General features: G+C 38.8%; 2 protein-coding genes across 2 annotated transcripts; both read left to right on the top strand.

The window, feature by feature from the left end:
• Nucleotides 1-15,102: 15,102 nt before the first annotated feature.
• Nucleotides 15,103-18,638, top strand: LOC110896034 (uncharacterized protein At4g28440). The gene is made up of 3 exons (XM_022143448.2): nucleotides 15,103-15,247; nucleotides 16,395-16,621; nucleotides 18,203-18,638. The coding sequence occupies exons 1-3, from the start codon at nucleotides 15,165-15,167 to the stop codon at nucleotides 18,388-18,390; spliced, it is 498 nt and encodes a 165-aa protein (XP_021999140.1). The 5' UTR covers nucleotides 15,103-15,164; the 3' UTR covers nucleotides 18,391-18,638.
• Nucleotides 18,639-23,849: 5,211 nt separating this feature from the next.
• LOC110896033 (dual-specificity RNA methyltransferase RlmN) lies at nucleotides 23,850-36,283 on the top strand. Its single transcript, XM_022143446.2, has 9 exons — nucleotides 23,850-24,112; nucleotides 24,194-24,270; nucleotides 27,765-27,876; nucleotides 27,969-28,066; nucleotides 29,560-29,693; nucleotides 31,001-31,109; nucleotides 32,951-33,142; nucleotides 33,947-34,083; nucleotides 35,846-36,283. Exons 1-9 carry the CDS (start codon nucleotides 23,869-23,871, stop codon nucleotides 36,132-36,134), a joined length of 1,392 nt encoding a protein of 463 aa, XP_021999138.1. The 5' UTR covers nucleotides 23,850-23,868; the 3' UTR covers nucleotides 36,135-36,283.
• The last annotated feature ends 35,806 nt before the right edge of the window (nucleotides 36,284-72,089 follow it).

Raw genomic sequence — 72,089 nt, 5'->3', positions numbered from 1 at the left:
TATGGTTTAATCGCGCGAAAAGGCGAAAACCAAGAATGGAGTGTGATTCTGACCCAACAAGTTCATAGACTTGTTTTATATGGGTTAATGGTTCACACTCTGGATTTTGGGGTTCAAATGATAATATTTGACCCGTATCGGCTAAATTATGAAAACTAGTTTCATAAGCCGAACCGTGCGCGCAATAGGCGAAACGGTTAACCATGAGAGTCGTACGCTTATTTCCTAAGTCAATATGCCTTAAATGGGTTGTGGTATTAGTAGGATACCTTCCGTGACGCCCGTAACGAGTTTAAGTTGATATTATGCCCCGTAGGGGCTTTTCGGTCATTTTAAAGACTTTTAAAAGGGCTTTTCGAGTTCTACAGGAAATCTGAGTTTCCCGAACAGCTTAATAAGCTTAAAATACTTTATTTATTATTTAAAACCAGTAGCAACTGGAATCGGGTCAAAAGACCTTGTAGAACTCATGTTTTGGCCGAAAAGGGCATATTCGGTATTTACCGAACCGTAGCCATAACCGCAGGTTATGAGCGAGGTAAAATTTATTAAAAATCTTTAAAATTCCCAAAATATTATTTTAATACAGTGGGTAAAAGTTTTGGTGACGAAATCTTGGTTTAGATAGGTGTTATGCTAATTGCGCCGTTTATTACAAAAGTTTATTTAAATTGCGCTAATTGGCATAACTCTCATTCTAGACCTCGGATTGACGTGAAATTTTAAGGACATGCTTATAATTTAATAAGCAAGGTTTTGGTCCGTTCACGTGTCCGAAATACTCGTTTTAATTTTAAAAGGCCGTTACGGTCAACTTTTAGGCGAATGACGGAAATACGTAAAAGACTCGGATAACTCATGAACCGACCACAGAGGTTTATACCAACATGTGACCTGGTCCTAAGAGAGTCCTAAGGTATATTTATACCTCACTAAAACGGGTCAGAACTGAAGTCAAAGCAAAAGTCAAACTTTTGCGACATTCGGCTCCGAACCGGTTCAATATAGCAAATGATCGATTCAAACGAGCGCAAACAGGTTTATATACTTATTATCATGTTTTATGATTGTCAAAACAGGTTCCATAACATATACATTACAGATTATGCATAAATCGCTAAAATAGCTTTCTGTTGACTTTTTAACCGCACGTTTGACTTGACATTTGACATAGTTAGAGTGGTGATCAGGGGGAACCATTTTAGAGGTTTATTACCCACATAAATACCAACTCATAACCACTTTTGATTCGTCATAAGACTGAACCATTACTGATTTATTGTGAAGTCAAACCGTAGTTACGACGGTTTGGTTCTTAGCCATTTACTAAGGAAATGTGAAACCACAAAGGGTTAGATCACTTACAGAAGTTGTGTTCTTGCTTATGGAGCAGAGAAAAGTGCTTGGGAGCTCCTTAGAATGGCCAGAGGTGTATGTTTAAGTTGTGTGAATGTTATGTGCAAGAATGTGGCTATTTATAGCCAATGCCAAGCACCAATAATCATTACAACCACCCACAACAGTCCAGGGATGATGGGTAGGTGTCTCAGAGGTGTATGGGCCGAGTAGGGGGCACCCATGCCTCATTGATTGGTGTTTGGTCGTTCAAATGGTCCAAAGGTCAAGTAGTTACAATGTTTCTGCATCTGGGCGTCCCACGCGGCCCGCATGGGAGTTCCATGCCATTTTAATGCGGGCCGCCTGAGTTTAAGAACTCAGACGCGTAATTGAGGTGGCTCGCGGCCCGCCTCAACTTAAGTCTAAACCTCACGCGGGCCGCCTGAGGTTTATAATTCAGAAATTTTAAATCTTTTGTCATGATTACAGAATCTGGTAATTAATAACGAAATCTTTCGTAATGATTTACCTGACCTTTCGGGTTTGAAGGGGTAACTTTGCGGTTTGGCCCTTGGTTATTTACCGATAGGGGCCTCGTGTTATTTACCCGCGCTATTAAGTCCCCGGTTTATTTATTAATTATTCAGAAAGCCTTAACTTCTGTTATTGACGCTTTTAACCCTTCTTATACGAATCTGAGTATAACTCTCTCGTTTTAAGACGGAACTTCGCGGAATTTATACAGTATATTCTAGTGAGCGTATAATACTGCTACGAAGTCTTGGGAACGTTAAAGGGTCACTCAGAGGTATAATTAAACATGTTGACACAGTTAACCCCTGTAGTTCGTAATCTCTCACTTTCTTCCGCGTTTCGCTTCCGTACGATTTATGATTTATTCGTTTGAAGGTACAAGCGTTATTTAGGGTTATTATACAGTATATTTACCCTTGTTGATATTTATAACCCTCGAATTTATATACTTTCAAGGTTTGTCAAAATCAGTCCTTTATTTATTATAGATGCCACGTGTAATCAAATGACACGTGTTAACACATCATTGGACACAAAAATTCGAGGTGTTACAGGGACGGGTTTGGGACTGGTTTTTATTTTTTTTTCGCGGGTTTTGGATTTGTGATATACCCGTTTACCCGACCCAATTACTCGATAAAGTAAACCCGTTACCCGATTGTGTACCCGATATAATTTCTTTTATATTTTTAAATATGTAACCATATAACACAACCTTTTTTTTTATACACATAGGTATTTTATCCCGTATACATTATAGTTATTTGATATATTTCTTTAATAATAATCTATACATATAATAAAAGAAACCATGTTAGGGACACATGACGTTCTATGAGACAGTCTTAATTATTTTTTTAACTATTTATTATGAAAAATCATTTTTTGATAATATTAAATTTAAAATTTGTAGAAGAGATTTTAATGATAAAGATAAAGATAACTAATAATAATATATTAATTATTATAATCATATATTAGTTAATACCCGAAACCCGAAACCCGGTTTTATAAATACCCGGAACCGGTTTTTATAAATACTCAGAACCGGGTTATTTTATACCCGGTTATATAGCTAAGGGGGCCTGCACTTGATGTGACATTTGTTACTGTACAACAGTCTTTGAAGACATTTAAAAGAAACATAGAGTGGTTGGAGAGGTTTGGTGTTATTATTTACTCGAAAACACGGCTGCAGAAGGGAGTGGTTGTTGTTTATGTAATCCAAAAGGGTTCAAATCACGACTATTCCTTCGATCTAGCACTATCGAATTTAAATTTAGAATGTCACTAAAATTTCAATAGGCACCATCCACTAAAACATATAAAGAAGCATTAATACCCGGTCAGGTTTTTTTAATACCCGGTGCGGGTTTTTTCCCAACCCGATGCATACCCGAACCCTACCCGATAAATACCCAAACCCGGAAATAGGGTATTATAATACCTGGGCTTTATAAACCCGACCCGAACCCTACCCGAACCCGGATATATAGGATATACATTTTTGGTAGAAAACCCGGACCCGACCAGGTTTTTAAAAAACCCCATTTTGTAAAACCTGATCCTACCCGAACCCGGTTCCATACCCGGAACCGGTTTTAAAAAAAAAATCCCGATCTCTACACCACTAACTCATGTTGAGCATGAAAAGACAACTGTTTGAAATGGTTTGGGCTCACGAAGGGGTTCACAATGAATGTGACAACTCGAATTTCCAAGATTTCTATTTCGCATTTATTGCACGTTCATGTATTGTTTAGCTGTTTATTTGCACAATTGATTGCTATAGAATTGTATACGTTTTGATACAATGAAGTGTATTGTGTGATTGTGCATGACTATGTGTTAATTGTGATAAACTTGTCAAATGTATAAACTTGGTGGTGAAACTGTGAAATTAATTGAGATAGTGCACTCTTGTAAAATAGAATAATGGAGGGTGTAAAGAGTTATTAGTGAAACCTAAATCATACTTAACCCTAATCCCATTTCACTAATCATTTTCACAAAAACCAAAGCACGTACATTCACTTTCTCTAGCAATCATCATCACCATCATCATTGGCACAAGATAATCATCACTCTTGATTCCTCTCTTCTTCTAGAATCATCCAAGGTAATTGTTTATTGATTATTGTAATACTTGTAAACCCTAATTGATTGCTTGATTATTATCAATTCTTAATTCTTGATTTGGTGTTCATGAAAACCCTAGTTCATCCTATAATATTCTGTGATTGATTGATGTTTGATTATGGTGAAATGGTTAATGTTTTGTTGCGTAATCATTTGCTAATCGTTAAGTGACTATTTTGTTAGAATACCGATTTTGATTTGGTTTACTGTGAATGAAATTAGGGTTGCTTGAACAATAGAAAACGTAACTGTTGTGATGCAAAGAACGAACGATTGAATTGTTTCTCAGAGTTATGTGAAGGAATGTAATTGTCTGAGTTTCATGAATTGTTGCATGGTCCGAGTTTCATATACATTATAGTCCGAATTTTGGAAATTATAAAGTGATCCGATGTTTATCATGTACATGTTGTCCGAGTTTGGTTCATGAAATGGAGGTCCGACTTTGTCAAAGGGTTAGATGGTCCGAGTTTTGTATTAAGGAGGCTTAAGTCAGAGTTTTAATGGATGGTGAAGTCCGACTTTTATGAATAACTCATGAGTCCGACTTTATTTGCATACAATGGTCTGAGTTTTAGTAATTATCATGATGTCCGAACACTTAGCATGAGATATCAAGGGTCCGAGGTTGTGAGTGTCACATAAGGTCCGAGTTTTAACCCAAGAACCCTTGTCCGACCTTGTGACCTCCTGACCCCTTTGTCCGAGTTTTGAAAGGGGAAGCCCCTTGTTCTTGTCCGGGTTTCATGGCCTCAAACCCCTTTACATTAGTCCGAATTTTGTAATGAAATGACACAGGGTCCGAGTTTTTAAGGGGGGGGAGGCATGTCAGAGTTTATTAAGGATTTGGTCCAAGTTTCATGATTGATAGGCATGATCTGATCTTTCTGTTGATGATACGCATGTTCAAGATTGATTGAATTAGTGTTGTCTGGATTTATAAGTGAAGTATGAGGATTTACCTGTAAACACATGTGTTAGAGCTTACTGTGTGTTCTGTTTATGATTTGCATGCTATTGAATGTTGCTGCATGATTCTATATGTGAGAATAATCCTTATTATATCATTCTGTACACAAATATCACACGGATCACAACTGCTTGACATCATAGATTTGTAAACCCTAATTTGATGCAAACACTTACATCATATCATACGCAACATACCCTAGGTCGTGTGTAACGGACTTAGACGTTTGAAAACCCTAGAGCATAGCATACCGAGCAAACCAAGGTGAGTTCACACAGCCAAGGCATGGGGTTCCCAGGGTGGGAATGGGATTGGATTACTTTATTGTACATACTCAGTTGATAGAACCTAACGATAAGAATACGACTAGACTAGTAACACTTATTGAACTGATCTTCGCACACCTGCCAAGGGTTGGCCGCGATATTATGATTGACTTCGCACACCTGCCTTTGGAAGGCCGCGAACTGGAATTTGCTAATCTTCGCACACCTGCCTGGTAGGCCGCGATACAGGTAAACCTAGTCTAGAATACTCGGGATGAACATCCCCTAATATCTTCGCATACCTGCCTGGGAGGCCGCGATGGTAACTAATACGATACATGACATAACGAACGAACATACTACTACTCATACTATCTTATTACTGAACTGTTAACTGTGAACTCGCTCAACTAGTTGTTGACTCGTTGCTGCATGCCTTGCAGGACCTTAGGTACTTATGGAGCTTGCACTGGAGGCGCGGTCGTTGTGGACAAGGATCGTGATTACTATGTTGAACATTATGACATTTCAAAACTATTAACTATGTTGGGTTATTTACATGCTTCCGCTATTGATACTATGTTTGGTTTAGAACATCAATTGTATTGAATTGGTTTTTTTTTCGAACTATCTTATATTATGCTATGTTCAATATGATTGATGGCTTGATCCTGGTCATGTCACGCCTCCAAGCGGTGGTACTCCGCGTGTGGATTTTGGGGGTGTGACAACTTGGCCCATATTTCTTGGTCCATTCTGCACATTGCACCAACACTTTTTAACAATAAAATCACCTTCTCCACTAGACACTATATTCTCAACCTTTCTCCTTCAACTAATCTCCTCTCATAATTCTCCAACTCTCACACATAAATATATTCTCGCTATGTATAGTTTATAGGGTTTTCAATATTCGGTTACAAGGGGAAGGTTCAAATGAAAACCACTAGTTATTGTGAAAACTAGAAAACTAACTAAAACCCACTAAAAAGGAGGGAGGGAAGACTTTTAATGGAGGGGTAAAATTGGAACAAAAAATATATAACTTTTCAAAAATTTCCCATTTCTCCATACGTTATCATTTTAAAACAAAAATGGCACCATAAGATCACAAATTTTCTTATCTTTCATTCAAGTATATTCGAGCATATTTTTTATGACATAAAAAAAGATTTATGGTGTCGTCTTGTTTTCAATACTATTATTATAGTAGTGCACATGTGCAATATAACATGTACTACAATGTGCATTACATGCTTAAAATTAGTTTTTTGATTCTAGTTTAGCTTTTAGGGTTAGTTTTTTTGGAGGTTTAGGATTAGGATTAGGTTTTTGGGTGTGGGGGGGAGGGGGGTTTAGGTTTTTGGGGGGTGGGGGGGGGGTTAGGTTTTTTTCGGGTTTATGTTTAGGGTTTAGTTTTAGGTTTTCGGGAGGGTGGGGGGTGGGGGGTTTAGGTTTTTTTTTTTTTTGGGGGGGGGGGGGGTTAGGCTTTTGGTGGGAGGGTGAATTTAGGTTTTGGGGGGAGGGGGGTGGGGGGTTTAGGTTTTTGGGGGGTGTCGGTGGGGGGTGGGTTAAGTGGTTTAGGCTTTCCGTATTAGTGCACATGTGCAGTACAACCAAAAAAAAAATTTTTTTTTTTTTTTTGAAATTTTTTTCCATATATAAAAAGTAGCGATTTTTCTAAAAAAAATTGTAAAAAAAAATTGTATGTTTTTTTAGGCTTTTTTAGTTAGTTTTCGAGTTTTCACAATAAAAGTGGTTTTCATTTGAACCATCCCCTCGGTTACAAACCGGCTAAAAAAAAAACAAATCGAATTGAAGTCGTTTAAAGCATAACCAAATCACATATTCAGTTTTCGATTCTATGTTCAAACGAGCCGAATTATTATTCAAATTTGGTTTGGTTTTAAGAAACTCAAATAGTTAACGTAGGAAATTGAATCTATATATGTTGGACCAAGTTTTTTTTTTCTATTTGTACAACTAATTAATATTTAGTCCATTAAAAAACCGGGGAAACTAACTTGAGGAACCAGAAACCCAAACCAATGAATACATATCCTATTAATGAGTTCGACCTAGGCCATAAAATAATCAAAATCAAGCGAGAAACCCGACCCGATGTACACCCTATACAATGACAGTAAACATTGCCTTGATAGAGGTTGCACTCAGAACTCCGACATTAACTTCCCTTCCAATAATTCTATTTTTCTATGTTTGTAGCAAGATCCAAGTTTGAGACTACAAAGACTCACAAAGCAAGATTATTGCTTTTACATATGCAACCAAATAAAAACACGGACACACGCATTACATAATTCAATATCAACTGGAATCTCAAATTCGTAATCTTCACTTTTTTTCGAGTCTTTGTTGAATCAAACTTATATCTTGCTATCTAAATGAGTTTTAATATACAAATACTTATCAAAACTTATTGTGTATATAAAATTGTTAAAATTTGTTTTAATATACAAATACTTATCAAAACTTATTATGTGTATAAAATTATTATTATTATTATTATTATTATTATTATTATTATTATTATTATTAATTTTATATTTTTAGACTAAGAGTCTGTTTGTTTACCTCTTAATGAGGCTCTTAGTGGTTCAGACATTTTACTGGTTCAACACTTAATGGTTCAGACTCTTTGTTTCACGAGCAGATGTCTAAATGGTTCAGACATTTGCCTCTGAACGGGTAAGCATTATACAGGCTCTTAAGACCACCCATACTCGAGCGTGTTTTGGGCGTTTTTTTGCCCAATCACGCCCACATACGGCCCCCAGGGGCGTTTTTGAACCAAAAATTGCATTTGGCGTGCTATTTTCCACGCCCTTCTCCCATTTGTTTGTCCAATCACCCTTCATCTTCCTATTCTTTGTCCAATAAGATTTTTTGATGGTTTTTGTTTTATCTATACTATATAATAAAAGAAACCTCTTTTAGGACACTTGTCATTCAAAGAGAGCCCTTGGTTAAATGGGTAATTGATGCGGGTAACTCATGCCCCATGAACAACTTTCGGATCCTATTATAACCCGTATCCTCTTTCCCTCTCATCTTCTATGTACCCTAATAAAATCTTACCCTAATAAAATCTTTGGCAAAACTCTACCAGTAACCATATGGGTAAAGCTGCAACGAATGTTATGCACCCAGTAACCAAACGAATCCGCCGTATTCTGCTGCCGTTTAACGCCGTTCTGCGCCGCCTATATGCATCGCCACCGTCACCGCAACCACATATGGGTAAAGCTGCAAACAAATCTTCTCTCCGATGGATGATTAAATGCGAGAACATTTCCAAAGACGAACCGTAGAGTTGACTATGCAGGCGGTGGTTTTGCGAGACTATCTACGGGAACCGCCATTAACGACCTCTGTGTGTGAGATTTGGAGTCAAATTCTAGACCTACGAAGAGGAGACTTTGGCTTCAGAGAGAGAGAGCCTCCTGAGAGAGTGATAAAGGTATGATGAGTGAGTTTGTTACTGATTTACCCTTGGTGTGTGTCATTCTGTTGTTAATCGGAGTGCTTGAGTTCTCGATCCGTCTTTTTTCGGTAAAATTACTGGATCTGAACATCGTTTTATGTGTATATGATGATATAGTTTCGATTTGTGTATACTGATATGTTTCTGTACGTTTTTGATGTGTTTAGAAACGTTTTTGTTGCAGGTTATTAAGTATGAGAGTGTGATTCATGAATTCGATCCGTATTTCAATTACAGAGTCACTCAGGTTTTGATTTTAGTTTTGATTTTTACGATTTGTTGATTTGGTAGAGTTTACTGGATTTGAGTATTCTAGGATGTGTAATTTTACATGCAGGATGATTTTTTGTTCGTTGTTGTAGTTATTGTTGTATTATCAGTTAGATGAGGATTTGAATCACACTCAAATGCAGAGATAATATTACTAATAATATATATTCTTTGTATTAATTTCTCGATATCTCTTGATCATTAACAAAAGAAATCAATAGATAAATCAGTTTTTAATTTAAAAATTCTAGATAAAATCAGTTTTATCTAAAGTTATAAAATTCTCAGACATAACCATCGACTAATCCAGAACTGAATAATAACCCATTTTCGAATTAAAAAAAAAATCTACATATGCCAACCGCGACCCGTTTAACTAAATGTTAATAAGTACCTCAACCCGTTTCTTTCGTGTAGCTACATGCAAAGCCGTGTTACTAAACTTGTCAGGAAGCATGACAATGGCCGGATTAGCCTGAAGAAGCGATCTCACAACTTCCGAACTAACCCCTTTTACCGCCATATGCAAAGAAGTTTGACCTTTCTTATCGGTTTTTCTGGCCAATAATGGATCCTTCTTTAGCAATGCATTGACGATGTCCACGTGGCCTTGTCTGGCAGCCAAGTGTAATGCATTTTTTCAGTGTCCCAAAAGAGGTTTCTTTTATTATATAGATAGATACCCGTTATGGAACCATCGGTGATGTTGGAACATGTGCAGAATATGTGATTCCAGGCTTCCAGCAGATTGCAGGTATATTTTCCTTTAAAATGCGCATGTGTTAAGATGTACAAGCAATTAGAAATAGCAGAGACCATATTCTCGGGCGAATACTATCTCATTTTTTATAGTTGTTTATACAAATTACCAGCTTCATTGTTATGGTGTTACAGTAATTTGTGATCAGTCTCCAAAGAGTCAAAGCAAAATTGAAGTTGTACTAGGGAAAACTCAACACTACTGTGTTTGTTTAGGTTTTATTTTTTTTAATACATTTTAGCTTTGTTATATTTTAAAGCTGAGATATATGAAGATGGTGTTTCTGTTATTGTTAACCTCAAGTTCTTAGTGAAATCTCATATTTGTGTATTCAAAGATGCTTTTGCTTCCCTCGCGGGTCGATATTTGTGCTTTAGTCATGTCATTAGTTGCAAGTCATACTAACGGTCAATTACTCGACAACAAATTTGGTGTACAAGCAAATTTTTAGTGAAATTTGAAATATTTGTTGTATTTTTTACCTATCCTATGTATTATTAAGTTTATTTTATTTACATTGAATTTATTTTAATTTAAATTAATTTTGATTAGATCTGAACAAATTGAAAGTGTTTTTATTTGTTAAACCGCGTGTACACGCGGGGTCTAACCTAGTTTAATTATATTACATCTCATTTAACATAATGCCCACATCCCCACTACACCCATTTTAGAAAAAGCCCCATAATGCCCCATTGACTGGGCTGCCACATGGCGCAAAACGCCTAAGGGTAAGGGCGTTACCACTACACATGGTCTAATGGTTCAGACCTCTTACTGGTTCAACACTTAATGGTTTAACCATTCAGATGTTGCCAAACAACCCAAAATAGGGATGGCAATCGAACCCGAAACCTGACACATCTGGGATGGGTTTGGGACTGGTTTTTATTTTTTTTCGCGGGTTTTGGATTTGTGATATACCCGTTTACCCGACCCAATTACTCGATAAAGTAAACCCGTTACCCGATTGTGTACCCGATATAATTTCTTTTATATTTTTAAATATGTAACCATATAACACAACCTTTTTTTTTATACACATAGGTATTTTATCCCGTATACATTATAGTTATTTGATATATTTCTTTAATAATAATCTATACATATAATAAAAGAAACCATGTTAGGAACACATGGCGTTCTATGAGACAGTCTTAATTATTTTTTTAACTATTTATTATGAAAAATCATTTTTTGATAATATTAAATTTAAAATTTGTAGAAATGATAAAGATAAAGATAACTAATAATAATATATTAATTATTATAATCATATATTAGTTATTAAAATCTAAAAAATATATTAGGGTTTTAAATTTTTATAAGCCTCTTCGTAAAGAGACCAAAATCGACAAGTATATTTTTTTTGGTTGAAGTATTGATATCAAATAACTATATTTTTGGTTGGGTGTAGACCTTTTTCGATCCTCATCCTTGGTAAATGTCATACAAATTAAGTTTAAATAAACACAAACAAACTTTTTATGATAAGAAAATTAAGGTTTACTATTTATTGGATTATGTAAGATTCACTATTCTAAAAACTATTAAAATAAAAATATTTATTTTAATCAACTATTTTGTTAAAAGGATTTATTCAATACATGTAGAACATATATATTTTTTTATACATGGTATGTTTAGAATCCTATTTCTAATAAAAGATCTCATTATCCCGTTTTACACTCTAATGAAATAATAATATTAAATCATAATATCCAGCTTATCTCTTGTATATTTAATATTTTTTACTAAAATATTTCTTTTCTTTTTTCCTGCTGATTATCCAACATCAGGTAATACGTAAGTTTCTAACCTAATAATAAATTAAAAAAACAAAGTAAAATGTTATAAACCATGTAATACACAACTCTCTAACCTAATAAAAAATAAAGTGAGATGTTACAATAAATAAATAGTACCTTAAAGTTCCTTTTGTTAGAAAACACATCTTGATGACTAAATGTTTTAAGGGAAAATGCCACAAAAATGTAACTAAGTTTGTCCACTGTTTCAATTAAGTCATCCAAACTTTTTTTGTCCCTCTAAAATAACTAAACTTTAATTTAGTGTTTCAATAGTATGTAATTATCAGGTCATCAGGTTACCATTTTTTTTCTTTTATTCCTTACTCTTTTTTAAATATCTAGAAATTAGGGATAATAATAATAATATCTATTATATATTCACGTTAAACATATAATTTAATAATGATATAATAATAATTAGTATTAATATACACATAATAAACAAACAAAATTATATTATATTACAGTATATTATAATAACTAGAATTACCACCCGCCGCAATGCGGCGGGGGATTCATTAGTTATATATATCATGTTAGATGAAAGGAAAATGTTTCTCACATGATCACGAGCATATGTGTAAAACCGAGAAAAAAAAATAACTAAGTCGATCTCTGACTCGCACGTTGAGATAGAGATATCAAACGGGAAAAATAGACGCGTTGCGACGGACATGTCAAACAGGAAAAAATAGATGAAAAAACGTTGAACCTCACACGCACGTTGCGACGTGTTAACTCGTAAATTTAGAACGACACGTTAAACGAAGAACTTATGAAAGATGAAAAGTATATAAGAGACTAAAATTGAAAGTAAAAAAAAGTATTGGGATTAAATTGCGAAAGATGAAAAGCTTTAGGTTGAAAGTAAAAAAAAATTAAAGGAGTTAAATTGCAAAAGATGAAAACTTTTGAATTAGAAGTGAAAAATCAAATTAATCAAAGGGGTTAAAATACCAAAGATTGAAACTTTAGACTTAAATTGACAAAGATTGAAACTTTAGAGTTAAAAAAGAAATCACTTTCATATCATGAAAACAAAAGAGATAAATAGATTTAGTTAAATTGATGTTTATTATTATTATTATTATTATTATTATTATTATTATTATTTAATCAAAGAGATAAATAAAAAAATAAGGGTGAGAAATTACCAGAGAATGACACGTGTCCAGAAAAAATTTTTGTTTATTATTATAGAAAGATAAATGCCTTATGACCTAGAAGAAACCTGCACACCACCGTTGCACCTTGCCGCCTCTCATCGGTTGCCTTCAAGCCACCCCCAAGCAAACATACGCCGCCCCAACATTCCAACAACACTCCTGCAACACCCATCTCAACCCTCTCTCACTTCTGTCTCTATCTACTCTATATTCTTTGAAGTTCCGGCAAGAAATGAGGTACTCCGACGAACAGAAGCGACAGCATAACCCGTATCTGACGTCGCCAGTCGACGTCGCCAGTCGACGTCTCCACCTGTACCGTCTCCGTTGACCACCGGTAGCACCACATAAATCTTCAACCGTCGTTCCGTGATTTTCCGGCGACTTTGATATCTCAGATCTGTTCATTTCGCAGCTATGTGCTAAAATGGTGCCCTATAACTAACTTATGCATGATTGTTTATGCTTATACACACTTAATTGAGATAATCGACTAAATTACAAGTATATGCAAGTTTGTGAAATCTGAGTATAATAGAACATGATATAAAGATGAGAAAATGGTTGAATGTTAATCATTTAAATCTACATGTAATGTTTGTTTATTTTTAAAGACTAAAAAAATCAATGAAACCTGACACATCATCATAATTACCTAGTAACCTGATAATTGCATAGTATTAGAACATCACATAAAACTTTGGTTACTTTAGAGAAACAAAAAAAGTTGAAGTGACTTATTTGGAACACTTAATAAACTTGGTTACATTTCTATAAGAGAAAAATGCCCGGATAGTCCCTGTGGTTTCACCTTTTTTCACCTATAGTCCCCAACTTTCTAAAATTACCTGAATAGTCCCCAAGTTTTCATTTTTTGTTCCCGGATAGTCCCTGGGTCTAACTTCAGTTTGTTTTCTCTGTTAAAAGGGTGTAAAATGACAAAAATATCCTTTCCTTAAAAAGGCCAAACCATAGGGACTACCCGAGCATCTTCTTCATGTTTGTTTATAAAACCCCACCACCACACTTCATCTTCAACCTCCACCCACCATCACCCTCCTCCACTCTCCACCATCACCGCCACAATCAGATTTGAGCTCAGTGAAATATGAACCAGGTCTTTATCCGTGGCGCTCAGTGAACCCGGGAAATCCAGAAACGAGTTCACGCACAAGTCGTGGTAGAGTGTACGGCTGCACACCCGGGAAATGGCTTTCGTTGGTTTCGGCCGGATCATTGAACCAGATCCGCCGGACGACTTTGGTCGGAGCATTACTGCCAGTGCCACCGACACCGCCGACGCCACAATGAGGATGATTCCGATGACGAGGAGGAGGAGTTTTAGCTTCGATTTTGATTTTGTGGGTGGTTTGTTAGGCGCTTCTTCTGATGATTCGGCTTGTGATTTTGGTTCAAGCCTCCCGTAATTCATCATTGTTAGAGAGAGAGAGAGAATCTGAACAATTGGATATGAAATAAAATGAATATATTATGTTTGATGAGGGAGTTCAAATTGTGTTGTTATGTGTATATGAAATAACAAACAGGGAATCTAATTTCATGATGGTTTTTTTGGCACGTGAAGGGCGACAACATTCTGCTCAAATCTGAATAGAGCCGACAGCGGTGATGGTGGAGGATGGAGGAGGTGATGATGGTGGGTGGAGGTTGAAGATGAAGTGTGGTGGTGGGGTTTTATAAATAAAAATGAAAAAGATGCCCGGATAGTCCCTATGGTTTGGCTTTTAAGGAAAGGGTATTTTTGTCATTTCACACCCTCTTAACAGAGAAAACAAACTGAAGTTAGACTTAGGGACTATCCGGGAACAAAAAATGAAAACTTGGGGACTATTCAGGTAGTTTTAGAAAGTTGGGGACTATATGTGAAAAAAGACGAAACCACAGGGACTATCCGGGCATTTTTCTCTTTCTATAAAGTTACCCCATGTTTTAACGAATTACATTATTCGTGTAAGACATGTGTTTATTCAAATCGTGCAATACACGAGTTTTTAGAAGATGTAACTGTTTTATTACTTAGTATATAAAATTATATTTATTCAACCCGTATAATACACGAGGTTCTAACCTAGTACTAAATATAACTGATTAGTAGTTATCCGATAGGTTTTAGGTCGGGTATACCCAACGGTAAACTTTTTAAAATTAATGGGTTACCCGAAACTTACGGGTATACCCGATACCCGATGAGTATTTACCCACTAGAAACCCGACGGGTTTTAGGACGTGTTTGGGACAAGCATATCTAATCGAGTTTGGGGATGGGATTAGTTAAACCCGACCCAACTATCCCTACCCCTAAATGAATAAATTGAATAACCATGGGTCTGAATTGGGGGATCCAGATTCATTTACCCTAACTATAAAACCCCATCGATACTCTCATGATCGATCATCACCAGATCTTCTTCACCTCACCCACTTTTCTCGAGTTTTCCGAACATCAATTACTCTCAATTCAATTCAGGTCAGTTCCATCTCTATTTTCCCCCATCATTCATCGATCCAATTTCAATTTAATTCATCAAATTTCATCTGATTTCAATAATTTTTCAATTTATACGATCAAAATCTGACTTTTGATACTTAATTTTTCATCAATTTCGTGTATGCATGTGTTTTTGTATCGATTATTATGCTCAAACTTGTCAATTGTTGTTATAAGTTTGTATCTGATAAATCAGATCATGAAAAAGTCAAACTTTTTGACTGTCAAAAGTCAAAGTTGTATTTTTTTCATGATCTTATTGTTGATGATTGCCATAGTTAATGTCACATTAAAATAATAAAACTGGTTGTAGTTTTAGTTTTAGTTTATATGCATATAAATATACATATTCGAACTAATGATTCATTGGTTGGAAGCCAATTAGCAATCCAGTTAAGGAAAATATCAAAGTTTTTGGGTGTTATAGACTTATAGTAGTTATTTAGTGTTTGATTAACAAGGAAAAAGATAAACTTTTAAGGTTTTTTAGTATCAATAATCTTATTTTTTGATGATTATGACTTATGATACACAATGGCACATCAAATTTAATAACTGGTTGTAGTTTTTTTTGAAAGGTGTGAATTATTCGCGAATGTCGGGAGGTCTAGCATACGTTGTCTTAACCGGGTCCGTGCTAGAGAGCCCCCTCGCACAATAGATCCACAATTTAAACCCCTTAATGAGAAACCCCTATCACGGAGACTCGCATTTGAGACCTGGAGGGGAAAACTCACCCGGGCCCACCATGGGTGGAACTTAAATACCCGTGGCCACCACTAGAGCACTAGTGATGGTTAACTGGTTGTAGTTTTAGTTAATGCATGTATATCTATGTTTGGCAGCAAATTGACGATTGTCTCGTTTAACACAATCAAATCAAGGAAAAGATCAAAGCTTTAGATTGTATAGGAGTGCTTTTGTGTTTAAATTGAAAAAAAGGGCTTCTTGTGGTTGTTATATCTTATGTCATTAGAATTATTCATGTATGATTGTATGTAACACGTAGGCAAATCACACGAATGTGTTTTGGGCGCATTAGTTGTGGATAAGAAGAGAACTCCGCAATTAATTGTTGCTTGGGTGACTTTTATAAATATTTTATTATTGTGATATTTTATTATAGGGTTTCTTGGAAAATGGCTGAACAAATCAAGCAGCAACCAGCTTTCGTTAAGATCAGCGAACTTCGTCCTGGTGCTTTTGGTCTTAACTTAACTGTAAAAGTGGTTAGTTCAAAGGCAATAATGACACGCGGTCGCAATGGGACTCAAGGTCGTAACATGCGTCTTGCTGAATGTTTGGTTGGTGATGAAACTGGAATTGTTGTCTTTACTGCTAGAAACGACCAAGGTATGATTTACCTTATCAGTTTATATAGAATGTCTAATGTTTAGTGTCAACTTCATATGGATTGTTAATTGTTTGAACTTTTACTATATTATCGGTGCGTTTAGTTCTTTTATTCTTGTTTGGATTTTAATCACAAACAAAGTTATAAAAAATATGGAAATTTTTATAAATATCAGGATGTCATAGCTTGTTTCAATACTTACATATCATTGTGTGCTTATCAAACTTTTTGTATGGTTTAGGGGCTGTTTGTTATGTTACCTCTTAATGAGGCTCTTAATGGTTCAGACCTCTTACTTCTTACTGGTTCATCACTTAATGGTTCAGGCTGTTTGTTTCACGAGCAGATGTCTGAATGGTTCAGACATGTGCCTCTGAATGGTTAAGATTTATACAGAGTCTGAATGGTTAACCTCTAATCTGAATTGGTCAGACATTTGCCTCTGAACGGTTAAGCATTATACAAGCTCTTAATGGTTCAGACCTATTACTGGTTCAGCACTTAATTGTTCTTTTGCTCTACGTTTTCTGGACCTTAATACAACAGACAATAGTTGCACAAAAAAGATATTCTTCGGATGGTATTTTAAAAAGTGGTAATAGCGCATAATGGACTACAAACCTTGGTTTAAAATGCGTGCATAATGTGTGATGTGCCCGATGCGCTGATGAGAGCGCATCGCCATAGCTGATGCGTTGCGTTTACGTGATGCGATAATATTGTGCCTATTTCATGCGCGCAACATTGTCTGTTATGCCTTTTTTTCAGATTTTATGAAATGGGTTGGGTTTTCTCAGTAATTAATATATTAGTAAGCTTGATTTGGACCATTATGGTTCCTAAACACTTTTTGTGGTTCTAGAAACATTTTAGTATGCTTGATTTGAACCAAAAAGCACAACTCGTATCTTCTTATTACATCAGTTTTTTTTTTTAGTTTAAGTATGTTTTTGTAAGTTGTTATGTATAAATATTTTTTAGTATTTTTATAAAGAGCGCATCGCATACGTGATGCGCTCGCATCACGCTTCAAATTTTTGGACCAAACGCATCGGAGTGCATCACGCAATATAAAACCAAGATACAAATACTTATCTAACTGATCAATTTCATTTTGAATTATCCTGATAAGGATTATATACGACTACATTCAAATTGAGAAAAGTCAACTGATAAATACGAGTCGAGAAAGGCCAATCAATCCTCATGTAGATTGTTTTAACGCGTAATTTTACTAGTTAGTTGCTAATAAGTGATTAAATAATGTGACTGTTTTTGTTTAGAAATGAAATACTGCTGCATCTAGAAGCAGTGGCGAAGTATAGAAGGGGCGGGGAGGGGCGTCCGACCCCCCGAACTTTTCGCTCAGTAGTGTTATATATGTAGTTTTCGTATAGAAATTTTTAGGTATATACGTTTTCGACCCCCCGGTTCTATAGAATTTTTTTGGTATATACGTTTTCAACCCCCCGTCATTCGGGTCAAGCTTCGCCACTGTCTAGAAGAAGAAAAAGAATTCATGTAGCCTTCATTCGTACATATATAACTATCTTATTAATAAAATATACAACTTTTTTCAGTGGACGCCATGAAGGAGGGCAGCACTGTCATTTTGAGAAATGCAAAAATCGACATGTACAAAGGGTCCATGAGACTTGCAGTGGACAAATGGGGGCGTGTTGAAGTAACTGAAGCAGCTGCGTTTTCTGTTAAGGAAGACAACAATCTGTCACTTATCGAGTTTGAACTTATCACAGTTGAAGAGTGAGATTTTACCCTTTTGCCCTTGCCCTTGACTCCTAAACATCTGTGCTTGTGTATTAAAGGGCAGTTTATTTACAGCTTACTGTAAGTTTTCTTACCCTTTAATGACTAATTAGCGGCTGTTTTGGTTATCATGAGATGAGAAATAGTCTGTGAGAATAGTAAAACTGTAAAAGTACTCGCTTATCTAAGTTTTAAAGTTTCCTGTTTATGTATTACATTTTGTTTTGAATGATCTTTTTTTTCTTTGCATGCTCCTGATTTTGATCTTAAAATCTTGCGATTCTCTTTAGTGAAAACATGTGGTCCCTGCATCGCATTGTAAGTTACGTTGTAGTATCCTATCTTGTAACCCTGATTTTGACTGTAGGCATAGTTATTGATAGCGAATAGCGACAAATAGCGATAAAGTACCTATATGCTACGTAGCGATGACGATGAGATAACGCCCGCTATTTCGTGTATAGCGATATGGTAGTTAAAATTTTAAGAAATAAAAAATAGCTATCTATAATTTTTTTATATATATAATGTTAATGTTAATTTTATACCTTTTTATGTATAAATTTATAAACTTAAGGACCAAGTGTAAAGTAGTGAAAAATAAAGGGGGTTAAATGTACAAATATACAAACTAATTTTACACTTTTTCAGTAACTTTTACAAGTTTAGGGACTAAACAGAAACTTGTGAAAGATAGAGGGGTTAAATGTAAAAGATATAAAGTTATTTAAAACCCTAAAGCCTAAACACGCTGAAATAACCAGCCGTTGTCTTCTTCATCTTCTTCCTGGTTTCCGTTAGAAAGCATCACCGGAGTTGTATTTTTTTGCCGGAATTCGCCGTCGGAGTCGCTATATGCTCGATATGTGGTCGTTATGCACCTCCTAGCGGTGATTGGCTGCCATGCCACACTATTCGCAATAGCGTCCGCTATAGACGCTATCGATAACTATAACTGTAGGATCCTAAGATGTTACTTGACTTGAATAGTGAACTTATAACTGTAGGATCCTAAGATGTTACTTGACTTGAATAGTGAACTTAAAAAACACATAAATGCTCTTACTCTGTTAAAATAAAATGAGAAAAAAAAAACATATTTACTGGTTAAAAGAGCTCATAAAACTGTATCTTATGTAATCATTAGACTTCAATATTTAACACCTAAAATCTGAATATGTATTCACCAAACTTGGTAATTTGAATCACTATGTTCATGTAACAAGTGGATCAATGTTGTAAATGGTTCCATCCGTGCAACCTTGTTTGCATCAAAAGGTGGAGACTACAGGTGAAAATGAGTGTGGTTTGGACCAAAAGTAAAACTTTATTTTTTGCGTGGATCAAAACGAGTCGATCTGGGCTTGTTCGACTCATCAACTGAAACAACAAACAAATTATTAGAGAGAATTGAGTGGGGGGAAAGGAATGCAGTCCCCGCGTGGTGGGGGCGATGTTCTCGACCCCTCGAACCGTTTTCCCCAATTCACTTCCCGTCCTCTCACACAGATTTGGCTCCCCCAGGGATTAGACGCCGCACCACTTTGTCCGACGTGGACCTCTTTCCCGGCGGGACTTTCGGGTGGACATAGTCCACCCTTAGAAGACATACAAATCTTGAGTGATAATATCATATCAGGAACCACAATAATCCTAAACACTAGACAAAAGTTATTAATCTTGTGGAGATATTAAAGATCATTAATGTTTACCAAAAGCGTAAAATGGGGTTAAATGGTTAACGGTAGGGGTGTAATGTAACAAGTGAAGTCTCTTATGAGTTACTTGAGTTTGGTTCACTAAAAGCTTAAAATGAACTGAACTTAATAGATATCGAGCATAAAATAAGTTTGTTTAATAAACGAAACCTAAACCACAGTTTCACTTATCGAGCTCGAACTAGCTCGTGAGGTTAAACAAAACTATTATTTATATAGTTTTGATTTAATATATTAAATTTATAATTTTATAATGATTAATTATATACATAAAGCTACAATCAAAATAACAAAATAATATACATCATGTATATATATATATATATATATATATATTATATAGAGCCGCTAGAATGAGAACCACCTCGAGTTGTAAGAACCGCGAGAACTACACCCCACGGAACGCCGTTCGCCGCGATTTTTTTTTTACAAGTAGATGTGTGCATTATAAACACGGCCGTAAAAAATCACGGCGAACGGCGCTCCGTGGGGTGTACTTTTTTACACCTCAAGTTTGGTGAAAAAAAAAGAAAAAAGAAAAAAAATTAAAAAACACCAAACTTGAGGTGTAAAAAAGTACACCCCACGGAGCGCCGTTCGCCGTGATTTTTTACGGCCGTGTTTATAATGCACACATCTACTTGTAAAAAAAAATCGCGGCGAACGGCGCTCTGTGGGGTGTAGTTCTCGCGGTTCTTACAACTCGGGGTGGTTCTCATTCTAGCAGCCCCCATATATATATATATATATATAGCTTTCACTTTAAAAATTAAAAATAATTAAATATATATGATTTAATTAACAAAACAGCAAGTAATTCGAGCTTAAGTCGAACTCAATCTTTAAAAACTACTCATGAAGTAAGAGATATGTAAACCCATTAGGGTGTACGGTGTGGGAGGCAAAGGGGTGGGGTAAACTTGGTTTGCCGCTCGGGAACACCACCGCCTACCCCCTTTGCCGCGCGATAAAGTTTGATGAACGGTAAAGGTTTGCCGCTCGGTGAATGTGCATCTTCAACGGCTTTATAGCCGTTACAATTTTAAAAAAATAATAATAATTTTCAACTTTATAAATAAAAACAAATTCACTTCCATTTTCACCAAACAAACCCAACCTCCATATTCACTGCCATTTTCACTCAATTTTTCAAATCTTTTCAAACAAATGGAAGGCTCAAACAAAGGTGAAGGTAAGAAAAAAATGTAGGGTCCGGTTCGAAGGCGAGGGCTCAAGATAAACGCGGTGGTTCGGGTGGTTCTAGTGTGTCGTTTCATCCCCAACTTGGCTTTGCTCATCAAACCCAACCTCCATTTTTTAACCAACCCATGCAACCGAATTTCGGTTATGATAGCCAACGCCACCAAAATTGGATGCTACACGGTCCGACGATGGTTCGACCCGGTGTTTATGATTAGCCCCTAGACGCCCAAAATTCTTTTGACCCGTTTGCTTTTCAAACCCCACGCTCACAATCACTGAGAGACATACAAGATGACTCCGAAGAAGAGTTCGTGCCGGATACCCAAGAGCAACATTATGATGAGGATGAAGATGTTGCCGTTCAAGAAAATCCCATGAACCAAAATGAAGCCGCAAAGGAAAGAAGAGGAAAAGCGAAACGGGAAAATTAGTCGTCTAATCAAGAAGAGGCGTTGGCAAAGGCTTATGTTCATTGCACTTTGAATACAAGAAAAGACAATTAACAAAAGGCGGATGGTTTTTGGAAGCAAGTTCTAAAGCACTTCAATCAAACGGTTGGAGGAAGTAACCGAAGCCACCACCAAGTTCGATCAAAATGGCTCGCGATGCAAACAAAATTGAACACATTCAACGGTTTATATCATCAAGCGGTAAACTTTATTATTTATATATGGTTTATTTTTTAATGAAGTATGTGGATTAATTTGTTGTTAATTTATTATTTTAGGATCGTTTACGTCCTAGCGGGTGCGACGATGCTTTTGTAATGAAGCAAGCGCTAAAGGATTACAAAAACAAAGAAAAACATGACTTTCCTTATGTTGCGTGAAGAAAGCTCCGGCTCGAGTCAAAAAAGAAAGTCGTCGGATTCGGGAAATTATAAAGCGGATACACCGAATGCCGAAGTCTCAAGCGGTCTTCCCGACATAAACGAGGATCCCTCGCCAAGACGACAAAAGAGAAAGGAGAAAAAGGACAAAGGGCCGTCTTCAAGAAACGAAGATCCAAGAAATATAACCGGTAGATTCGAATAATACAAGGCCATGAAGAAAGAGTTGATGGATATTAAACGTTTACGAGAAGAAAAATACATGACCTTGGCGGATGAGCAACGAGAGGCGTTGCGACAAACTATGTTCGACAAGGACTTGAAGACGTTTAACCGGCCTCGCGACAATGTTCACCCTTCGATGTTGGAAATCACACTCGCTAGAAAACGTGAGATCGCAAAAAAATATGGTTGGCCTTGTAATTTTTAGTTTTTTTAAACTTAGATTTTAATGTAATGCTTTTTATTTATTTATAATAGTTAGATGTTTTATTCATTTTATGTTAAATTAAAAAAATAAAAAATATAAAAAATAGTTTACCAATTCATGAAGTGTCTAACCATTGCCAACACTTTTCAGCATAGTTTAAACTCTTAAGGTTGAATGGCATGGCACACTCTCATTGGTTGATTTTGAAGTTTACCACTTTCAAGTGTCTAACCACTCCCTACACCCTTAAGGGTAGGCGGTATGGTATCGGTGAGTGGTGTGTAGGAGTGGAGTCCCCGATCGGTGACCACACCGCGGTGATGAAACTGTTCGGTGAGTGATGTTTCGGTGTATAGTCACCAATTTGATTGAGTGGTGTGATTGAATGAAATTTGATCGTTAATGGGGAGTGATTGAAACATACCTAGTGATTGAGTGCAAAATAGGGAGTGAAATAGAGAGGTGACATGGCATAATATTATGGCAAAAGATCAAATACAAATAATCTTAACATACTAAACATACAAATTGAAGGAAAACCCAAAAAGACAAGGTGGCATTTTTGTAATTACCACCAACTATCAAAGTTACAACCAAAAATAACTAAAAAAACACAATTTTTTTTTAAACATTTTTTATTAAAAAATCGCTACATTTCGTTAGCAAAAAAAAAAAAAAAAAATTTGGCTGCTACTAAAAGTAGCGATTTTTTAATAAAAAATGTTAAAAAAATAAAATAAAATAATTTGTGTTTTTTTTTATTTTTTTAGATTTTTTTAGGTTTTTTGGGGGGTTTAGTTTTAGCATTTTAGCTTGGGTGGGGTGTGGGGGTTAGGTTTTTTTTAGGTTTTTGGGGGTGGGGGGGGTTAGGTTTTTTTTAGGTTTTTTTTTTTTGGGGGTGGGGGGGGGGGGGGTTAGGTTTTTTTAGGTTTTTGGGGGTGGGGGGGGGGTTTAGGTTTTTTTTGGGGGTGGGGGGAGTGGTTAGGTTTTTTTAAGTATATTTGTAGAGGAACTTTGATAGTTATTGATAATTACAAAAATGCCACCTTGTCTTTTTGAGTTTTCCTTCAATTTGTATGTTTAGTATGTTAAGATTATTTGTACAAAAACTTTACCCTAATATTATTTGGTAGAGAATCACTCAAACACCCTAGAGTGATTGAACCATACTCCACCCTCAACCCTCAGAGCTAAAACAAACAGCCCGTTAACAAGAGTTGTGTGGCCCTTAATGGCATAAATATAAATAATAAAAAGTAAATATAAAAATAAATAACGGAATTGAATTTTGGTGTAAACATGGAGGCGAGCTACTGTATCTGGATGAGGCAACTTAAAATGGCCACCACCGTCTTCCGCCGCACCACCACCACCGCTTCACTCTCATCCTTAATCATCCGGCTACCTTCTTCGAAACCAATTCTCTCTCATCTTTTTCACCACCACCACCACCGCCGCCGCCGCTCAATTTCAACATCTGCAACTTCTCCGTCTCAGTCTCCGCTTTCCCAAACCCTAAACCATTCATGTTCCTCCAATTCAGGTGAAATTTTGTAACTTTTTAATGATGTGTTTATTCGAGTATTTATTTGCATAATTTATGTATTGATTATGGTTTTGGTAGGAGTTGAAGATGGTGAATTGAATCTCAGTGACTCCCAGAAGGTTATTCTGAAAGGAATGAGATACAAAGAATTTCAAGTAAGCATAAATAACTTTCTTCTTTTTAATATGCTTTTGTTGTGGTTGTTTATAACTTATAACATGGTTTTATTTTATGAACAGGAATTTTATATTTGAGCATAATTAAGTGAATTAGAGGGTGTTTGGATGTGGGTTAGAATTAACTCAATAATAATGATTGTATTACTATTAGAAAAGAGATTACATGGATTTAAATAGACGTAAACCCTAGCCTAATAATATAATGGGCCAATTTGTTATTTGGGCTGATATTCCCCCGCAAGTTGAGGGCGGGGAACGACCTGCAACTTGGACCTGAGAAACATGAAACGTTGAGAAGACAAGGGCTTTGTGAATACGTCGGCAATCTGGTCATCAGTCTTAATGAACTTGACATTCAGCTTCCCTTTAGCAACTTGTTCTCGAACAAAGTGAAAATCCACTTCAACATGTTTAGTACGAGCGTGAAAGACTGGGTTGGCCGATATATATGTAGCACCAAGACTATCACACCATAACGTTGGTTTAGAAGCTGTAATTCCCAATTCCCGAAGAAGAGATTCGAGCCAAATTATTTCAGCAACAGCATCGGCAATGGCTTTATATTCAGATTCTGTGGAGGACCGAGAGACGGTCTTTTGTTTACGAGCGGACCACGAGACCAGATTTGAGCCCAAATAGATTGCATATCCCCCCGTGGATCGTCGGTCCACCGGGCAACCAGCCCAATCAGAGTCTGAATATGCTTGAACAAGAGGACTAGATCCATCATTCCAACAGGAATCAGAGAAGACATGAAGATGAGATGCAGACGAATGCCGGAAAAGGAGCCCAAGATTAATAGTTCCCTTTAGATATCGTAGGATTCGTTTAACAGCAGACCAATGGTTTTCAGTAGGTGCGTGCATAAACTGGCAAACCTTGTTGACTGAAAAAGCAATATCAGGACGTGAGAGGGTAGCATACGGAAGGGCACCAACAATCTGACGATACTTCGTCGGATCAGCATAAGGCAAGCTGTCATTTGGCAAGAGAACTGATTTGACATCCATTGGGGAGGCAACAGGTTTACATTCAGAGAGTCCAACCCGATTAATGACATCAAGTAGGTACTTTCTTTGAGAAAGAATTAAACTGGAGGTCTGGTGGATGACTTCAATACCCAAAAAATAATGTAGTTTGCCAAGATCTTTAACTTCTAGCATTGAACTGAGCTTTGTGATGATGGAGTTAACCAGTTGGGAGTTTTTGCCAGTGATGATGATATCATCAACATAGACTAAGACATATACAATGCTTCCCCGGTGATTGTAGATGAAGAGAGACGGATCGGTTTTGGAACCGTAAAAACCAACCTGTTGCAAAGCTGTTGACAGTTTAGTGAACCATGCTCGTGGGGCCTGTTTCAGGCCATATAGAGATTTATGGAGACGACACACATGATGGGGTTTGGTAGGATCAACGAAGCCAGGGGCCTGAGTCATATACACTGTTTCTTCTAGATCTACATGAAGAAAAGCATTTTGAGCATCCAGTTGCTTTAAGGGCCAGTTGTTGGAAACCGCAAGGGATAAAACCGTACGGATAGTTACCGGTTTTACAACTGGGCTGAACGTCTCATGATAATCCACCCCGGACTGTTGCCGAAAACCTTTCGCTACGAGTCGCGCTTTGTAGCGACTGATATTGCCATTGGAATCAGTTTTCAACCTGTACACCCATTTACAATCAACAACGTTAGTATTATCGACACGAGGGACTAACGACCAGGTTCCGTTTTTGTGTAAGGCCTCTAATTCCTCGGCCATGGCACGACGCCACTCCGGGGATCGGTTGGCAACGGTAAAGGATGTGGGTTCGGTTTGGTTGGAGGTAGTGGAGGCAGTGAAGGCCGAGGGGTCAAAGGGTTGAGTTTGTTTTGGATTTTGTCGAAGATGAGAAGGACGAGGTCGAGGTGGCGGAGGGTGATTCTGTAGTGGTGGTGGGGGTGGAGGTGTTGGAGGGGGCGGTGGGAATGGTTGAGTGGGTGGCATATTTGGTGTATCAAGGTCCGGAATTGGGTCAGGGAAGATAGAAGTGTAAGGAGACGATAGCAGTGGAGTAGGTTGGGTAGGTAAGGGTTGTTCATAGGGGAAAACATGTTCGTTGATGCGTACATGTCGGGCAATATAAACTCTTTCGGTTTGTGGATCAAGGCAGCGGTACCCATGGTGAACAGGGCTGTATCCAAGAAAGACACAAGGGAGGGACCGAAATTCAATTTTATGTCGATTGTAAGGACGAAGTAAGAAATCCTGACTTCTTCTTTTCTCCTTCTTGAAGGCATAATTAGCTCCAAAAGTCCTTTCATGGTGTTTGGGATTCCTTTTGACTTCAAAAGTACTTCTCAGATGGTGTTTGGGATTCCTTTCCTTCTCAAAAGTCCTTCTTAGCCCCAAAAGTCCTTTTCAAAAGGAATCCCAAACACCCACTACATGTTACCCTCCTTAGATCCTACCTTAGCTGTGCTATTGGTGGGATTTACTGAGTATGACGATGACGATGATGAAGAACTGGTGACACGAAATTAGGTTCTTGGATGTAGTTTTCGCGTCTTTCAGATTTTCATACAAGATAAGTTTACGATAGATTTGTACTAAAAGAGCTACACTTTCGTTGCAAAGTTTTTACATAATATTGCATATTGGATGATTATAGTAATGGACTAATGGTTATATATTTTAATTTTGTAATGCTTTTGGGAAAGTTTTGTAGAAAAAGGTTTAAAATTGGCATCGATAAGTGGTTTTGGAATGGAGGCACGAAGTCAAGTGGTGTATAACTTTGTTTAAAATGGGGTATTTTTGTTATGAAATAAGTAAATATATAACTTTGATAACAAGTTGGTGTGAGTTTGTATATAAAAATGTATCTATGTTTCAGATAGAGCACCCCCTCCCCGTGAAAGTGTTTGGTTAACTGTAAAACAATACAAAAGTTAACCTTATGTAAAGACGATAACAAGGAAGTTAGGGACCAAAGTCAAAGCCATAACTTAATTTGCAACCAGATAATGTCCAAAACTCCAAATAGTTCTTGTAATTTGAGCCCATGGCTTTATAGCCTAGTGGCATCTTGGGGGTGGGATAAGACTTTGGGACCAATAGGTCCTGGGTTCGATTCCCACAAAGGGGGTTTTTCCCATATTTATTGGGTTTCCTCTTGAATTGGTGTATAGGAAGTATGCCTAGTGGAGATGGATATGATTGGGTGGTTCCGCTGGTGGCACGATGATACTCCAGTGGTCCGTCAGTGATCCAAATTTGCCGATAAAAAAAAAGTTCTTGTAATGTGAGAACTTGAAAAGAAAATCAAAACGTTGCATTGATGATTCTTGGGACATCTTGATTGACTTATGGCAGTATGGCCTTTGAGTTTTTAAAATAAAATAAAAAATGTTAACTTGATAGTTGTATTCCTTAGATATACCATTTAAGCTTTATTAATTTTTACATACATGAATCTTTAAACAGAATTGGGTCACTTCACAAGGATATAGACCCGCTCAAGCTTTAATGTTATGGAAACTGCTTTACGGGAACAATTCAAAGAGTATTTGGGCACATTCATGTGAAGAATTAGAAGGTTTAACTCATTTTTGTGGACTTGTATGTCGGCTTCAATACCAAAGATGTTCTTCATATAGTCACATCGGTTTATTATTACTATTTTTCTAGGTTTAAACAAAGATCTTATGATGATGTTGAGTAAACGTGCTAAGCTGAAGGCATTACAAGTAAAAGATATCATTACAGCCTCCGATGGCACTAGGAAGGTAAGCGTAATCTTTTTCGACCGTCTCTATAGTCTATACTTGCTTAATATGCAGTGTTTGGATGGACATTTTGAAAGTGATTACTATAACTGAAGAATTATAATCAAATTTAAATAACCAAAAACAAATATTTAGTCAATTAAAACCAAGAATAGGTATAGATTATCTTACATTTATCTACATTTTCAGCTCTTTACAACAGATTAGACCTGTTTTTCCACTTCTGGTTATATTGGCGTTGAATAGATCATAGTTGTCAATAGCGCTCGCTATAGCGAATAGCATAGCGTATAGGTCGAAGGTAGCTACAGGGTATGTAGCGGTAAATAGCGGGATTTCAGTTTTTTTTTTTAATACAAATAGCGATTAAATATAGCTATAAAATAGGTGGATTTTAGGTTTTTGTTAAATATACATGTCAAATAGCGTATATACCAGGGTATTTTGATATAATACACATATAATTTTTTTTTTTTAAATATAGTGTATCGCTATTTATAAAATAGCGCCCGGTATTCATCCCTATTCGTCATTAACAACTATGGAATAGATACAAAATTATAATCACCTTCACCCTAAACGCAAAACTTATATGTGATAAATAGTTTAACTTTATAACTTAACACTAATCGGCTATTCAACTCATATGGTTTCTTCGCAACAATTTCATTTGTTTAAACCATTTTCCCCAATTCTCCATTTTCTGGGTCGTCGGGTCCTATGTGGGTCAAGTAGATAGGACCCAAATCGCTGAATAAGGGTGATTTCATAATATTGTATTTAACCTTTCAAAACGCTAAGGTGGTGTTTGTTTTTCTAAAAAAGAGGCTCTTCTATCTGCGCCGCGCAGACCACACGTAGACATTGCCACCTGCAGACTGTTTGTTTTTCCGAAGATGTTTCATTTAAAAACGTCTGCGCGAGCTCTTCTTGGTGCAAACTTGGCACATCCACTTTTAAGATCTTCTAAGGTCTGCAGAGGGTTAACACCACCACCCACCACCGTCCATCAGCATCACCACCGTCCACCACCCACCTCCACCATTTACCACCACCATCGTTCACCACCACCACCGTCCACGTCCACCACCCACCACCCACCACCATCGTCCACCACCCACCACCCACCACCATCGTCCACCACCCACCGTCCACGTCCACCACCCACCACCCACCACCATCGTCCACCACCCACCGTCCACGTCCACCACCCACCACCATTGTCCACCACCACCAACCACCGCCACCGTCCGTACACCACCACCAGTTTATTTTAGAAGTCTACATACGTTAAAAAACAAACAACCTTCTTCTTGCAGACTACAGAGGTTTGGTCCACCTCTTCTTCTACAGATGTCTACAGATGTGGTCCGTAGACTGCAAACATTTTACCTCTTAAAAAACAAACTACACCTAAATGAAGCAACTTAAAGAATATATAGCTATGCTTTTGAGGATCTTCTCATTAATGATAACATCTCAGGGGGCTGCAGATTCTGTTTACATTGGATGATGGATTGGTAATAGAGACGGTCATAATACCTAATGGTGATAGGGGGAGGAACACAGTTTGCGTTTCAAGTCAAGTGGGTTGCGCAATGAATTGTCAATTCTGCTTCACTGGCAGGCAAGTTTGTCTTCCGATTGGTAATAATAGTTCGTGATATTCTGATTTCGACTATATAATTATATATTAGTTCATGGAATATGGATTATATTTGCTAAATATATATTTTATTTTCTTTACGGGTGTTAGTGGATCATCAAAGTCTATTTTTTATTGTATGTTATAAATTGTAAGTGTTGTATGAAATAACAAAGATTATATTGTTTCAAAAATAACTATTTTATATACTAAAATGATTTAAGATGTTTTATCCATCAAAAATATTATGCTACTTATATTTTAAGAAAACTGGATTTAAATAATCCCAAGTAACAAAATGTTTTGTGACAATCCTAACTTTTAACCTATTTTCTCCCAACGAGTTTTTTTAACTGAGGTCTAACCTAGTTAGTTTTTGTTGACGTGGGTTGCCACATAAGCAGTCCACATCATCAAAACTTTGACTTTTTTGCCACATAAGCAACAAACTAACGGGGTTAGACCTTAGTTAGCAAAAGCTCGTTGGGAGAAAATAGGTTAAAAGTTGGACTGTCACAAAACATTTCATTAGTTGGGACTGTTGTCGGCCAATAGGTAATACTTGGGATTATTGAAATCCAATTTTCCTATACTTAATTATATATTCTATTAAATATCCCTTTATGCGACCCTCTCCCACTAGACCCATTTCCGTTTTACCTAAATATTTATATTATTCCGTTTTTGACCCATTAGAGGTAAAACATAACGCAGGTCAACCCATTCATAAGTAAAGGGGTCATTTTTGCTACCTAGTTGTGTGATATTTTTGTAGGCAACCTTCTGCTTTTATATTAGCAAAAATGGTTTTTGAACTCTTACATGGTAAAATTAGATCAATAAGCAATTCTTTGTGTTGGATGTGAATTTGAATTTGGACTACGAATTGGACAGCCACTTAGTTAAATTCAACTTTATGTGAAAATGGTTACAAAGTAGAGTTAAGATTTGAAGCGGGAAAATGGGCGGGTGCGTGGGCTGATTAACTTGTCATAATGATTAACAGGCAAGTTGCGAACCAGTGGCGGACTTACAATGTTAGTAGGGGTAGCACAGGCTACCCCTCAACCCCGTCTCCGTAGTGTAAAAATACCCCTTAACTCCGTTTCCGTAGTGTAAAAATACCCCGCAACTTCGTCTCCGTTATACAAAGGATACCACTGGTCTAAAAAATAAAAAAATGGGATACCCCTAAATTTTTGTGTACTACCAAAGAACCGAGAAATAAACAAATTAACAAGTAAGAAACCAAAGTTTGATTTTTCTTGAAAATTCGTTTTCGTTTTCAGGATGGGTTTGCGGAGAAATCTAACCGCAGCTGAAATAGTAGAACAAGCGGTCTTTGCACAACGCCTGTTTACAAGTGAAGTTGGCTCCATCAGAAATGTTGTTTTCATGGTATGCATATTATAACACATGGAAAAATATGTTGGTGGGTCAATGAGAACCACGAGTAAATTACTTTTTTTAAGTTCCTGTGTTTTAGTGGTTTTAACCACTTGAGTCCAAAATCAAAAAGTCTAACGCCCTGAACACCCAAATTCTCATTTTCTAACGTTTTGAGTCCAAATTACTCACACCATCCATCAAGTCTGATTACTACAAGGACATTTTTGTCATTTACACATAAAGTACAACTCTTTAGTGCAGAAAGGTATAACTGTACAAGGAACAAGTCATTAATGCACTTTCTCTCTCTCCATCCTACCACCACCGGTCCACCGCACCTCCACCACTATCTTTAAAGAGAGAGAGAGAAGGAGAATGGTTGTGTTTGAGAGTGTGTGTGTGTGTGTGTGAGAGAGAGAGAGATAAGGTTTATATATATTTTACTTTTATTTTTATTTTTTTAAGGCAAATTGGAAAATAATAATCCCATCTTTCTGAAATTGGCCGATAATAATCCCAAGTCAGTTATTAGCCAATTATAATCCGACCTCGTCCAATTTTTTTGTAAAATAGTCTGCCGGTTAAATAAGCTTAACGGAGTTAAGTGTTTTTCCGAATTACAAACCGATGTTTTAGGGCTTTTGATCAGAACAAGGTTACAAGTCGATTGATGTAAAACTTACCTCGAAATTGTGTTCGAAATGGCTTGAATTTTGTTAATTGGAAGTTAAACACCCGAATTGAAGCACCGTTTTCGTGGGTTGGGGGCAGTATTTCGAGGTAAGTTTTACATCAATCGACTCGTATCCTCGTTCTGATCAAAAGCCCTAAAACATCGGTTTGTAATTCGGAAAAACACATAACTCCGTTAAGCTATTTTAACGGCAGACTATTTTACAAAAAAAAATCGGACGAGGTCAGATTATTATTGGCTAATAACTGAAGTGGGATTATTATCGGCCAATTTCAGAAAGATGGGATTATTATTTTCCAATTTGCCTTTTTTAAAGACAAGGGTATTTTAGTCTTTTCATGAAAAACTAACAGAATACTCTAACTGAGTTAATTATTTGGATTCAAAATGTCAGAAAATGAGAATTTGGGTATTCAGGGCGTTCAACTTATTGATTTCGGACTCAAGTGGTTAAACCACTTAAACACAGGGACTCAAAAAGTAATTTACTCTAAAACCAATCATTTTAACCCATGCCAAAAATGACCATATTGACCAGTTACCCAACCAACTCATTTGCCACCTCTACTAGAATTAGTTTGTTTGACATTCGAAGTCAAAGTAGAACAAGTCAACTTAATAGAGAACGAATGATGCATAATGTATTGTCGTATTGATATTAAATACTTGAGTAAACTTCTGTTTTGCTCCCTGTGGTTTGGTCATTTTAACGTTTTTGCCCCAATCCTTTAAAAATAGTCATTTTACTCCCTGATTTATGAAACTTATCTCTATTTTACTCCCTGCCCCTAACGCCATCCAATTCAACTGTTAAATCTTGGTTCAGATCTGGGATGGGAAAAGACTAAAATGCCCCTCATGTGAGGGGCATGTGGCCAGGATTTAACAGATGAATTGGATGGCGTTAGGGGCGGGGAGTGAAATAGAGATAAGTTTCATAAATCAGGGAGTAAAATGACTATTTTTAAAGGATTGGGGCAAAAACGTTAAAATGACCAAACCACAGGGAGCAAAACAGAAGTTTACTCATGTGGCCAGGATTTAACAGATGAATTGGATAGCTATTTTTAAAGGATTGGGGCAAAACCGCTAAAATGACCAAACCACAGGGAGCAAAACGGAAGTTTACTCTAAATACTTTATGTTTTATCTGTAGGGTATGGGAGAACCGCTTCAAAACATCGAAAATGTGATAACAGCTGCGGATATAATGGTTGATGAACAAGGGCTTCATTTCAGCCCGAATAAAGTTACCATTTCAACAAGCGGGCTTGTACCCCAGATAAAACAGTTTCTTCGTGAGTCTAAATGTGCATTGGCTGTTAGTTTGAATGCTACAACTGATGAAGTAATATTTCTTATCCCTTCGGTTACTCAAGTTTTGAATTGTTTACAGTTCGCGTTGTTGACCCGTTTGCTTATTAATGGGCCGATTTGGGTTGTGTTATCTCAAACTACCCGCAACTAGGGGTGCAAACGAGCCGAGCTACTCGAGCTCGGCTCGAAATAAAGCTCGAACGAGCCAAGCTTAAACAAGCTCGATCTCGAGCCCGAGCCTAAAAACAAGCTCATTTAGTAAACGAGCCCGAGCCCGAGCTTCGCTTATCGAGCTCGAGCCGGCTCGCGAGCCTAAACGAGCTTTCTGTATATATATATTTTTATTACTATATTAAACATATATTTATATAACAATAATTACCATTTATATAAATATAAAAAAATAACTAAATTATATGTATAATAATAATAATTATTATAATTAATATAAATTAATTAATAAACACTAAACGAGTCGAGCCCGAGCCGAGCTTGAGCTTGAAAAATTACATTCGAGCCGAGCTCGAGCTTTAGAAATAAAGCTCGAATCGAGCCGAACTCGAGCTCGAGCTTTCATATGTTAAACGAGCTCGGGCTCGGCTCGGCTCGTTTGCACCCCTACCCGCAACTTTAAACCCATTTGATCCGTTCCCCTTTTAGCTACATGTTTTATTTGATTCCTTAGAGATAATGCACAACCTATTCAGCCCATTCATAAGTAAATGAATAAAATGTGTTTGTAGGTCAATACAACCCGACCCATTTCGACCTGCTCATGTTGCCACCTCTATATTCGCGTTTCTAATTTGACTTACAGTCTGCAATTATCTTATAGGTTAGGAACTGGATTATGCCCATTAATCGGAAGTATAATTTGAAATTACTTCTTGATACTCTTCGCCAAGAACTCAGCTTGAAGCATAAATACAAAGTTTTATTTGAATACGTGTTGCTTGCTGGAGTCAACGACAGGTTTGACCAACCAACTTTGCTTTCTCCATATCGCCTACATTCATCTCAATGAGCTTCTTCAAATATATTTATCTTAATAACACATAAAACCTCGTTAGCCATTTTATCCAAAAAAAAAAAAACTTAGATTACTAATTGATATAAACTTTTGCAATTATATTTGACACGCTAATAGTTACAAAAATTAGGGAGAGGATAATGAGAAAACTACATATAAATGAGAAAACTAGAAAACTAACTAAAAAACCTAAAAAAAGCTAAAAAACATACCAAATTTTTTTTTTTACAATTTTTTATAAAAAAAATCGTTAGTTTTTATATATAAAAAAAATTCAAAAAAAAAAAAAATTTGTTGTACTGCACATGTGCATTATATGTGTACTTATATCCGTAATAGTGCACATGTGCAATACAACAAAAAACTTTGCTTTTTTATTTATTTATTTATTTATTTTTGAAATTTTTTTTCCATGCATAAAAAGCTGCGATTTTTTTATAAAAAAAAAAAAAGGGTATGTTTTTTGGCTTTTTTAGTTAGTTTTTTGGTTTTCTCATTTAAACTAGTTTTCTCATGATCCATCCCCATAAAAATTATAATATGATTATAAATAAATACTTAAACACAACTTGTGTGCTATAGTAACTTTATTTCTTTTTCTGTTTTTTTTTAACCTTTTCAAGTTTCAAAGTCAGCCCTGGCACTATAATAACATACACATTTAATCCAATAATTTTATTTTCTCTTATAACTTTCGTTAGTTAGTTTCTTTTACAAAAACTAAATACGTGACATTATTTTTTTTGAAAACTGACAGTTCGAGCCAGTACCCACCAAAAAACTCCAGTCCGGTATCGGTACTATTAGAACCGTGACCGTCACTGCTATTCGTTTATTATGGTTTTCAATCGATGTAGGACACGTGTCGACATCCTTTTGGGCTTATCACCACTTTATTTTTTAAGTTTTCTCTTTCGGTTGCTATATGTAGTGCCGGCACCGTATGAATACCGTAATGAAGTGAACCAATATCGACCAAATTCCCGTCATTAACGTTATTTTTACCACTGCATCTACATTTTCATTTAAATTTGATAAAAATTGGGTCGCCCCACGGAGCACGGGTGTAACTAGGGGTGCAAACGAGCCGAGCTCGAGCTCGATTAACTTTATGTGAGCTCGGGCTCGAGCTCGGCTCGTTTGTATTTTCTCAAGCTCGGGCTCGGCTCGCTTATTATCTATTAATTAATATATTAAATAAAAATAATATAAATAATAGACTTTTTAGGCTCGTGAGCTCGATAAGTGAAGCTCGGGCTCGAGCTCGTTTACTAAATAAGCTTATTTTTAGGTTCGAGGTCGGCTTTAAACAAGTTTGAATAAGCTTGGCTCGATTCGGCTCGTTTACACTAAGGCTCAATAAGGCTCGACGAGCCTAACGAGCTTCACATGCGAGGCTCGAGCTCGGGCTCGATAAGCAGACGAGCTTTATTTTAGGCTCAAGCTCGGCTCGGGCTCGATAAGGCTCGGCTCGTTTCGAGCTTTTTCTCGAGCCGATCTCGAGTAGCTCGCGAGCCGCTCGGCTCGTTTGCACCCCTAGGTGTAACCCACTAGTTTGGAAAATTTGGACAAAGTTTCAGGTCAACCCGATTCGACCCGTTATCCAACTCAACTATTTTGCCACCTTTAATCCTTGGGTTATGTATGTAATTTGGCTCATTTTGGGTTGCACTAAATTAACTTCTTTGGGTCTATATTTTGCAGCATTGATGATGCAAAGAGGATAATTGATCTTGTAAAGGGCATTCCTTGTAAAATAAACCTCCTGACATTCAACCCGCATAGTGGGTCCCACTTCCAACCCTCCACAATCGAGAAAATGATCGAGTTTAGAAACACACTGGCTGAAGGCGGTTGTGTTGTGTTCATGAGGCCGAGTAGAGGTGATGATCAAATGGCTGCGTGTGGTCAACTCGGCAACCCGGGTGAGTTACAAGCACCTTTGCTCAAAGTCCCACCGAGGTTTCAAACTTCGTTAGAGCCGTTGGTGTAACCGGATTAACTTATACGTCATGTTTTAAGTGGCTTGGAGGAATATGATATTGAAGAAGATTTTGAGTATTTGTGTAAATTTTGATTTGTACTATCCAGGTTTCTTGTTATTTATGGTCATAATAATTAGATCTAAATAATCAAATAATATATTCTTGAAAAATCTAATTATTTTTTTTTTGAATGGCCAACAAACTCAATTCCGAGCACTCTCGGGGCACCCACTGGACAAACGGAGTACTCCGAGAGTAACCCGAGTCCACCACCAATTCCGGGGAAAACCCGGTAACCCACCCGTCCGTAGGCACGACAGTGAAATTACCGGTAATTATACGTGGTGTCAACCAAACATGAATAGTGAATTCAGTGAACCAAACGGTGCCTTAGGGTCCGTAAAAATAAAATTTTAAATAATTATGTTACCCTTTCATATAAATACACAAAAACATATATTTTATGTTATGACATCACATATCTTTACCAGTAAATTTACTAATTTCTTGTTAACTAAGTAGATTTCCTGGAGTTTACTACCTTGTTAACTAATTAATTAATTAGATTAGGTAAAACCTAGTTTAGAAAAAAAATGTTGCTTTTAAAGAAGTTAAAACGGAAGCTACATAACTTATATGTCACCAACACATGATTTGCATGATAAGAAGAAATATTTATAAACATATAAAAATATATCACATGATAAGAATTTATAGATGATCCTAGTATAATTATAGGAAAATTGGTATTTAATAAACCAACCTTTAACCAGTTGGTAAATAATAATCCAACCTACAGAATTGATATAGAGTTAATTACTGTTTTCGTCCCTGAGGTTTGTCAAAAATAACGGTTTCAATCCATTAGTTTAAAAATTGCGATTTCAGTCCATTAGTTTCATTTTCGTAACCATTTCAGTCCACTAACTTAACTCCATCCATTTATTTTGTTAACTTTGAGTTAACTAACTAATTCAGGGACGGTTTGCGACAGTTTTAGAAACACAGGGACTTAAGTGTAAACTAGAAAACATTAAAACAAAAAAATTAGTAAATTCCAAAAAATCAAAAAAATTCCAAAAAACCAAACAAATTCCAAAAAATTCTAAAAAATAATAAAAATTCTAAAAAATCATAAAAATTCTAAAAAATCCAAAAAGTCCGTTTCGGCGCGAACTGTTTCGAACCCGAACCGCTTCGAGCTGAACCGTTTCGACGCGAACCGTTTCGACCCGTACCATTTCGACCCGAACCGTTTCGAGCTGAACCATTTCGAGCTGAACCATCCGAACCGTTTCGAGCTGAACCGTTTCGACGCGAACCGTTTCGACCCGTACCGTTTCGAGCCGAACCGTTTCGACCCGTACCGTTTCGAAGCCGAACCATTTCGAGCTGAACCGTTTCGAACCGAATTGTTTCGACCCGTACCGTTTCGAAGCCGAACCGTTTCAAGCCGTACCGTTTCGAACCCAACTGTGCCGTTTCGAACCGAACCCTTTCGAGCTGAACCGTTTCGAACCGAACCGTTTCGAGCTGAACCGTTTCGAACCGAACCGTTTCGAGCTGAACCGTTTCGAACTGAACTGTTTCGAGCTGTACCGTTTCGAACCGTACCGTTTCGATGCTAACCGTTTCGAACCGAACCCTTTGGACCCGAACCGTTTCGACGCGAACCGTTTCGACGCGAACCGTTTCGAAGCCGAATCGGTACGGTTCGATACGGCACGGTTCGCGTCAAAACGGTACAGCTCGAAATGGTTCGGTTCGAAACGGTTCAGCTCGAAACGGTTCGGTTCGATACAGCACGGTTTGGTTCGAAACGGTTCAGCTCGAAAGGGTTCGGTTCGAAACGGCACGGTTCGGTTCGAAACGGTACGGCTTGAAACGGTACGGCTTCGAAACGGTACGGGTCGAAACGGTTCGGTTCGAAACGGTTCGGCTCGAAACGGTTCGGCTTCGAAACGGTACGGGTCGAAACGGTTCGGCTCGGAACGGTACGGGTCGAAACGGTTCGCGTCAAAACGGTTCGGGTCGAAACGGTTCGGGTCGAAACGGTTCGGGTCGAAACGGTACGGACGGTTCAGCTCGAAACGGTTCGGGTCGAAACAGTTCGCGCCGAAACGGATTTTTTGGATTTTTTAGAATTTTTTAGAATTTTTATGATTTTTTAGAATTTTTATTATTTTTTAGAATTTTTTGGAATTTGTTTGATTTTTTGGAATTTGTTTGATTTTTTGGAATTTACTATTTTTTTTGTTTTAATGTTTTAGAGTTTACACTTAAGTCCCTGTGTTTCTAAAACTGACGCAAACCGTCCCTGAATTAGTTAGTTAACTCAAAGTTAACAAAATAAATGGATGGAGTTAAGTTAGTGGACTGAAATGGTTACGAAAATGAAACTAATGGACTGAAATCGCAATTTTTAAACTAATGGACTGAAACTGTTATTTTTGACAAACCTCAGGGACGAAAACAGTAATTAACTCATTGATATATAATAATCCTACCTATCAACATGTTGGTACTCAATGAACTTCTGTTAATTTTTTTTAACTGAAGTTAGTTTTTAAGTTTTATTTATTACACAAACAGTCCCTATAGTTATAAGTTACTAGTTTTAAGTTTTATTTATTATACAAACTGTCACGGCCCCCGACCCGGTTTTACCCGTTTCAGGAGCCGCGGAACAGAAATCCCGTGATATTTATTTATGTGATTTTAGCAGCGGAATTTTAACATCAGGATCGTTAAAAAACTTTTCCCGATTATTTTATTTCACAACTCGGGATAAAACCCCGATAATTTACAATAATAAGATTTTTCTGATAAATCTTTATTTCAAAACATATTTCTTTATTTTATACTGAGCCACTATCTTAAGCTTGAAATGCTCCCCAGCACTTTTCCTGAATTACAGTAGATCACCTGAAACATGTTTGAAAAAGGTTTTGTCAGCGGGGAAATACTGAGTGAATCATTCAGTTTACTGAAAACGACACATTTGTTATAATTCACAGTATTAAGAGTTTTTACATATGTTTATTATCTACCAACTACCCACAGTATTTGTCACTCGACCGTATCTGTGACTGTGGTCATATCACCATTGGCTGCCCCAATGAATGACGTATATCACTTAATTTTAGGTTCGCCCACCTAACGTGATTAAAACTGTAGTAATGTGCACAATACCCCACATACTGGCTGTAATTTGGTGATTACATAAACTTAATCACTGTAATTATAATTCTGAAAAATAATTTGGAGTATTGTAAAACAGTTGATAAAAAGAGAATGACTCACATTGCAGATTTAACACGGGCAGAATATGATTTAGCCTTGTTTAACCTAATTAAATAATAATGCACACAAAACCGGGTTAGTGATCAATACAGCAGTTACGATAACTCACGAGATCAAATTCTCACAACGAACGACAAAGTGCGATACTTAAACATCCATCGATTTAACGACGAATGACAAAGTATCACCCTGGTGTGGGCGGCACTTAAACATTCATTGGATATATTGATCAGTCGGAAAATGAATCGTAATAGCGATCGAGTGGTTACCCTGTTTTGCAGCAGTAAATTGATACTAAGGTGTGTGTTTTGTGACTGTTCTTGCTATATCTTGACGTCTACAGAGAATTTGCACGTCGTTTTCAACACAGAAATCAATTGCCAATGTCTGCTATTTATATTGATTTTTGGACACGCTTACGGACCGTATGGCTTTTTCCTTTACGGTCCGTAAAGGGTGCAGTCTATTTACATAGGCTAGCTGGGTACGGGACTAGCTTGGCTGACTCAATAGTTTTCTTAATTTCAATTGTGACAACGAATTTGATGGATAATTATCCACTAGGGTTTGCCCCCCTTGAGTTTTAGGGGCCCTGATCCTAATTCTGATTGTTCTGAAAATTTTAGGGTTAGTGCAGAATCACTTGGGTGTCTCAATTAGGGTTTTCTTTTTGACTAATTATCATCCTAATTATTGATTTTAATAAGAGTTGTTACATCCTCCCCACCTTAAGAAAAATCTCGTCCTCGAGATTCATTGAAATAGATGAGGGTATTTCCGCTTCATTTCTGACTCCAGTTCCCAAGTATACTCTGATCCCCTCTTTGAATTCCATTTGACTTTCACCAGCACTAGTCGCTTGTGTTTGAGAAACTTGATCTTCCGGTCTTCTATTTGTAAGGGTTTCTCTATGAATTTCAGCTTTTCATTTACCTCCACATCTTGAAGAGGTACTACCAGGGATTCGTCTGATAGACATTTCTTGAGATTGGATACATGAAATACATCATGTACTCCAGCTAGTTCTTCGGGTAGTTGTAAGCGATAAGCTACTGGTCCTATTCGTTGGATCACTGGGAATGGTCCAACATATCTTGGACTCAGTTTTCCTTTCTTACCGAATCGTACTACTCCTTTCCAAGGAGAAACTTTTAAAAGTACTTTATCTCCTATCTGGAATTCTAGTGGCTTGCGGCGATTGTCTACATAGCTTTTCTGGCGATCTCTGGCTGTTTTCAATCTTTCCTTGATTTGAGTTATCTTGTCTGTGGTTTCTTGCACGATTTCTGGACCTGATAATTGACTTTCTCCTATTTCCGCCCAACATACGGGAGTTCTGCACTTGCGTCCATACAGTGCTTCGAATGGAGCGGCTTCGATACTTGAGTGATAACTATTATTATAGGAGAATTCGATTAATGGTAAATGGTTATCCCAATTACCTCCAAAGTCAATTACACATGCACGGAGCATGTCTTCTAGAGTTTGGATCGTCCTTTCACTTTGTCCGTCTGTTTGTGGATGATATGCAGTACTTAGATTGAGTCGGGTTCCCATTGATTCTTGGAAACTTGTCCAGAAACGGGAAGTGAAACGACTATCTCTATCTGATACAATGGAGAGTGGGACTCCATGTAAGGATACTATTTCATCCACATACAACTTGGCTAACCTTTCCATGTTAAAGGTTTCTTTCATAGGTAGAAAATGAGCAGATTTGGTTAATCGATCCACAATTACCCAAATTGCATCGTTACCTTTTCTGGTTTTGGGTAACTTAGTAACAAAGTCCATTTTTATGAGTTCCCATTTCCATACAGGCATTTCTAACTGTTGTAGTAGTCCTGAAGGTTTTTTGGTGTTCGGCTTTAACTTGTGAACAAGTTAGACACTTAGATACGTATTCGGCTATATCCTTTTTCATTCCTATCCACCAGAAATTCTTTCTTAAATCTTGGTACATCTTATTGTTTCCTGGGTGAATAGTATATCTAGATTTATGAGCTTCCTCTAAAATTTTTTATCTTAAATTTCCCTGCTTTGGTACCCAAATTCTGCTTTTGTGGAATTTCCAAATTCCATCATTTCCTTGTTCCAATTCTTTTAGGTAACCTTTCATTCCTTCGGCATCGTCCTTGATTGCCGTTTCCTGAATTTCTTTCAATTGTTCCATTAAATCTACTTGTAGATTTATTCTAAGAGCACGGACTCGCCTTTGCTTCTCATGATACTTACGACTTAAGGCATCTGCGACTACGTTTGCCTTTCCTTCGTGATATTGAATATCACAGTCGTAATCACTCAGGATTTCCATCCATCTTCTTTGCCTCATGTTTAACTCTTTTTGCCCAAATATATACCTTAAACTCTTATGATCTGTATAAATAGTAAACTTACTTCCATACAGATAATGTCTCCATATCTTAAGGGCAAAAACTATAGCTCCTAATTCTAAATCATGAGTCGTATAGTTTTCCTCGTGCTTCTTCAATTGTCTGGAAGCATACGCAACTACCTTCTTGCGTTGCATTAACACACATCCGAATCCTAATTTTGAAGCATCACAATATACTTCAAAGTCTTCTGTTCCTTCTGGTAAGGCTAAGATTGGAGCATTGGTTAATTTCTGCTTCAAGATTCTAAAGGCTTCTTCTTGTTTAGGTCCCCATTCGAACTTAATGGCTTTACAGGTTAGCTTAGTTAATGGTACAGCTATCTTGGAAAAATCCTTAATAAATCGTCTATAATATCCGGCTAAACCTATAAAACTTCTAATTTCCATTGCGGTTTGTGGAACCTTCCAATTGGTAATTGCTTCTATCTTAGCAGGATCTACGTGAATACCTTCATGATTCACCATGTGTCCTAAGAATTGCACTTTTTGTAGCCAAAATTCACACTTTGAAAATTTGGCATACAATTTTTCTTTTCTTAACAAAGTTAAGAGTGCATGCAAGTGCTGACAATGTTCGTCCTGACTTTTTGAATAAATAAGTATATCGTCTATGAAAACAATTACAAATTTATCCAAATATGGTTTACAGATCTTGTTCATCATGTCCATGAATGCTGCAGTTGCATTAGTTAACCCAAAGGGCATGACTGTAAACTCATAATGTCCATACCTAGTTCTAAAAGCAGTTTTAGGTATGTCTTCTTCTTGAACCTTTAATTGATGATATCCGGAGCGCAAATCTATCTTAGAAAAATATTTAGCGCCTTGTAATTGATCGAAAAGATCATCAATCCTAGGTAATGGGTATCGATTCTTAATTGTAACCTTATTTAACTCTCTGTAATCGATACACATTCTCATTGATCCATCTTTCTTTTTCACAAACAACACTGGTGCACCCCAAGGGGATGAACTAGGTTGTATAAATCATTTGCTTAGTAATTCATCTAATTGCTTCTTTAATTCTAGCATTTCGGTAGGAGCTAATCGATAGGGTGCCTTGGCTATCGGTGTAGTTCTTGGAATTAGATGAATCCTAACTTCTACCTCCCTATCTGGTGGTAACCCAGTTAATCTTCCGGAAATACATCTGGGTATTCTGAGACTACAGGAATTTCCTTAAATTCTTTTCCTTTAGTACAAATGATTACTGAAATCATATATACTATTCCTTGTTTCCGTTCATAATTAGCAACTTTCATTACTGATATGAACTTTAGCGGCTTTCGAGGTTTATCTCCTGTAATCATGATTACTTTCCAAGTAGGTGATTGAATTTCTATAGAGTTTCTATCACAAATGATTTGAGCATGGTTGGCTATTAACCAATCCATTCCTAACACAATATCAAATTCAGCTAATTTCATAGGCAATAGGTTTGCAGCAAATTTATGACCTGAGAGTTCTATTTCTACTTTTTGCAAAACCTGATTGATATTTACTGAATTCCCATCTGCGGTTTCGACTGTAAAAATCTGCCTAACGGTAGTTAAGGGTAACTTAAGAGCTTGACAGAATGAAGTATTTATAAAACTTTGGTTTGCACCAGAGTCAAATAATACTTTTGCATAAACGTTGTGAACTAAAAACGTACCGGCTATCACATCCGGAATGAGCTCTGCTTCTTGCGTAGTTAGCTGGAATGCTCTGGCATTCTTCTTAGTAGCTCCTTCGGTTGCCTTGGGTTTATTGTCTACTGGGTTGGCTAACTTAGGACATTCTGTTTTGAAATGTCCGGCTTCTCCACAATTGTAACAAATTATGGATTTCTTCCTGCAGTTTTCTTCACGATGTCCTATCGTTTTGCAAAAATTACAAAGTTTGTTACATTTTCCAAAATGTTTCTTTTTGCAAATTTTGCAGAATGGCTGTGCTGAAGATTGCCCTGTTCCTCTTTTCTTGAAATTACTACTATTACCCACCCTAAATCCTTGGGTAATTTTCTGGGCTAATTCCTTCTTCCTGTCTTCATCTTTTGTGCGTATCAGTTCATCGGTTAGGGTGTTAGCTAATTCTACTGCATCGTCAATAGTGCGAGGTCTCGCAGCCTTAACGATATTTCGAATTTCGCTAATTAATCCCCAAATATAGCGAGAAATGAGTACCGGTTGTGGCGAAGCCAGTGTTGGTACTACTCTAGCATATTCAAAGAATGTCGAAGTATAACCACGACAATCCACACCTAACATCCGATGAGTTAGGAACTTATTTGCCATTTGTTCCTTTTCGTATTCGGGACAGAATTTTCTTTCGACAAGACTCTTAAATTCTTCCCAATTCATCGCATAAGCCCTATTTCTTCCTTTAGCTTGTAACACAGTGTTCCACCATTCGAGTGCTCCTTCTTTAAACAGATTTGATGCGTACATGACTTGATCATCTTTGGCACACTTACTTATTGCAATTACTGCTTCGGTTTTCTCTAACCAAAGCAGTGATGCAGTTGCCCCTTCATTGCCTGCAAATTCAGTGGGTTTACAAGCAAGGAATTCTTTGAAAGTGCAACCAGGTGTTGCAGCTTTCTGTTTCTTAGGGAGTGGCGTGTGCTGAGATTCATTGTCATGATTATTGCCCCCATTTATACTATTACTGAAGTTATCTTCAGAAGTACGTTTACTAGGAACGATATGTTGCGGTTCGATTGGACTTTTTACAGCAGCAACGAATGCTGGAATAGCATTGGCTATCCCTTGAGCAACAATATTTTCAATATCTTGTCTAGTCATATATTGATCCCCTGGATGTTGCTCCGGCTGATTAACCTCATTTACTGGTTCATTACCACTATTTGCCATCTGATAATATATAATAATTTTTATTAGTATTTGATAACTAGCAATTTATACACAAACAATCAGACAATTCACAATGCACGTAAAGTCAAAACTATCGATTTCTCGATTCCATTTTATATTGGTTATAGTATGCATCACTACACACAGATATTTTACAAAGTTTTATTTGGAGTTATGTTACAGACTAATTTCAATATTTAATTTTACTATTACACAACTATAGTTTTACCATCCTCCTATCCCTCGTCACTTGTCATCCTAAAAACGAAGTTCCCTTTCGTCATACTTCCAGGCAATATGTCCCCCTATCTCCCTGATTCTATTCCCTGCATCCATCAACTCTTCACCGAAATGGCGAAGTTCAGCCATATTCTCAGTGCTCATTGGTGGATTAGGTAGGGGTTCTGGATCGAATTGCGGAAGGAAGGAATAAGGGTCGTTGACAATATTTTGAAATTGCCAATCATTCGTCCACCATTCTTCCATTTATACAGGTTGGGAGTGTACTATTGGTTCTGGGATTGCTGGTGCAAAATTCATAGGGATTGGATTTTCGATAGGATAGGTAAAAATATTTGTATTGACAGGCTGAATAGTCTCACAGTTTGCCAATAGGATATCTATCTCTTCCTGAAAAGTTATTCTTTGGCTTTGGTTGGAGCTCTCTCCGATTTCTACCTGAGTTGGTCTAGAACCTTGCACTACTTCCATTTCTATTTCTTGAGAATATTCCTCAAACTGTATCTCCATTTGCCTAGAATCTTTCTTAACTTAAATTTCCATCTCCGGCTGTTTACCAGTTTCTTTTGCTATTTCTAAAGGATTGTTTATTTTAGGAAGTTTTGGAGCTGGCTTTTTCCTACGTATACAATGTCCCCACACGTAATTCTTCTTTTTCTTTCGTTTTGGCTTTGTCAAAGGTGGAGCATGGAATTCTACAGGTTGGTCCACATCAGCAAAGTATCCAGTAAACTCTTGGGAAACTTCTATATTCACCGGGTAAAGATTGAGGTTCTGAAAAGCTTCAGATATCTTGCTCATGCTGTGTAGCATATATGCAAAAAAATGCACAAAATGCTAAGTTAAAACTTTGGAACAAAGTTTAACAAATAAACATCAAAGTTTTATTGCACACTTATTTGTACAAAATAACAGGAAAGAACACACTCAGATTTATTTATTTATTTACTGGGAAATGCTATTGCTAGATTTAGGGTATTTAAAGATTTGCATGTTCTGCTATAGTGGCTAGCATATACAAATTTGCCCATTTCTCATCTAACTTGTCTTCCCAAGGTGATTTATTGATTAACTCCTGAGTTTCCATTTTAATCCTCTTTTCCCGGATTTGCTGTAACACCTCGAATTTTTGTGTCCAATGATGTGTTAACACGTGTCAATTGTTTACACGTGGCATCTATAATAAATAAAGGACTAATTTTGACAAACCTTGAAAGTATATAAATTCGAGGGTTATAAATGTCAACAAGGGTAAATATACTGTATAGTATCCCTAAATAATGCTTAAACCTTCAAACGAATAAATTATAGATCGTACAAAAACAAAACGCGGAAGAAAGTGAGAGATTACAAACTACAGGGGTTAACTGTGTCAACATGTTTAATAATACCTCTGAGTGACCCTTTAACGTTCCAAAGACTTTGTAACGGTATTATACCCTCACTAAAATAATATATATGAATTTCGCGAAGTTTCGATATGAAACGAGAAAGTTACGATCGAATTCGTAGAAGAAGGGTTAAAAGCGTCAACAGTGAAAGTTAAGGCTTTCCAATATAATTAATAAATAAACCGGGGACTTAATAATGCGGGTAAATAACACGAGGCCCCTATCGGTAAATAACCGAGGGCCAAACCGCGAAGTTACCCCTTCAAAACCGAAAGGTCAGGTAAATCATTACGAAAGATTTCGTTATTAATGGCCAGATTCTGTAATCATAACAAAAGATTTAAAAATTCTGAAATCTTAACCTCTCGCGACCCGCGTGAAGGTTATGGTTAAGTTGAGGCGGGCCGCGAGCCACCTCAATTACGCGCCTGGATTCTTAATCCCAGGCGGCCCGCGTAAAAGAGCATGGGGACTCCCATGCGGGCCGCGTAAAGTGCCCAGATGCAGAATTGTTGTAACTACATGGCTTTTGGAGCTTATGAACGACCAAACCTCAATCAATGAGGCATGGGTGCCCCCTACTCGACCCATAACCCTCTAATACACCTGCCATTCATCCAAGGGCACTTGTAGAGTTGTGTGTAATGATCTTGAGCCATGACATTTGCTATAAATAGCACTAGTATGCAACATAACATTCACAACATCAAAACACACACCTCTGATCATTTCAAGAGCTCTCAAGTCCTCTTCTCTGCTCCATAAGCAAGAACACAACTTCTGTAAGTGATCTAACCCTTTGTGGTGTCACATTTCCTTAGTAAATGGCTAAGAACCAAACCGTCGTAACTACGGTTTGACTTTACAATAAATCAGTAATGGTTCAGTCTTATGACGAATCAAAAGTGGTTATGAGTTGGTATTTATGTGGGTAATAAACCTCTAAAATGGTTCCCCGTGATCACCACTCTAACTATGTCAAATGTCGAGTCAAACGTGCGGTTAAAAAGTCAACAGAAAGCTATTTTAGCGATTTATGCATAATCTGTAATGTATATGTTATGGAACCTGTTTTGACAATCATAAAACATGATAATAAGTATATAAACCTGTTTGCGCTCGTTTGAATCGATCATTTACTATATTGAACCGGTTCGGAGCCGAAAGTCGCATAAGTTTGACTTTTGCTTTGACTTCAGTTCTGACCCGTTTTAGTGAGGTATAAATATACCTTAGAACTCTCTTAGGACCAGGTCACATGTTGGTATAAACCTCTGTGGTCGGTTCATGAGTTATCCGAGTCTTTTACGCAATTCCGTCATTCGCCTAAAAGTTGACCGTAACGGCCTTTTAAAATTAAAACGAGTATTTCGGACACGTGAACGGACCAAAACCTTGCTTGTTAAATTATAAGCATGTCCTTAAAGTTTCACGTCAATCCGAGGCCTAGAATGAGAGTTATGCTAAAAGGCGCACTTTTAAGAAAGTTTTGTAATTAACAGCGCAATTAGCATAACGCCCATCTAACCCAAGTTTTCGTCACCAAAACTTTTACCCACTGTGGTAAAATAATATTTTGGGAATTTTAAAGATTTTTAATAATTTTTACCTTGCTCATAACCTGCGGTTATGGCTACGGTTCGGTAAATACCGAATATGCCCTTTTTGGCCAAAACGGGAGTTCTACAAGGTCTTTTGACCCGATTCCAGTTGCTACTGGTTTTAAATAATAAATAAAGTATTTTAAGCTTTATAAGCTGTTCGGGAAACTCAGATTTCCTGTAGAACTCGAAAAGCCCTTTTAAAGTCTTTAAAATGACCGAAAAGCCCCTACGGGGCATAATATTAACTTAAACTCGTTACGGGCATTACGGAAGGTATCCTACTGATACCAAAATACTTTTAAGGCATATTGACTTAGGAAATAAGCGTAGGACACTTATGATTAACCGTATCGCCTATTTGCGCACACGGTACGGCTCATGAAACTAGTTTTCGTGCAATAGCCGATGTGGGTCAAATTATATTATTTGAACCCCAAAATCCAGAGTATGAACTATAAACCCATATAAAACAAGTCACTGAACTTGTTGGGTCCAAATCATACTCCATTCTCGGTTTTCGCCTTTTCGTGCGAATTAACCATATCTATATATCGGAATCAACCGGTTTAAGCTACGGCTAATACAAGGACCGTTAGGATTCTAAGAGGTTAATTAAAACCTTCGTTCCAGATTAGGAGCCCCAGTAAAAGCTATCGGTGACTTGATCTAAATTAAGGATTTATACTTGCAAAGGTAAATACTTTAACTTATTTCCCCTATATGGGCTTGGGTTACGGTATATTAATACCGCTTGATTGAGCATTATATAATTCCATCGCTTAGGTGGTTAATTGATTAAATATGATCGGCTCATTTAAACAGTTTTGTTGCTTATAAGCCTTTGGGGGGTTTAATGACCGTTGTCCCGGATATCCTTGGCATCATTTTACGAAATGGCCACGACCATCGACATCCCGGTGTAGGCGTACACCCGGTATAAAGTGTCGACATTAAAATTAAAAGACGTAGCCGTTGGTTTTTATACTACGGTTTTACGCAAACGTGGTGTGTCTATAAATCTTTAACCCGGCATGACCCGGGCCACTGAACGCATAAAAGAACATGTAAAACGTTCACAAGATCATTATGAATTTTCCCAAGTTAAAAAGAGTTTGTGCCTTGTGCATTCAAATCAATTTTAATAAACATTTTCAAATGTGTCAGTTGAATGTATTTACCAGTGTAAACTGACGTATTTTCCCCAAAAAGATTAAGTGCAGGTACCTAAACGTAATTGGCTGGTATTAGCTCCCTAGCGTCGGGATAAGTCTCGCAAGCTTGATTGCAGTATCTGATGGAACAATACTTTATATTTATTTACGATCCACTGTGGATATATTCAACCCCTGTAATACATTTTGATATTACGATCAGAGGTTGAAATTTTATATATTTATCTTATGCTTCCGCTGTGCATTATATAATTGTGTGGTTTGACTATATTGTTGCCAACATCGTCACGGTAATCCCCCACCGGGCCCACCGGTGAGACACGTGGAAATCGGGGTGTGACATTTGCTCTTTACTTTTCTTAATAATCATACTCCTTTTTCTAGGAGAAAGCGGTTTCTCATATTGTGCTTTTCGCACAAATATTCCTTCTTCAGGAATTGTAGGGAGTTTTGAAAATTTAGTTTTGGATGAACTTCCCTCTTCGTAGACTGACCTATCTAATTTAAGATAGATATCTTGCAGCTTTTGCTTACCCATACTGTAACTAACAAATAGTCAATTTAATAAAACACATAATCACATAATAGTAATCAGGAAAAATTAAGTATCTTTTAAATACTTAATTAGCTTAACTCAGTGGCTCTGATACCACCTCATTTCTGTCACGACCCCCGACCCGGTTTTACCCGTTTCAGGAGCCGCGGAACAGAAATCCCGTGATATTTATTTATGTGATTTTAGCAGCGGAATCGTGACACATCACGATAAAGAAGCTGGACCATCTGGTACAAGACATCCTTCGATGACACGAAGCGAAGAGCCACAACGACGAAGAGATCTTTACGAACCAGCGAGGCATTCCACTTCGCACAGCTCGACGCCATCCTACCGGCACTCCTTTGGGTCAGAGTCAGAAAATGATCTCAACAACCCACAACCTTCCTTCATACCTCTACAACGTTCGGTATCGCACCGAAATTACGACGACCCTACTCCATACTACATAGGTCAGTTTAATCCGGCTGACTACATACAGGAACCTTCAGGTTTTGTTCCACTAGGGCCACAAGACCATTTTTCTGAAGATCCCATGGAGGAGGATGAGGATCCAACTGAACCAGCTCGTGGTACGCCCACGCATCCGATAGAAGTTTCTGATGGGTCATCCTTCCATGGAACGCCCTATCAAGGACCTGACAGTTTCCAAGCGATGTTTGACCGACATGAATGGTACTACACGCCATCTAGACAGACATCTCAACAACCGAGACATCCACAGGATCCCTCTGAGGATTCACGCTTTGAGGCAGTTACGCCACCACCTCCGCCACCGGCACAACCAGTAATACCTGATCCGCCGAGGCGTAGGAGGACAAATGCTCGTATGTCTACACGAGGAGGAGGGGGTATCCACTTCAGCACTCCTCGACATTCTAGTAGTAGCCACTATCCGCCGCTACAAGAAGAAGGACCTTCAAGTCCTATACAGGAGGCGAACTCCGCACCTACTGCACGAAATTCGCCACCATTTGGGTATGACCAACCCATACCTGCTTATACGGGTCCAACGGCTTACAATCCATTCGAACCGTCACAAGCACAATACAACTACGGCTATGAGCGCGACCCATATGTGGTGTCGGCTAGATATAATGCGCGCTACCCTGACGGAGCACATGGAAACATGGGACCACCGGACTACTCAGCTCATGGGTATCCAATACCGCCCAGACCTCCAGTTCCACACCAAGCGCCACAGCCACGTTTCTCTCCTCCTGAACAGGAAGAAATACTCCATCGACTAGATCGTGTGGAGAGAGAGTTCGAGGAAGAGAAGAAAAGCCACTGAGGATTTCTCAAGGGCTTGGCGAACCTACTAAAGGGCAAAAAGAAGAAACGTGACCATTAGCCCTTAATAGTTGTACGAATGTAATTTCTACTTTCAAATAAGTCCCTGCGTGGACAACTTATCGTATTTCAGTCCCTACGTGGACTTATCTTAGTCCTTGCATGGACACCTATCATGTATTAGTCCCTGCGTGGACTTATCACTTATTTTAAAACCTCTCTGGAGGTATGTACTATTTGAAAGACCCGTTTAGGGCAATACGTAATTGTATTTGAGATTTTGGAATGTATGTTATGAGTTTTGTTTTAATATATATAAAAATAAATCAAAACCATTCCTTTTATATTGATCTGCCTAAATAAAGAATCTTAAAAGGTGAAACCTAGCTTGGGGTCTGTTAAGATCTAGTCAAGATGGTACGACCTAACTGAAAAGATTCTGATTCCCTGTTAACCTCTGTACGCATGTTAACATTCATGGCAGATGTGATTCGTTAAAATCACGCACGTCATTCTCATACAATAATCCTTTAAGGATTTCAAAACCCAACTAAATGATATATAAATCGTGGGTTAAATCACCAATGAAGGTGATCAATATTATAAAGACATCCATTAGTGATGCAATGCCTACGGGCCAGTATTATTAAAACATCCATTAGTGATGCAGTGCCTACGGGCCAGAATTATTAAAACATCCATTAGTGATGCAGTGCCTACGGGCCAGAATTATTAAAACATCCATTAGTGATGTAGTGCCTACGGGCCAGTATTATTAAAACATCCATTAGTGATGCAGTGCCTACGGGCCAGAATTATTAAAACATCCATTAGTGATGTAGTGCCTACGGGCCAGTATTATTAAAACATCCATTAGTGATGCAGTGCCTACGGGCCAGAATTATTAAAACATCCATTAGTGATGTAGTGCTTACGGGCCAGTATTATTAAAACATCCATTAGTGATGTAGTGCCTACGGGCCAATATTATTAAAACATCCATTAGTGATGTAGTGCCTACGGGCCAACCATATTAAGACATCCATTAGAGGTGTAGTGCCTATGGGCCATAATAATTGTCTTATAAAGACAAAAGGCAGTGGTAGTCTATGACTCTCTGTCAGAAAGAGATAAAAGAACTACGGTTCAACTCTCTATGCCTTTGATTCTCTGAAATCTCGGCTAACATTATAAAACATCATCATGATTAGGCTTTATGCCGCCAATACTATTTATATAGTTAAAATAGGATATATTCAAATCCTAATATTTAATGAAATAAAAAGTTAACCAAATATGGTCTCTGTACCATGGTTGACAATTGTCATAAAAGACAATCATATAATAATCTCCTAAATTAAAATTTTGTTATCTTCTGTAACAGATTCAAGTTACAATGGCGGATCCCAATGGAGAGAACAGCCACACAAACGAAGATGACTATGACAATGCGTCAGTGCATTTGACAGGCGCACAACTGAAGGCTCTGATTGACAATGCTGTCCAGGCAGCTATTGATCGTCAAAATACTGAGTCTCAAGGCAGAACTGTGTCAAAACCACCCTCTAAACCAAAGACACACTCCAAACCACCCTCTGAACCCAAGAAAGATGACGACAAGCACTCGTCTACTGAGCACAGCGTTCATCGCGATAGAGAATATACCGATGCGTCCAGTGCTAAGGGTTGCACCTACAAATACTTTGTATCATGTAAGCCCCGTGAATTTACAGGGGAGAAAGGTGCGGTTGACTGTATCACCTGGCTAGACGAGATGGACACGATAGTGGACATCAGCGGGTGCGCTGAGAGGGACGTGGTTAAGTTTGTGTCCCAGTCATTCAAGGGCGAGGCCCTGGCGTGGTGGAGAGCTCTGGTGCAGGCTTCAGGTAAGTCTGCCTTGTACAAAATGTCATGGGGGGAGTTTATTACCCTCATAAAAGAAAACTACTGCCCTCAGCACGAGGTTGAGAAGATTGAGGCAGATTTTGTCTCACTAGTGATGACAAACCTGGATTGTCAAGCATATCTGACAAGTTTTAACACTATGTCACGCCTGGTGCCATATCTTGTGACACCAGAACCTAGAAGGATTGCCCGTTTCATTGGGGGCTTAGAGCCGGCGATCAAGGCCAGTGTAAAGGCCTCTAGGCCGACGACCTTCAGGTCAGTTACTGACCTCTCCTTGTCTCTTACACTTGATGCTGTCCGTCTGAGGGCACAAAGGAGCAAGGAGGCTGAAAAGCGAAAACGTGAGGATGATACCTCACGAAAGTCTGGGAAAAAGCACCGTGGAAAAGGTGAGGGCAAGAGAGGGTCGGAGGCAAAGAAGGAGGGGCAAGCTGATGGAAGACCTCACTGCAAGGTCTGCAAGAAACCTCACTCCGGGAAGTGTAGGTTTGCGTCTGGTTCACAGTCGCAACAAAAGACTCCACCCTGTGGGCTATGCAAGTCCAAGGATCATAAGACAGTGGAGTGCAAAAAGATAAAGGATGCAACCTGCTATAATTGTAATGAGAAGGGGCATATAAAGAGTAATTGCCCGAAGTATGCCAAGAAGGCGGAGGAGACTAAGAAATCAAATGCGAGAATTTTTCGCTTGGATGCAAAGGAAGCGGTTAAGGACGACAATGTGCTTACAGGTACTTTTCTCGTAAATAATATATTTGCAAGAGTACTGTTCGATTCTGGCGCTGATAAATCCTTTGTAGACCAGAAATTTTGCCAACTACTAAATATGCCAATCAAAACCCTTGACGTGAAATACGAAGTAGAGTTAGCAGACGGCACGATAGAAACCGTCTCTACTGTTCTAGAAGGATGTGAAATGTCCATTAGGAACCATTCTTTTCCTTTATCTCTACTTCCCTTCAAATTAGCGGGTTTTGACATCGTGCTAGGCATGGACTGGTTATCCCGTAATCAGGCCCAAATCATTTGCGGCAAAAGACAGATAGTTTTAAAGACTCCGAGTGGTGAATCTTTTACCATTCGAGGAGATACGCAGTACGGGTTGCCCGAAGACGTATCTATGCTGAAAGCTTCAAGGTGTCTGAACAAAGGCTGTGTAATTTACATGGCTCAGGTGATAATTGAAGAACCAAAGCCGAAGATCGAGGATCTTCCTGTCATTTCTGAATACCCCGAAGTTTTTCCCGAAGAACTACCTGGTTTGCCACCAGATAGACAAGTGGAGTTCAGAATTGACATCATTCCTGGAGCAGCTCCGATAGCAAGAGCACCTTACAGATTAGCTACAACGGAAATGAAAGAACTGAGGACCCAGTTGGATGAACTGCTGGCGAAAGGTTTTATCAGACCTAGTTCATCTCCCTGGGGAGCTCCTGTCCTATTTGTAAAGAAGAAGGACGGATCGATGCGGTTGTGCATCGACTATAGAGAACTGAATAAAGTTACCATAAAGAATAGATATCCTTTACCAAGGATCGATGATCTATTCGATCAGCTGCAAGGAGCAAGCTACTTCTCCAAAATCGACTTAAGGTCGGGTTATCATCAACTAAGGGTCAGAGATGAAGATGTACATAAGACAGCATTTAGGACTCGATATGGTCATTACGAGTTCCTAGTGATGCCTTTTGGGCTCACAAATGCACCGGCTGCGTTCATGGATCTCATGAACCGCGTTTGCAAGCCGTACTTGGACAAATTCGTCATAGTCTTCATCGACGATATCCTTATATATTCCAAGAACCAAGCTGACCACGAGAAGCACCTCCGTTGCATTCTCGAATTACTACAACGTGAGAAACTCTACGCCAAATTCTCGAAATGTGAATTCTGGCTACGAGAAGTTCAGTTTTTAGGACACGTTGTGAGTAAGCGTGGTATCCAAGTGGATCCCGCTAAGGTAGAGGCGGTCATGAACTGGCAAGAGCCAAAGACGCCTACCGAGATTCGTAGCTTCCTGGGGTTAGCAGGATACTACCGGAGATTTATTGAAAATTTTTCGAGGATTGCTGCGCCCTTGACTTCCTTGACCAAGAAAAAAAGAAAAGTACATTTGGGGCCCAAAGCAGCAAGAGTCCTTTGAAATACTGAAGCAAAAGCTGAGCAACGCACCTGTGTTGACATTACCGGAAGGTACAGATGAATTCGTGGTTTACTGCGATGCATCACACACAGGCATGGGGTGTGTGCTTATGCAGAAGGGCAAGGTGATTGCCTATGCTTCAAGACAATTAAAGGTGCATGAAAAGAATTACACCACCCACGACTTGGAGTTGGGTGCCGTTGTATTTGCACTGAAGTTATGGAGGCACTACCTTTATGGTATTAAATTTGTGATTTATTCAGATCACAAAAGCCTTCAGCACCTGTTCAACCAGAAGGAGTTGAACATGAGACAACGCCGTTGGATGGAGACCCTGAATGATTATGACTGTGAAATCAGGTACCATCCCGGCAAGGCGAATGTGGTCGCCGATGCCTTGAGCAGAAAGGAAAGGGTAAAACCCATTCGAATCAATGCCAAGAGCATTGAGGTTAAGAATAATTTGATGGAAAGGATATTAGCTGCGCAGCGTGAGGCTGTGTTGGAAGCTAATTATCCTAATGAAAAGCTGGGAGTAACTGAGGATCAGTTGACTCTTAGCAAGGATGGAATCCTTAGATTGAACGGACGTATATGGGTTCCGATGTATGGAGGACTACGAGATGTTGTTCTCCAGGAAGCCCATAGTTCCAAATACTCAGTCCATCCGGGTGCAGACAAAATGTACCAAGATTTAAAGGTAAATTATTGGTGGATAGGCTTGAAAAAGTCTGTAGCCGCCCATGTAGCAAAGTGCTTGACTTGTGCTCAGGTCAAAGCCGAGCACCAAAAGCCGTCTGGCTTGCTACAACAGCCTGAACTTCCCGAGTGGAAGTGGGAATGCGTAACTATGGACTTCATAACCAAGTTACCCAAAACCAGGAAAGGAAACGATACAATATGGGTCATAGTCGATAGGCTGACTAAATCAGCTCACTTTCTACCCATCAAGGAGACGTATAGCTCCGATATGTTAGCCCAACTTTATGTTGATAAGATTGTAGCCTTACACGGCATACCTGTGTCTATTATCTCCGACAGGGATACTAGATACACATCTCACTTCTGGAAGAGTTTCCAGCAATCTTTGGGCACGCGTTTGAACTTTAGTACGGCTTACCATCCACAGACGGACGGTCAAAGTGAGCGTACTATCCAAACGCTAGAAGACATGCTTCGTGCATGTGCGATCGATTTAGGTGGTAACTGGGATAAAAATCTACCCCTGATCGAATTCTTCTACAATAATAGCTACCACACCAGCATAAAGGCTGCGCCTTTTGAGGCATTATATGGTAGGAAATGTAGATCGCCTGTTTGTTGGGCGGAAGTAGGAGAGGTCCAATTATCGGGACCAGAGATTGTTTTCCAGACAACGGACAAGATTGTCCAGATCCGGGAACGTCTCAAGGCTGCCCGCGATAGGCAGAAGAGCTACGCTGATCCAAAGCGTAAGGATTTTCACTTCGAAGTGGGTGAAAAGGTATTACTTAAGGTATCACCCTGGAAGGGGGTGATGCGCTTCGGCAAGAAGGGCAAACTAAGTCCGAGATACATAGGACCTTTTGAGGTCACTGAACGGGTCGGATCAGTTGCCTATAAACTAATTGCAAAGTTTGTTACATTTTCCAAAATGTTTCTTTTTGCAAATTTTGCAGAATGGCTGTGCTGAAGATTGCCCTGTTCCTCTTTTCTTGAAATTACTACTATTACCCACCCTAAATCCTTGGGTAATTTTCTGGGCTAATTCCTTCTTCCTGTCTTCATCTTTTGTGCGTATCAGTTCATCGGTTAGGGTGTTAGCTAATTCTACTGCATCGTCAATAGTGCGAGGTCTCGCAGCCTTAACGATATTTTGAATTTCGCTAATTAATCCCCAAATATAGCGAGAAATGAGTACCGGTTGTGGCGAAGCCAGTGTTGGTACTACTCTAGCATATTCAAAGAATGTCGAAGTATAACCACGACAATCCACACCTAACATCCGATGAGTTAGGAACTTATTTGCCATTTGTTCCTTTTCGTATTCGGGACAGAATTTTCTTTCGACAAGACTCTTAAATTCTTCCCAATTCATCGCATAAGCCCTATTTCTTCCTTTAGCTTGTAACACAGTGTTCCACCATTCGAGTGCTCCTTCTTTAAACAGATTTGATGCGTACATGACTTGATCATCTTTGGCACACTTACTTATTGCAATTACTGCTTCGGTTTTCTCTAACCAAAGCAGTGATGCGGTTGCCCCTTCATTGCCTGCAAATTCAGTGGGTTTACAAGCAAGGAATTCTTTGAAAGTGCAACCAGGTGTTGCAGCTTTCTGTTTCTTAGGGAGTGGCGTGTGCTGAGATTCATTGTCATGATTATTGCCCCCATTTATACTATTACTGAAGTTATCTTCAGAAGTACGTTTACTAGGAACGATATGTTGCGGTTCGATTGGACTTTTTACAGCAGCAACGAATGCTGGAATAGCATTGGCTATCCCTTGAGCAACAATATTTTCAATATCTTGTCTAGTCATATATTGATCCCCTGGATGTTGCTCCGACTGATTAACCTCATTTACTGGTTCATTACCACTATTTGCCATCTGATAATATATAATAATTTTTATTAGTATTTGATAACTAGCAATTTATACACAAACAATCAGACAATTCACAATGCACGTAAAGTCAAAACTATCGATTTCTCGATTCCATTTTATATTGGTTATAGTATGCATCACTACACACAGATATTTTACAAAGTTTTATTTGGAGTTATGTTACAGACTAATTTCAATATTTAATTTTACTATTACACAACTATAGTTTTACCATCCTCCTATCCCTCGTCACTTGTCATCCTAAAAACGAAGTTCCCTTTCGTCATACTTCCAGGCAATATGTCCCCCTATCTCCCTGATTCTATTCCCTGCATCCATCAACTCTTCACCGAAATGGCGAAGTTCAGCCATATTCTCAGTGCTCATTGGTGGATTAGGTAGGGGTTCTGGATCGAATTGCGGAAGGAAGGAATAAGGGTCGTTGACAATATTTTGAAATTGCCAATCATTCGTCCACCATTCTTCCATTTATACAGGTTGGGAGTGTACTATTGGTTCTGGGATTGCTGGTGCAAAATTCATAGGGATTGGATTTTCGATAGGATAGGTAAAAATATTTGTATTGACAGGCTGAATAGTCTCACAGTTTGCCAATAGGATATCTATCTCTTCCTGAAAAGTTATTCTTTGGCTTTGGTTGGAGCTCTCTCCGATTTCTACCTGAGTTGGTCTAGAACCTTGCACTACTTCCATTTCTATTTCTTGAGAATATTCCTCAAACTGTATCTCCATTTGCCTAGAATCTTTCTTAACTTAAATTTCCATCTCCGGCTGTTTACCAGTTTCTTTTGCTATTTCTAAAGGATTGTTTATTTTAGGAAGTTTTGGAGCTGGCTTTTTCCTACGTATACAATGTCCCCACACGTAATTCTTCTTTTTCTTTCGTTTTGGCTTTGTCAAAGGTGGAGCATGGAATTCTACAGGTTGGTCCACATCAGCAAAGTATCCAGTAAACTCTTGGGAAACTTCTATATTCACCGGGTAAAGATTGAGGTTCTGAAAAGCTTCAGATATCTTGCTCATGCTGTGTAGCATATATGCAAAAAAATGCACAAAATGCTAAGTTAAAACTTTGGAACAAAGTTTAACAAATAAACATCAAAGTTTTATTGCACACTTATTTGTACAAAATAACAGGAAAGAACACACTCAGATTTATTTATTTATTTACTGGGAAATGCTATTGCTAGATTTAGGGTATTTAAAGATTTGCATGTTCTGCTATAGTGGCTAGCATATACAAATTTGCCCATTTCTCATCTAACTTGTCTTCCCAAGGTGATTTATTGATTAACTCCTGAGTTTCCATTTTAATCCTCTTTTCCCGGATTTGCTGTAACACCTCGAATTTTTGTGTCCAATGATGTGTTAACACGTGTCAATTGTTTACACGTGGCATCTATAATAAATAAAGGACTAATTTTGACAAACCTTGAAAGTATATAAATTCGAGGGTTATAAATGTCAACAAGGGTAAATATACTGTATAGTATCCCTAAATAATGCTTAAACCTTCAAACGAATAAATTATAGATCGTACAAAAACAAAACGCGGAAGAAAGTGAGAGATTACAAACTACAGGGGTTAACTGTGTCAACATGTTTAATAATACCTCTGAGTGACCCTTTAACGTTCCAAAGACTTTGTAACGGTATTATACCCTCACTAAAATAATATATATGAATTTCGCGAAGTTTCGATATGAAACGAGAAAGTTACGATCGAATTCGTAGAAGAAGGGTTAAAAGCGTCAACAGTGAAAGTTAAGGCTTTCCAGTATAATTAATAAATAAACCGGGGACTTAATAATGCGGGTAAATAACACGAGGCCCCTATCGGTAAATAACCGAGGGCCAAACCGCGAAGTTACCCCTTCAAAACCGAAAGGTCAGGTAAATCATTACGAAAGATTTCGTTATTAATGGCCAGATTCTGTAATCATAACAAAAGATTTAAAAATTCTGAAATCTTAACCTCTCGCGACCCGCGTGAAGGTTATGGTTAAGTTGAGGCGGGCCGCGAGCCACCTCAATTACGCGCCTGGATTCTTAATCCCAGGCGGCCCGCGTAAAAGAGCATGGGGACTCCCATGCGGGCCGCGTAAAGTGCCCAGATGCAGAATTGTTGTAACTACATGGCTTTTGGAGCTTATGAACGACCAAACCTCAATCAATGAGGCATGGGTGCCCCCTACTCGACCCATAACCCTCTAATACACCTGCCATTCATCCAAGGGCACTTGTAGAGTTGTGTGTAATGATCTTGAGCCATGACATTTGCTATAAATAGCACTAGTATGCAACATAACATTCACAACATCAAAACACACACCTCTGATCATTTCAAGAGCTCTCAAGTCCTCTTCTCTGCTCCATAAGCAAGAACACAACTTCTGTAAGTGATCTAACCCTTTGTGGTGTCACATTTCCTTAGTAAATGGCTAAGAACCAAACCGTCGTAACTACGGTTTGACTTTACAATAAATCAGTAATGGTTCAGTCTTATGACGAATCAAAAGTGGTTATGAGTTGGTATTTATGTGGGTAATAAACCTCTAAAATGGTTCCCCCTGATCACCACTCTAACTATGTCAAATGTCGAGTCAAACGTGCGGTTAAAAAGTCAACAGAAAGCTATTTTAGCGATTTATGCATAATCTGTAATGTATATGTTATGGAACCTGTTTTGACAATCATAAAACATGATAATAAGTATATAAACCTGTTTGCGCTCGTTTGAATCGATCATTTACTATATTGAACCGGTTCGGAGCCGAAAGTCGCATAAGTTTGACTTTTGCTTTGACTTCAGTTCTGACCCGTTTTAGTGAGGTATAAATATACCTTAGAACTCTCTTAGGACCAGGTCACATGTTGGTATAAACCTCTGTGGTCGGTTCATGAGTTATCCGAGTCTTTTACGCAATTCCGTCATTCGCCTAAAAGTTGACCGTAACGGCCTTTTAAAATTAAAATGAGTATTTCGGACACGTGAACGGACCAAAACCTTGCTTGTTAAATTATAAGCATGTCCTTAAAGTTTCACGTCAATCCGAGGCCTAGAATGAGAGTTATGCTAAAAGGCGCACTTTTAAGAAAGTTTTGTAATTAACAGCGCAATTAGCATAACGCCCATCTAACCCAAGTTTTCGTCACCAAAACTTTTACCCACTGTGGTAAAATAATATTTTGGGAATTTTAAAGATTTTTAATAATTTTTACCTTGCTCATAACCTGCGGTTATGGCTACGGTTCGGTAAATACCGAATATGCCCTTTTTGGCCAAAACGGGAGTTCTACAAGGTCTTTTGACCCGATTCCAGTTGCTACTGGTTTTAAATAATAAATAAAGTATTTTAAGCTTTATAAGCTGTTCGGGAAACTCAGATTTCCTGTAGAACTCGAAAAGCCCTTTTAAAGTCTTTAAAATGACCGAAAAGCCCCTACGGGGCATAATATTAACTTAAACTCGTTACGGGCATTACGGAAGGTATCCTACTGATACCAAAATACTTTTAAGGCATATTGACTTAGGAAATAAGCGTAGGACACTTATGATTAACCGTATCGCCTATTTGCGCACACGGTACGGCTCATGAAACTAGTTTTCGTGCAATAGCCGATGTGGGTCAAATTATATTATTTGAACCCCAAAATCCAGAGTATGAACTATAAACCCATATAAAACAAGTCACTGAACTTGTTGGGTCCAAATCATACTCCATTCTCGGTTTTCGCCTTTTCGTGCGAATTAACCATATCTATATATCGGAATCAACCGGTTTAAGCTACGGCTAATACAAGGACCGTTAGGATTCTAAGAGGTTAATTAAAACCTTCGTTCCAGATTAGGAGCCCCAGTAAAAGCTATCGGTGACTTGATCTAAATTAAGGATTTATACTTGCAAAGGTAAATACTTTAACTTATTTCCCCTATATGGGCTTGGGTTACGGTATATTAATACCGCTTGATTGAGCATTATATAATTCCATCGCTTAGGTGGTTAATTGATTAAATATGATCGGCTCATTTAAACAGTTTTGTTGCTTATAAGCCTTTGGGGGGTTTAATGACCGTTGTCCCGGATATCCTTGGCATCATTTTACGAAATGGCCACGACCATCGACATCCCGGTGTAGGCGTACACCCGGTATAAAGTGTCGACATTAAAATTAAAAGACGTAGCCGTTGGTTTTTATACTACGGTTTTACGCAAACGTGGTGTGTCTATAAATCTTTAACCCGGCACGACCCGGGCCACTGAACGCATAAAAGAACATGTAAAACGTTCACAAGATCATTATGAATTTTCCCAAGTTAAAAAGAGTTTGTGCCTTGTGCATTCAAATCAATTTTAATAAACATTTTCAAATGTGTCAGTTGAATGTATTTACCAGTGTAAACTGACGTATTTTCCCCAAAAAGATTAAGTGCAGGTACCTAAACGTAATTGGCTGGTATTAGCTCCCTAGCGTCGGGATAAGTCTCGCAAGCTTGATTGCAGTATCTGATGGAACAATACTTTATATTTATTTACGATCCACTGTGGATATATTCAACCCCTGTAATACATTTTGATATTACGATCAGAGGTTGAAATTTTATATATTTATCTTATGCTTCCGCTGTGCATTATATAATTGTGTGGTTTGACTATATTGTTGCCAACATCGTCACGGTAATCCCCCACCGGGCCCACCGGTGAGACACGTGGAAATCGGGGTGTGACATTTGCTCTTTACTTTTCTTAATAATCATACTCCTTTTTCTAGGAGAAAGCGGTTTCTCATATTGTGCTTTTCGCACAAATATTCCTTCTTCAGGAATTGTAGGGAGTTTTGAAAATTTAGTTTTGGATGAACTTCCCTCTTCGTAGACTGACCTATCTAATTTAAGATAGATATCTTGCAGCTTTTGCTTACCCATACTGTAACTAACAAATAGTCAATTTAATAAAACACATAATCACATAATAGTAATCAGGAAAAATTAAGTATCTTTTAAATACTTAATTAGCTTAACTCAGTGGCTCTGATACCACCTCATTTCTGTCACGACCCCCGACCCGGTTTTACCCGTTTCAGGAGCCGCGGAACAGAAATCCCGTGATATTTATTTATGTGATTTTAGCAGCGGAATTTTAACATCAGGATCGTTAAAAAACTTTTCCCGATTATTTTATTTCACAACTCGGGATAAAACCCCGATAATTTACAATAATAAGATTTTTCTGATAAATCTTTATTTCAAAACATATTTCTTTATTTTATACTGAGCCACTATCTTAAGCTTGAAATGCTCCCCGGCACTTTTCCTGAATTACAGTAGATCACCTGAAACATGTTTGAAAAAGGTTTTGTCGGCGGGGAAATACTGAGTGAATCATTCAGTTTACTGAAAACGACACATTTGTTATAATTCACAGTATTAAGAGTTTTTACATATGTTTATTATCTACCAACTACCCACAGTATTTGTCACTCGACCGGATCTGTGACTGTGGTCATATCTCCATTGGCTGCCCCAATGAATGACGTATATCACTTAATTTTAGGTTCGCCCACCTAATGTGATTAAAACTGTAGTAATGTGCACAATACCCCACATACTGGCTGTAATTTGGTGATTACATAAACTTAATCACTGTAATTATAATTCTGAAAAATAATTTGGAGTATTGTAAAACAGTTGATAAAAAGAGAATGACTCACATTGCAGATTTAACACGGGCAGAATATGATTTAGCCTTGTTTAACCTAATTAAATAATAATGCACACAAAACCGGGTTAGTGATCAATACAGCAGTTACGATAACTCACGAGATCAAATTCTCACAACGAACGACAAAGTGCGATACTTAAACATCCATCGATTTAACGACGAATGACAAAGTATCACCCTGGTGTGGGCGGCACTTAAACATTTATTGGATATATTGATCAGTCGGAAAATGAATCGTAATAGCGATCGAGTGATTACCCTGTTTTGCGGCAGTAATTTGATACTAAGGTGTGTGTTTTGTGACTGTTCTTGCTATATCTTGACGTCTACAGAGAATTTGCACGTTGTTTTCAACACAGAAATCAATTGCCAATGTCTGCTATTTATAGTGATTTTTGGACACGCTTACGGACCGTATGGCTTTTTCCTTTACGGTCCGTAAAGGGTGCAGTCTATTTACATAGGCTAGCTGGGTACGGGACTAGCTTGGCTGACTCAGTAGTTTTCTTAATTTCAATTGTGACAACGAATTTGATGGATAATTATCCACTAGGGTTTGCCCCCCTTGAGTTTTAGGGGCCCTGATCCTAATTCTGATTGTTCTGAAAATTTTAGGGTTAGTGCAGAATCACTTGGGTGTCTCAATTAGGGTTTTCTTTTTGACTAATTATCATCCTAATTATTGATTTTAATAAGAGTTGTTACACAAACAGTCCCTGTAGTTATAAAAAAATCATAAAAATCCTAAAAAATTAAAAAAAAATTATAAAAAATCAAAAAAATTCTAAAAAATCAAAAAATTATAAAAATTCTAAAAAATCAAAAAAATCGATTTATAAAATTAACGTGTTTCGCTTTACGAAAATTTTACGAAAAACGGGCAGAGTTTCCTCTGTTTTTGGACGACCCCGACAACACAAGTTGTCGACATAATATTCAAAACGCAACAATCAATGGAGCATTAAATATCTATACGATTTAGATACGATTTATATAAAACTAAAATGAAACTTAAACAAACAAACCCAAATCAGATTCTGATTTTCGAAATAAACTGAAGTTTTAAACGAATAATGTTCCAACTCTTACCGGAACCGAGACGACTACGTGACCAAATTGACCCGACTAGGACCTGGATTCGAACCAAGCCTGACTAGACCCGAAACCAAGTAAACCCAAATCAAATTTGTAACAAACCGGACCTGAATCGAAGCTAACCAGAACCACACCATTATCATTGCCAACGCCGGCAGCCGCTGTGCATCGGTTCCGTGGGCCGTCCGTTACGAGAGAGAGAGACGATAGGTGTGGGTGGGTGTTTAGCGGAGGAGCAATTGAGACAACATGTTGCCGCCGCCATACGCTGGAGCTTATCGGAGAGGAGGGGGTAGAGATGAGGGGGAGTGGGTGTTGTTTCGTCGGAGATGGTGGCCGACACCACCGTAACTGTCACACCCCGATTTCCACGTGTTTCACCGGTGGTGTGACAACTCGAAATCTAGAACCTTCGTTGTGTCTTGATGCAACCTACTTGTACGTTATGTGATTAGTTAACTGATTAAACTTAATGATAAACCTGAACCTTTTTATGTGATATGTGCTTGTTATGTGTGTATTGTATATATTTATACGTGTTATAAGGGAACCGAGAACCCAACCCGAGAACAAAGGACCTGACTCGAGACCATGAGGTCTCGAGTGCATAATAACCGAATGGGCCTTGGGCCGAGAACTTAGTGACCGGTTTGGACCTTTGGGCCGTGACCTCCCTTAACCGGTTTATAAGCCCTTTGGGGCACACACTTGGAACTAGTATATAAATACACCACCCTTAGTCATTTTACCATTTTGTTGAACATTACACACACACATTCTCCTACTTCCTCTCTCACTAAAAAAAAAACTCTAGAACACAAACACACCCCTCATTCTCGGATCTTTGGAGTTTGGATCATACCCAATCGGCTAGAAGCTTCACACACACCTCACCAACCGGTTAGTATCCATGATGTTTTGACTTATATTTGTTGTGGTTGTGCTTGAATGGATGTATGCATGAGATGATGTTTAGTGTTAGGATTTACATGATGATTCTTGATGTATATGATGCTCTAATGTGCATAATGTTGATAATCGGCTAATAGGTCTTGATTTCGGATATATATATATAGCATGATGGATTTTGGTGTCTTGTGTTTGAATGAAGTTTGAACCACTTATGTTAATGTTCATGAAATCGGACTAGTATAGGTTCATGACAAATCTTATTTTGTTTTTGCTGGCAAGATGAGTATTGATACCTAGTTTGGAATTATAACTCTTGTCCGAAAATGCATAATATGGTTGAATGAAAATTGTATGAACTTGATGAATGTGTTTGAACATATGAAGAACAATTTGAATATTGGTTGAAGATGTGAAAACCCTTGTGATTTTGATCCATTTTGACTAATAACCTGATTAGGAAAACTTGTTAGTGAAATTCTATTGGATGTTTCCTGATTTGGGCCTGATTACATTGTACCATTAAGCTGACTACATCTGCATCAACACTGAACATGAAAACGACAGCTACCGACTCGCAATCACCCAGTTGCGACTCGCAACCACAGCGTGATGACTCGAGACCACGCGGTTGCGACTCGCAACCATAACAGGACAAGCCGAGACCACAGGTTACGAGTCCCGTTGCGACTCGAGACCTCAGCATGACAAGCCGAAACCATGGTTGCGATACCGGTTGCGACTCGCAACCACCTGAGATCAGCACACACAGCATGACTCGAGACCATGCTTGCGAGTCCGGTTGCGACTCGAGACCACACTTTTGGGCCTAGGTTAGTGGGCCGGACTTATGAACTTCTGTGCTACTGTTGACGTGTTATTTGGGCCTGTTATCACGAGCCCAACTGTTTGGGCCTCACACTTGGACTTTGAGCTTGTAATTAACTGTTACCTATGAACTGTTACTAATTAAACGTGTTTGCCATACGTGTTGAACATTCGTGCACTGCTTGGTTTGAATCTGATTATAAGTGATATCCGTGTTAGGACGTAATTGACTACTTGCGACTTGACTGATCTTTCTGTGATTAACTGCCGAGCAAACCGAGGTGAGTTCACACCCTCTACAAAGCATGGGATTCCCTGGGTTGGGAACGGGGTTAAGGAACGTGGGTTCCTCGTCCTTCTTGGGTAGGACGTCAGTGGTTCAGGAATGTGATTCCTCGTCCGGATGGACGGATAAACGTACTAGACTAAAACTCTATCACGAAGTCCCTCCTTTTTGTATCGACTAATCGCCGGGCCAATGGCGAGCGGGTCATTAGTTAGATAGCGCTATTTAGGTCTGACAAGCCTCACACCGTGCCGCAGAGGACGGGCGTGAACTAATGGATCTGGGGCACGTCAATGATGATAGACATTGATGTTTTCAGGGCACATAAACATGACTACAGTCAGCAGTCGATATGGTAATGAGTCTAGTGTACGCATGGGGTAGCCCCCACGGCCGAAATGCCTGATAACTAACATGGGGTAGCCCCCACGGCCGAAATGCCTGATAACTAACATGGGGTAGCCCCCACGGCCGAAATGCCTGATAACTAACATGGGGTAGCCCCCACGGCTGGAATGCCGGAGTAACTGGGAATGAACATGTCACGTTTTTTTAAACTATGGGGTAACCCCCACGGCAGGATGCCAGTTAAAGGAAACTGTTTTTGGAATAACTAAAACAAACACCCAACCGTGAACTCACTCAACTAGTTGTTGACTCGTTACTACATGCTTTGCAGGACCATAGGTACTCAGCTGGAGCTTGCATGGAGGAGGATCGTTGTGGGACACGGATTGCTACGTGCTATGTTAAACTTGAAACTTTTGAACTTATGTTATAACTTTAAACTTATGCTTCCGCTTGCAACTTAAACTTATTTGTTTTGAAACACTAATCGTATTGGTTAAACCTTTATGATCATTATATGCTTGTTCAGTATGATTGGTGGCTGGATCCTGGTCAGTCACGCCTCCAAGCGGTAGTACTCCGCAGGTGGGATTTTGGGGGTGTGACAGATTGGTATCAGAGCCATTGGTTATAGTGAACTTGGTTTTAATAAAGGAGAAACGTTTTTGTTAAAACCAGACTATAACCGGTTTAGTGCTCAACGGTCCACAACGACACTTCGCTCCTCATGCAAGGCTCGACGTTCTAGGTAATATGGTGTGTGTATATTGCCTACTTGTTAGTTACATAGTACATTGCCCATGGTATACTTGATTAGTATAACTACTGTTGCTTGAACACGTGCGTGCTTACTCTGTTCTACTATCGTACTTTCGTGAACCTCTCTCACACGTATTACTCTTATTATGAAGAACCATGTCTGGACGCGTTAACATGACACAAGCCCAGTTGACGGCTTTGATCAACGAACGAGTTGCCGCAGCGCTTGCAGCTGCAAACGCAGGAGGTATATCCTGCAGTCCGAAATTGTTCTAGGATCATTTGGATCCTACTCTCGTGAACCAACCTTTGTGTGTTAAACTCTGTCTTTCTTTCACCTACCTTAGGTCAATATGCTCAGGCACCGGTGTGCACTTTTAAGACCTTTATGGACTGTCGACCCACAACTTTTAGCGGAACTGAAGGAGCAGTAGGTCTCCTACACTGGTTTGAGAAACTGGAGTCTGTGTTCGAAATGTGTGAATGCCCTGAAGCGCGCAGGGTGAAGTATGCTACTGGTACTCTCGAGGGTTTGGCCCTCACGTGGTGGAATGCTCAAGTACAGATGTTAGGGTTGGTTGCTGCCAACGCCACCCCATGGGAAAACTTCAAGGAAATGATCAAGGAGGAATACTGCAGTCGTGACGACATTCACAAGCTGGAAGATGAGTTCTACAATCTCAAGATGTCAGGGTCAGAGATTGAGGCATACACTAAGAGATCGCATGAGCTAGCCTTGTTGTGTCCTACTATGGTGGATCCTCCGTATAAGCGAATTGAACTTTATCTCAAGGGCTTGGTGCCAGAAATCCAAAGTCATGTGACTTCAGCGAACTTGACTACTATCCAGCAGGTTGTACAGTTGGCTCACCGTCTCACTGACCAAGCGGTGGAGCAGAACAAGTTACCGAAGCGTATAGGTGCTGCAACTACTTCTGGTGCTTCTAGTGGGGATAAACGGAAATGGGATGGAACTTCAAGCAGGGGTTCAACTTCGGCGCAAACTCAGTCTCAGCAGAGAAAGACGGACGATCACAAGAGCCCCAGTCAGCAGTCATCTGGTGGTCAAAGTCATGGTGGGTACAAAGGAAATCACCCCAAATGCAATCGTTGCAACCTACACCACAGTGGGCCATGCACCAGGGGCAACTGTCATCGGTGCAACAAGCCCGGTCATGTTGCAAAGGATTGCAGGAGCGCATACCCCGCCAATCAGAATCGTCAGCAACCTCAGCAAAACCAGCGACAACAGCAGGGTAACAACAAAGGGTGCTTTTAGTGTGGAGCTGAAGGCCACTTCAAGAAGGATTGTCCCCAACTGAACCAGAACAACAACAACAATCAGGGGAATGGTAACAATGGGAACAACAACAACAATGGTGCTAGGGGACGAGTGTTCGTGATTGGTCAAGGTGAAGCAAGGAATGATCCCAACGTGGTGACGGGTAAGTTCCTTCTCGACGACTTTTATGTTACAGTCTTATTTGATTCGGGTGCCGATACTAGCTATGTGTCACTAGAAGTTAGTAAGATGCTTAAGCGTATTCCTACACCCCTGAGCAACAAGCACACTGTAGAGCTAGCTAATGGTAAGAGTTTGGAAGCCTCGCACGTAGTCAAGGGTTGCCAGCTTATTCTCGCTAACCAGACCTTCTTTATCGATCTTATTCCTATTGTCTTGGGTAGTTTCGACGTTGTCATTGGGATGGATTGGTTATCCCAACACCGAGCAGAGATTCTTTGCAACGAGAAGATCGTTCGTATTCCTGGTTTAGGTAGTGAACCTCTCATGATTCGTGGCGACAAAAGAAGTGCTGTTGAGAACATCATCTCTCTACTTAAGGCCCAGAAATGCTTACGAAAGGGCCACACTGCAATTTTGGCTCTAGTTACTGATACCACAGAGAAGGAGAAGAAGCTAGAAGATTTTCCAGTTGTACGCGACTATCCTGAGGTATTCCCTGAGGAATTACCTGGTCTCCCGCCCCATCGCCAAGTCGAGTTTCAGATTGAACTAGCTCCTGGAGCTGCGCCTGTAGCCCGTGCACCTTATCGTTTAGCGCCATCAGAGTTGGAAGAACTCTCCACGCAACTACAAGAACTCTTGGATAAGGGTTTTATTCGTCCTAGCTCATCGCCTTGGGGAGCTCCAGTATTATTTGTGAAAAAGAAGGACGGTACCTTCAGAATGTGTATCGACTATCGTGAACTCAACAAGGTGACTGTGAAGAATCGTTATCCTCTACCGCGTATTGACGACTTGTTCGACCAGTTGCAGGGGTCGAGCTACTATTCAAAGATCGATCTGAGATCGGGATATCACCAGCTGAGAGTTCGAGAAGAGGATGTCTCTAAAACGGCCTTTAGGACTCGTTATGGGCACTATGAGTTTTTGGTCATGCCGTTTGGGCTGACGAACGCACCGGCAGTTTTTATGGATTTGATGAATCGAGTGTGCAAGCCGTACCTGGATAAGTTTGTTATAGTCTTTATCGACGACATCCTGATTTATTCTAAGAGTAAAGAGGAACACGAACAGCATCTACGGCTTATTTTGGAACTCCTTCGGAAGGAACAGCTTTACGCGAAATTCTCGAAATGCGACTTCTGGCTTCGAGAGGTCCATTTCCTAGGGCATGTGGTGAACAAGGATGGGATTCACGTTGATCCATCCAAAGTGGACTCTATTAGGAACTGGCCTGCGCCTCGCACACCAAAGGAGATTCGCCAATTCTTGGGATTGGCAGGATATTACAGGAGATTCATTAAGGATTTTTCTAAGATCGCGCAGCCTCTCACCCTACTAACACAGAAAGGCGTTGTTTATCATTGGGGAAATGCACAAGAGTTGGCTTTTCAGCATCTAAAGGATAGACTTTGTAGTGCACCTATCCTTTCACTGCCAGAGGGCACAGAAGATTTTGTGGTTTACTGTGATGCATCAATTCAGGGTCTTGGTTGTGTATTGATGCAACGAGATAAAGTCATAGCCTACGCCTCACGACAACTCAAAGTTCACGAGAAGAACTACACTACGCATGATTTAGAGCTGGGAGCTGTTGTTTTCGCACTTAAGTTATGGCGGCATTACCTTTACGGAACCAAGTGCGCCATCTACACCGACCACAGAAGTTTAGAACACATATTCAAGCAGAAGGAACTGAATATGCGACAGCGACGATGGGTCGAACTGCTGAATGATTACGAGTGCTCTATCAGGTATCACCCGGGCAAGGCCAATGTTGTGGCAGACGCCCTCAGTCGAAAGGACACTGCGCCTAAGCGCGTAAGAGCTCTACAACTCACGATTCATTCTAGTCTACCTTCGCAAATACAAGCTGCTCAGATAGAAGCACTGAAACCAGAGAACGTTAGAGCCGAAGCCCTACGCGGGTCAAGGCAACGCTTAGAACAGAAGGAAGACGGTGCTTATTATGTAACCGGACGCATTTGGGTCCCACTCTATGGCGACTTACGAGAACTTGTGATGGATGAAGCGCACAAATCTCGCTACTCGGTACACCCTGGTTCGGACAAGATGTACCACGATATTAAAACTACGTACTGGTGGCCTAGCATGAAGGCCCACATAGCAACTTACGTCAGCAAGTGTTTGACTTGTGCGCGAGTCAAGACGGAATATCAGAAACCCTCAGGCCTACTCCAACAACCAGAGATACCACAATGGAAATGGGAGCAAATTTCCATGGATTTCGTTACTGGCCTACCTAGATCACAGCGCGGAAACGATACTATCTGGGTGATCGTGGATCGACTCACAAAATCCGCACACTTCTTGGCAATCAAAGAAACAGATAAATTCTCCACTCTGGCGGAGATATACCTGAAGGAAGTTGTTTCGAGGCACGGGGTGCCCACCTCTATCATCTCTGATCGAGATGCACGTTTTACTTCGGAACTGTGGCAGGCAATGCACAAGTCTTTTGGCTCACGACTAGATATGAGCACAGCGTATCACCCACAGACGGACGGGCAGTCCGAGCGCACTATTCAGACCTTAGAAGACATGCTTCGCGCTTGTGTAATCGACTTTGGCAACAGCTGGGAAAGGCATCTGCCACTCGTGGAATTCTCGTATAATAACAGCTACCACACCAGCATTAAAGCTGCTCCGTTTGAGGCATTGTACGGACGTAAATGCCGGTCACCCCTCTGTTGGGCAGAGGTGGGGGATAGTCAAATCACTGGTCCAGAACATGTGGTAGACACTACTGAACGGATTGCTCAAATACGACAACGCATGGCGGCCGCTCGTGACCGTCAGAAGGCATACGCCGATAAGGGCAGGAAACCACTTGAGCTCCAGGTTGGGGAGCGGGTATTACTCAAAGTTTCACCCTGGAAGGGTGTGGTTCGTTTTGGTAAACGAGGCAAACTCAACCCACGATACGTTGGACCTTTTGAAATCCTTGAGAAAATAGGCAAGGTGGCCTACAGACTGAACTTACCAGCAGAACTCGGTGCAGTTCACAACGTTTTCCATGTGTCGAATCTGAAGAAGTGTCTGTCAGATGAGACGCACG

The sequence above is a fragment of the Helianthus annuus genome, chromosome 12 (assembly GCF_002127325.2).
Source record: "Helianthus annuus cultivar XRQ/B chromosome 12, HanXRQr2.0-SUNRISE, whole genome shotgun sequence".
Classification (NCBI taxonomy): domain Eukaryota; kingdom Viridiplantae; phylum Streptophyta; class Magnoliopsida; order Asterales; family Asteraceae; genus Helianthus; species Helianthus annuus.
The sequence above is the reverse complement of the archived record's forward strand: the minus strand, read 5'-3'. Positions and strand labels throughout refer to the sequence as shown.

Coding starts and splice junctions, on each gene's coding strand:
- LOC110896034 (XM_022143448.2), top strand. CDS start 15,165: ATGATCGATCATCACCAGATCTTCTTCACCTCACCCACTTTTCTCGAG. Junction 15,248..16,394: donor TTACTCTCAATTCAATTCAG/GTCAGTTCCATC, acceptor ATTTTATTATAG/GGTTTCTTGGAAAATGGCTG. Junction 16,622..18,202: donor TACTGCTAGAAACGACCAAG/GTATGATTTACC, acceptor AACTTTTTTCAG/TGGACGCCATGAAGGAGGGC.
- LOC110896033 (XM_022143446.2), top strand. CDS start 23,869: ATGGAGGCGAGCTACTGTATCTGGATGAGGCAACTTAAAATGGCCACC. Junction 24,113..24,193: donor TTCATGTTCCTCCAATTCAG/GTGAAATTTTGT, acceptor TGGTTTTGGTAG/GAGTTGAAGATGGTGAATTG. Junction 34,084..35,845: donor CTTGCTGGAGTCAACGACAG/GTTTGACCAACC, acceptor TATATTTTGCAG/CATTGATGATGCAAAGAGGA.